General features: G+C 40.9%; 5 protein-coding genes across 5 annotated transcripts in view; 1 reads left to right on the plus strand and 4 right to left on the minus strand.

Moving 5' to 3' along the window:
* Window positions 1–2,475, minus strand: part of LOC140371782 (transmembrane protein 272) — a 2,688-nt gene extending 213 nt beyond the window's left edge. Inside the window, exons 1-4 of the mRNA XM_072458987.1 lie at window positions 2,403–2,475; window positions 2,275–2,325; window positions 1,479–1,685; window positions 1–502 (exon numbers count right to left, since the gene is read on the minus strand). The exon at window positions 1–502 is cut by the window's left edge and continues 213 nt beyond it. Coding sequence (XP_072315088.1) covers window positions 300–502; window positions 1,479–1,685; window positions 2,275–2,325; window positions 2,403–2,460 — 519 coding nt within the window. The 5' untranslated portion in view covers window positions 2,461–2,475 and the 3' untranslated portion in view covers window positions 1–299. The remainder of the gene's footprint in view (window positions 503–1,478; window positions 1,686–2,274; window positions 2,326–2,402) is intronic.
* Window positions 2,476–3,947: 1,472 nt separating this feature from the next.
* On the minus strand, window positions 3,948–17,575 carry LOC140371986 (calpain-5). Its single transcript, XM_072459224.1, has 13 exons — window positions 17,473–17,575; window positions 15,575–15,752; window positions 11,672–11,803; window positions 10,749–10,960; window positions 10,238–10,430; window positions 9,519–9,709; window positions 9,127–9,204; window positions 8,183–8,582; window positions 7,150–7,272; window positions 6,175–6,371; window positions 5,221–5,339; window positions 4,987–5,123; window positions 3,948–4,287 (listed from the first exon to the last, which is right to left on the minus strand). Exons 2-13 carry the CDS (start codon window positions 15,737–15,739, stop codon window positions 4,123–4,125), a joined length of 2,112 nt encoding a protein of 703 aa, XP_072315325.1. The 5' UTR covers window positions 15,740–15,752; window positions 17,473–17,575; the 3' UTR covers window positions 3,948–4,122.
* A 1,612-nt stretch (window positions 17,576–19,187) lies between these two features.
* On the minus strand, window positions 19,188–22,376 carry cnpy4 (canopy FGF signaling regulator 4). The gene is made up of 6 exons (XM_072458883.1): window positions 22,239–22,376; window positions 20,943–21,069; window positions 20,777–20,873; window positions 20,081–20,203; window positions 19,883–20,000; window positions 19,188–19,290 (listed from the first exon to the last, which is right to left on the minus strand). The coding sequence occupies exons 1-6, from the start codon at window positions 22,321–22,323 to the stop codon at window positions 19,190–19,192; spliced, it is 651 nt and encodes a 216-aa protein (XP_072314984.1). The 5' UTR covers window positions 22,324–22,376; the 3' UTR covers window positions 19,188–19,189.
* A 6,343-nt stretch (window positions 22,377–28,719) lies between these two features.
* ntn5 (netrin 5) lies at window positions 28,720–45,056 on the plus strand. Its single transcript, XM_072458979.1, has 7 exons — window positions 28,720–28,863; window positions 35,581–36,992; window positions 37,773–37,961; window positions 41,353–41,502; window positions 43,211–43,261; window positions 43,649–43,729; window positions 43,842–45,056. Exons 2-7 carry the CDS (start codon window positions 35,591–35,593, stop codon window positions 44,336–44,338), a joined length of 2,370 nt encoding a protein of 789 aa, XP_072315080.1. The 5' UTR covers window positions 28,720–28,863; window positions 35,581–35,590; the 3' UTR covers window positions 44,339–45,056.
* A 3,142-nt stretch (window positions 45,057–48,198) lies between these two features.
* LOC140371960 (breakpoint cluster region protein) lies at window positions 48,199–60,430 on the minus strand. Its single transcript, XM_072459200.1, has 22 exons — window positions 60,359–60,430; window positions 60,065–60,171; window positions 59,879–59,983; window positions 58,655–58,915; window positions 57,579–57,686; window positions 57,423–57,480; window positions 57,307–57,359; window positions 57,068–57,205; window positions 56,056–56,177; window positions 55,829–55,982; window positions 55,643–55,747; window positions 55,501–55,573; window positions 53,660–53,815; window positions 53,368–53,439; window positions 53,193–53,287; window positions 52,365–52,466; window positions 51,395–51,561; window positions 51,122–51,261; window positions 50,223–50,357; window positions 49,572–49,677; window positions 49,347–49,488; window positions 48,199–48,382 (listed from the first exon to the last, which is right to left on the minus strand). Exons 1-22 carry the CDS (start codon window positions 60,408–60,410, stop codon window positions 48,281–48,283), a joined length of 2,553 nt encoding a protein of 850 aa, XP_072315301.1. The 5' UTR covers window positions 60,411–60,430; the 3' UTR covers window positions 48,199–48,280.
* Window positions 60,431–61,318: the final 888 nt, after the last annotated feature.

The following is a 61,318-nucleotide window of genomic DNA, read 5'->3' on the forward strand; positions in this document are numbered from 1 at the left end:
TGACTAAAACAAATATTTCATCACAGAATATTTCAATAATACGTATATAAAATGTAAAATAGTGGTCTTATATTGCCAGGTAATAAATAGCATGACAACCTATCTTAAGTTATATGTGTCCAGTGTCCAGTGTCCATTTAGTGAAGAATGTTGCCTCGTTTGTCGACCTCTGACCTGGCTGTTAACTGGTTAAGGTACATTCTCAAAGTGACACAATCGTGATCATCCAAAAATATGTAAACAGACAAGTCTCATTCTTGTGCAAAAGAAGGTGTAGAACGAGGGCTCAGTCGTTGGGCTCAGTCGTCGGGGTCAGCGCGGCCGCACAGGAAAAAGCAGAAGAGCACGCAGCATCCTCCGACCAGAAAAGCCCCCAGCAGGATGTAGACCAGGGTGGTGGTCCAGAAGGCAAACAGGTACAGCGTCTTGTGGCAATATGTGTCAATCATGGTTTCATTCTTCACATAGTTAGGCTCATAAATCTTGTAGATCCACACGTTACCTGAAGAGGGCCAAACAGAACGTATGTGTTACGATACTTCAGGTTAAAAAGTAGTATCATCTTGGCATTATTATTATTATTATTATTATTATTATTTTTTTTTTACATTTAATGATAAAACATTTTATGGACCTTCAAATGTTTAAAGACTAAATAAACTGAAAAATAAAGTGCTGAAGTGTTGTGTTCGAATCCCGACTCCCCCCCTCTCTCTCATCCCCCATTTCACACTGTAAATCAGGGGCGGGCAATTCTTTTCCTCCGAGGGCCATATTCGAATCCAGGCAAGTAGCGGAGGGCCGGCCCGCGATCATTGGTGTGAAATAATATATATATATATATATATATATATATATATATATATATATATATATATATATATATATATATATATATATATATATATAATTTTCACACCAATGATTGCGGGTGAATGATAAAATAAATATCAAATAAAATATCACTTTTCTGTCAAATATAGGCTATAGAATCTATTATTTAATTCATTTCATGTCATCTTTATTAAGGATACAAGCCCAGACAGATGTTACAGACAGTTAAAAAATAGAAACTAAAATCTTTCTAGGGTCCAGATAAAAACAAGATGCCCCTGGGGCCACAAATGCCCAGGTCTGGCCTAAGGGTAAAAAAACAAAACAAAAACATATATATTTTTTTAAAATATTACTTGGCATGTTTGGCGGGCCGGATTATATAATAAGACAAACGGACCGTATGTGGCCCGCGGGCCGTAGTTTGCCCAGGTCTGCTGTAAATAATAAAGCTTACGGGCAAAAAATCTTTTTCTCTTTTCTTGAACTTGTGTTTCCCATTGAGAGTTTTGTACAATGTTTATGTAATAATAAAACATCTCTGCATTAGTGTTCCAAAGCCCTAACCTTAACCCCAATTGTGAGAGAATAAACATTTCCTTTGATATTTCAGTAGCAGTGCAGGTTCCAAAAGGTAAACTCACCAGCGATGAACCAGCAGCCCATGAAGCAGGACACCAGGGTGTTCCAGGTGATGCACATGCGCTGAAGGGGGTTAGTGGTTCCGTCTGCGGGCTTCTGAGCGCAGGGCAGACAGGACAGGACGGCCAGCATCAGGCCGAACACCCCCATCACCACCAGGTAGATGGGGATGTAGTGCTCGCGGGGGCACTCCTCCAAGTACACTGCGCCTGAAGAACAGTGAACATGGGGCACATTATTTTAGAAGAAGTACAAGTGCTCATCCAAATTCTGTTGAAAATCATATCACGGTATTTTATCAGCGTATCACAGTGTGCACACAGGGAAATACTAGTGTGGCCATCATTATTATGCTTTAGCCTTAAATATTGGACTTAAAGCACTGCACGCTTGATTTCAAAACTCCAGCCATGGACACAATGAATGGATACATTTGGTATACATCTGCTTTTTTTGTGTCTTTTCCTGTTCTTTTTCTGGTCGTGTTCTGTTGCTTGTGTTTTTTCTGTTCTGAGTTATGTACTTCAAAACTGAAAAGAAAAAGAGATTGTAATTTGGTAGAACTTAATTTGTATTCATTTATTTGTGTATTTAATAATGGGATGACTAAAAAACAATGTACTCTATTCTGACCTCAGTGTTTAATTAAAGGGTGAAAATAATTCTTGACATTTTCAAAAACAACCAGTGCATTTTTTTCACAGAGTTCAGTACAACATTTGAGTTTAGGCTATAATTACTATTCACCTCCCTTTGCAAATAGCAAATTAAAAAAAATAATGTGGATTATCTACTTACCAATGGCAATTTGTGCCGCAGGCAGAATGCAGACAGCCAATTTGGAGCATACTAGAAAAAGTACATATCTACAGTGAGTAAAGACTGCATGAAATGACCAAATAACTCAGATGTCAGTCATATCTTACACAGTACATGAAGTGGGGGTTTGGGGACATTCCTAGCCCGATCAATTAAGGAACTCATGGTCAGCAACAAGGACTCACCTGCTGGAAGCAAAAGCAAACTTTATTACCTGTAAAATGGCATTTGGTATAAAAGTATAAACAAAAAGTAATTATCAAGTAGTAATAAATAAGCTGTAAAATGACAGAATTTAACAGTGACTTAAGAGGTTCAAGAACCTTACATTTACATATAATTAGCCTGATGCAAAAAGTTGCTGTGGCATTTATGTGTAAGTGGCTGATCCAGTATTAAGAGAACATGTTTGTGAATGCACAAAGAGGCAGTGACTTGTTTCTCCACCAAGCCAGTCCGACCAATCCAACAGCTTTCAGAAGCACTTTCCCACACACAATCCAAGTCAACGCCAATTCCACTAATGCAGAGATTTGTAGTCATGACTCGACCAACTATGATCAGATTACAAAAAAGCAACAGAACAAAAGTAAATAAACCAAATCATAGGAGCCGCGCATGTTTGAGCACCGCGCCCTTCCAACCTACACAACTGCTCCAAACTGAGCTTTTACAACAAAAACATGACATGCATAGAAATAAACTGATACATGTATACCTTCCTCTTTAGTTGTGGATTCTGTTTTATCGTGAGTGTTGTTTACCTGTACGTGTAAAGCCCACCGCGCCAGACCTGTCCCGCTGCGCCTCTGTCCCCGGACGCGCCTCTGTCCCGGGACGCGCCTCGCCCACAAGAAGCGTGCGTCTGAGGGGCCCACGTGACCAGACGGTGCAGGTAATTGGTCGAGTGTTCACTGACGTCACACATCATTAGACTGTGGCTGTAAACTTCCTCATGTAGGCTTTGACAGGTTGTAAGAATGTGGAATGTCCGAGGTGCAGTTGAACCTTTCATTTCAAAAACCCTCACTAAATGACCTGGTTTTATCTAAGGCCTCCACTTTAGGTAAATATGAGGTACTTATAATATTGTTCAAGTATGTAGTGCATTGAATTGAATGCAGGAGCTTGATAAACTTGATCAAAATGCTGATAGGTATGTTTGTACAGTTAGTTCACATTCACTCAAAGTTCGTCCAGTGGTTAAGCTTAATTTACTTTCATTTGTCTGACTAACTGTAATGTTAAAGAGGCATTATGTCACTTTTCCGGAGCATGGTCAGTCGCCTGCTTGTCTCCACGGCGATGTTATTGCGTTGTCTGTCCAAAAAATGGCATTGAACTTAGCAATCTACGTGTAAGCAAGCAAATGTCAGTTCTAGGACAAGTTACAGGTCAGATCTGTGTAAGAAAACATGTTTTTAAAGTATTTTTGAGCAAGAAAACACCTGTAATGGAACAAATGCACGGTAGTTCAGTTTTAATGTCATGTTGTGGAACATTTCAGACAGATATTGGTCTCAAATGTTGCAGATCCCGCTCCAGAAAAGTTACATAGTGCATCTTTAAGACACGGCCAGTTTGTTCAATACGGCAAAACAATGTGAGTAACATTTGTAGATTTTATTTGACATGTACAGACAAAACAATGGTAAAAATTACAAATTGACACACGATTCACACCGTATCACACGTCCTTAAGGTAATAATCAACCACACAATGATTGATTTTGGCTGCACTTCCCATCCCTGACAGTGGTAGGCGGTTGTCCACACGTTGATCTGACCAGCAGACCAACACTTCACGGTGACACCGCAGTGACACGATCACAGGTCGGTGAGGCAGAGACTGGACGATGTCTCGAGGTAAACAGAGGCTCTGGATAAACCGCTGCCCAGGTCCAGGACATGGCTCCTGCCGCGCTCTGACTCTGCGGTCTGGAGACGGACCTCGCCCAGCATGGAGTCCCACAACACGCCCCGACTCCAAAACTGCAAAAACACATTCAAACAGCCGTTATTTCTGGTTTAACGTGTTTTTGTGAATGGTGAATATATACTCTCTAAACAGCATTAAAGGTGCAGTATGCAGCTTTCTAACCCTAACCCATGCTTGTCTCATGAAAATCTGTTTTGCCTGGAAGCGGTTACACAGTAATGTATGGTGCAAACTTATCCCTCTTAAGTAAATTACAGCTGTTTAAATTGACAAAAATATTCCAATATTTCTGGAAAAACAACTACGTCTCCTTTTTCCATCTAAAAAGTCACATATTTAAGTTGACTAAAAGTGCCCCTTTAAATGGAAGCTCATAGAAGGTCTTTTTTTCTTGCGAACCATAAGTTTGATCCTTTCACAATAGTTCATTTATTTGAGTTTGGACTGATCGGTTCGGATCAACACTGTCTGTAAATGCTATTGTAATGTTTTGTTACTCATTTTAACATCATAATATATAAATATACTGTTATGTATATTTGTATTGCATTTTAAAATAATGTAATTGCCAATTGTCAATTATTTTGAAAGGTATGGTTCATATTCATTCAAAAACATTCTTGTCGAGCATAGTATTTTTTTGATGTTCTGCACCAGATTATGAATAATAGTTAGTGTCCTCAGTTACTATCATCCCTTTAATCATGTATTATTCACTTTTGACAAGGCAATATGACTAGTATGTGACAGACCTCAATAGAAATGTGGACATGGGGGTATCTCCTGTAGAAAATGCTTCTGAGGTTGAGCTCTGGGTTTCCTTCAGCTTTAAACACAAGAGTCCTGACGGTGTCGTTCTCACATCGCACCACAGCGTAAAGATCTGGAGCTGGAAGAGGAAAAGGAACAGAATTCAAGGCTTTTTTTTTCCCCAACTGTTCATTATCATCAAATGATGAGGACTGTAAAGCGATGTTTGACCGTACCTTCCTGTTTGGGGACACAGAGGCCGGCCACTCTGCGCAGATGCACTGTGGTCACTGCTGTGGGCTGCGGTAGCACACAGTGGAAGACAGAGGGCGCTGGCAAGTCCTCCAGAAGTTCACTGAAATATAACAAGTAAACAAGTACATTGAATTACACGTGTGAAGATAAACCAACAGATTGTGATTAAGCAGATGAAGATGCTTAAAACTAAAACCAACTTTCAATAATCCACAGAAAGTTCAGGTGTACTCAAACTATTTGACCTGTTTCAACTTTTTTAGTAATAAAAAAAACCCTGAAATTACATCTCTGCAGAAACTGGAAGAAAAAGTTACATTGTGAACCGTTAAGGTGTTCAAAGATGTATTGAAACATTGGAAAGTCCTTTTTCAAAATAAAATGATCGGTATTCAGAATATGAATCTGTTTTTTGTAGTTTTGACCAGAAAAGAGTAATTTACTGATAGTCCATTTATTACATCATTATTTTGTGACATTTCAGTGCCAAAATAAAACAACTACTACAACTACTCTTTCTACTGCTACTACTACTCTTTCTACTACTACTACTACTACTACTACTCTTTCTACTACTACTACTCTTTCTACTACTGCTACTGCTACTACTACTACTACTACTACTACTACTACTACTACTACTACTACTACTACTACTACTACTACTACTACTACTACTACTACTACTACTACTACTACTACTCTTTCTATTACTACTACTACAACTACAACTACTCGATGTCGTTCTAACTTTTGATTTATTTACAACTTCACAGGATGTTAAGTAAACTCCAAACACATCTGATTCACGTTGCTTTATAAAGGTCTTTGTGAGTACAGAGACATATCGTCCTTCTCACCTCTGACTCGTTCTCATGTTCAGTTGCAGTGGTCATGTCCACTTCACGTAGACCTTTAGTACGCGACAGCCTCACCTGAGCTGCATGTGTGAATGGGAGAAGAGTCGTAACAGGAAGCGCCCCGCGGCTCCCGGGAGGAAGGTGGTTGGCAGGACGACGTAGCGACCGGGGCTGAAGGAGGCGGAGACGGTGACGCTGCGAGAGTCCATGTACACGGAGCTCGCCGCCTGCTCCACCACGCACTGCACGCGACTGCGGCGGTTCACCTCCACCTGCACGACCAAACGTCCCAGGAGAAGGAAAGTCATCTACAAACTACACCACAATATGTCACTCACAGAACTTAAGACTTTGAGTGCAGGTGTTTGGTTTAAAGGTGCATTATGCCACTTTTTGTCTAGGTAAAAAGCATCAAACTCATCAATGTTGCATTTGTTATTCATGTTATTCAGTTAATGTTGTTGTTTTTGGTGGAAAGTAATGAAATACAAAAGTAAAAGTACAGAATTTTTAGGTATTCACTGTATATTCTCATTATACACTGAATACTTTTACTTTTACTTCAATACAGTATGTCTAAGAGCAGGTATCTGTATTTTCTAATTCCCTACATTTTTTAGCAATACTAAAAAAAAAGTAATTTTATGTACGTAATTATATACTTTTTTTTTACCACGTTCATAGTTTATTGACGTCACAACTTCGAGCAAAAACAAGTTTATTTATAAAAACATCAAGAAAAATTTGAAAATCGATTCAAAAAACAACTTTTGACACGTTAGGCAGTTCTCAAAGTCTGTCTGAAATACTCTTAAAGTACATACAAGTACATACACGCAGATTCTTATTATGTCGCACTTTTACTTTTACTTAGTTGTTTTGCTCCTGTATCTGTACTTTTACTTCAGTGACAAAATGGAGCTCTTCTTCTTGCTTAGAAAATACTTGCATTCTTATTGTGAGCAGATCTCCACATATTGACAATGCTCGTCTCCACGGGGATAAATCAGTTTAATGGCATACTGTGGAACATTGTGTTTCTGTTCTCACCTTGAGCACTTCAAATCCAATAGGCAAGTTTTCCCCGTCGCCATTTTTCCTCCGCATTCTCCTGTCTTCCTGCTGCAGACAGATCAACACCTCCTCCTCTTTGCCCCGCACTTCAAACATAAACTGAGAACAAGAGCGTTAATAAAAGTGCATTTTTCATATACGTCATATCATGTCCAGTTATCAAAATGAGCTCCAAATCTAAATGCAAAAGAAAGTTGTATTTCGCTTTTTAGACTGAGACAAACTTGGGTAAAGTAGTTCACACATAACAAGTAAAATAAGTGGTAATAAGATTAAAAATCATTAAAGTAGCAAAAATAGTTAATAATGTAGAAGAATCAAATTAAATATATCCAAATATATCTATAATGTGGGATGAGACGGTGCAATGCAAGGATAAAAGCCTCTAAAAAATGTAATAATTTTGGTTATTGCTACAGTCGGTGTAACAATGTACTTTTGTGTATATCTGTCTGTGTATATCTGTCTGTGTACACATATTATATCAACTGAAGATGTGGAGAAATGTACAGTACAGAACAAACTCCTTATATTCACTGATGTATTATGGAGCTCAATTGAACTTTGACACAGGCCGTGATTCCGACAGTAAAATCATTTTGCCCATAGACTTTTGGACAAATCCAAATATCCAGAGTTTAAAAGCCAAGCCGAGTCTAACCAGTATTAAATATTCATATATGACGCCGTTGTTTTCAAGCTCTGTATTTAAAACTGAAAATTCTGCTAAACGTGTCAATAACTCAGCAGTTACAACGTTTCATAAAAAGAATTTAGATACATGTAAAGGTCATTTAATCCAAAATAACTCATTAACAAACATTCAAACTTCATCTGTTTAGTGATTTTAATAACATTTGTCCTGTTATCTGAATTGCCTTGTGTGTGAATTGTGCTCTACTAATAAACGTGCCCAATGGGACTGGACAATAATCAGACAGCTCTTGAACGTTTCCATAGTAACGCTACATGTCAAACGTAGTAAAAGTGTTCTTTGTGTGTACAGTACCTGCGGGTTGTGCAGGAACGTGTCTCTGTGGTTGATGCATCCTCCACATCGACTCCTTTTATCCGTCTGCTCGTGCCAAGCTCCGCTCAGCCGCGCGCTCGCCTTCTCCTCCGACTTCACCGGGACCGCCGCGCCTCCCATCGGCCCCCGGCTCGGCCCCTGGCTCTCCCCCAGCCGCGCCTCCTTGCAATTTCCTCTCTGCTGTTTGGCCTTCAGTGAGGTCGGCCTGTGCGGGACGGTGCGGAGGGGCAGGGGCGCGGCGGGGCTGGCGGGAGCTGGGGTCCACTGTCCGAAGCAGCTGACCTCTCGCCAGTGCGATCGGGGCCACAGCGAGGCCTTCTCCCCCAGACGACACACGACCACGTCAGTGAAGTAACGGCAGAAGTCCTCAAACTCCATCCTAACGCAGGAAGTGAAGTGATACATTGATCACAACAGACACTATGGCACTATTTATGTTCTTATTCAAAACTGAGAAATGTGGCTTTTAATGATGATTTCATGAGCATAAAAAGAGCATAAAAATATATGAATTTAAAGTCTAAACTCTGCTCCAGACCATTAGCAATTATTGACAACGTATTGGCAATAGACAGTCTGAAAATATTGGATCTCGATTTGAATAAAACGTGATTAATTGTCCAGCTCTAATTGAAGCATTTTGTTTGGAAATAAAAATAACACAAATTGGAAAAGTTTCAGTCATTGCAGAATATGATTTATATTTTCTACGTCATCTTTGTCATTATTATTAAGAGATTACAGTCTTCATAGAAACTAATGCCGTTGCCATTCTTGTTACACAGCGCCATCTGCTGGTCAATGACACAAATGTGAAAAGCAAAAAGAACGTTGTCACTTTGTGTTCATCATTTTGTTTGTCTGTATTTTGACAGATGACATTTTGTGACATTTTAATTTAATATAAAGATGAAAAAACTTACCAAAACTCTCCAATATCTCGAACAGGAAGGCCCATCTTTTCTCTGTCTGTGCGACTAATCTGCTGCCACTGCTGTGACCTACAGGGGGCGTCCAACCACAGTAAAATGTTTGGGTCACCACACTGGAAATACCTTTAAAATACAATCACTTCTGGAAGTCGTTACTATTCCCTATTGACTCTTTGAAAAGCCCATAATGTAAATGGCAGGTGTCTTATGACTAAGAGCTTATAAAATGTCTCTCCGTGCTGTCATAAAATGTTATTAGTAATGGGAGAAAATGTCCAAAACAGTTACAACGATGCAGTAAAGTTCTCAGACGTGCTATTCCCCAGTTTCCCATAGATAATATGGAGGAGTGCGACATGTGGCAGTGTTGGAAGAGGTCTCACCCCTTACTCCAGGCTCCTGTCCAGTCTGTGGTGCCCCAGGGGTTCCTCATGCGCACCAGAAGGAGGCGAGACATCCTGCCCGTGGACAGCTTGTCGGACAAATGCACCTTTTTTAGCGCGGTGATCCCATAGGCGTGGCCCCTCACCAGGCCGCACTCCATCACCGACTCCACCAGCTCACCCTCGGCTGGCTGGAGCAAAAGAGTTCAGGCGCAAGATGAGTAAATAAATGAAGTCATTTGGGGGCAAACTGTCTTCATCACCGACATTGAAACTATGTATCTAGGACATAAAACACCAACAATGGAAATGATTGATGGATACATGTGGAAAGTACATCAAAAAATATGTACAAAAGAAATTGATGATATTATATGTTTGTTTTTTGCTCTTTGGTCTTGTTTTCTTCTGTTTTTTTACTTTAATACATATAAAAAAGTAGCACTGGGTGGCTTACAATGTAATATTTGTATGGCAATGTTTTCAAAAGGCAAATATATTTCACTGCAATCAAAATATTATTCCATCCCTCTTTGATAAAATACACTCAACCTTGTTTCATTGATCATTTCTGTAGAACTTTTACTTTTTGACAATTTTTATAATGGAAATATCTGTTTTGGCAATTATTAAATGCTTGTCTGTGTGGTTGATAATATAAAAATAATTCATCAATTGGATTCAGCTCTAACTAGAATAAAATACACCAGTGCAATTACCCGAATGAAGCAAGTAATCAAGGCTTTCCTCTCGTGCGCTTGGGCCAGTGTCTGGAACAGCGCCCTCCTCTGGTCGCCCTGCAGACTGAGGGCTTCTCTGTGCAGACTGAGGGGCTCTGAAACGCCACCAGTGAAATCGATCAGGGCCTCGGCCGTGTTCCCCCCCTCCAGAGCCTCGTAGCAGCCGTTCAGTCTAAGCACACCCGGGATAAAGCGTGATTTATGGATTCAATATCAGCAAATATATTACATTTGGTACAGTGCGTCATAGTTCATTTTTGATGGAACGGGTCAACAATGGCAGTGCGTAACTCAATCTACCACAAACTGAAAGGTTTTGTGGACTATCTCCAACTGTGGGTCCTTAAAACCGCTGAAAACTTAACTCAAGGATTCAAAAAGTGTTCCTGATATGTTTGTCTCATTAGGGAATTCAATGTTTTTTGCTTTTCATATTCATTTGACATTATGTGTGATGGGATGAAGGCGTGTGAGGACAACTCCGGCTCACTTGGCGTAGGCCTTCTCCAGAAGCGCGCTCCAGAACTCTCGAGGCGTGGCCGAGCGGCAGAACAGCAGAGCTCCGTCCGCGCTCACGGGCAAACGGTCGTCCACCACAACGTCCAGCCAGCGCCCGAAACGCCAGAAACGGAAGTGGAAAATCCCCGCGTACAGATCCGGGCGCTTTGGGTTCCACTCCTGCTCCGTGTGGTCGGGAATCACCTGGAGAGACATGTGAGGAAAGCACAGCACGTTTAGCAGGAGCGTTATGTTACTGTAAACATGGCTGTCTTTGTGATTTGCTGAATGCGATTAGGTCATTGTGATTGTAAATTGCAACTTAAATTAGGCTTGTGAATTACATTAGTTAAGATGAGATATTCCTTTATTGTCCACACATGGGGAAATTTCATTGTTGCAACGCAGATTGATACAGAGGAAAAGGACAAATAACTCATAGGAAGTTTAAAAATCACTCTTAATAGAAGAACTCTAATAAACAAAACTCTTATAAACAAAAACTCCTATAGACAAAACCTCTAATTTCCTAATAAGGAATGGAGGGGGAAAATAAAGATAAAATAAAATAAAAACAGCTAGCGTAAGACAAGATAATACTAATAATAATGGTAAAATAAACTCTATTTTCATCAGTTATATGCACATGAATGTGGCATTATTGCATGTGAGTACGACAGTAAAGTTATCTGTTTTTACGATTATACTTCTGTTCCTAATCTGTCTCATCTGTGTTGCAATACTGGAATTTCCCCATTGTGGGACAAATAAAGGTAATTTTATCTCATGTATTCCTGCTCTGTGAAGTGTTACAGCTTCACCTTCCTCTCCTTAAACTCCCTTTAAAGTTCAAATACAGATTGTAGTTTACTCAAATGATCTACTTTCCTTCTGCCCCGACCCTGAACTAAACACCTTTTTCCACAGAGATGGCTCGGATGCGAGACACGAAATGGCGGCGACCATCCAGCAGTTTCCCAGACTGCCTTGGTGCAGGTCCCTGGTGCTGATGCCGTCCACAAACAGACGAGGGTCTTTGCATATCTCCTGAAGGGGACAGGAGGGTCATGAAGTCAGCGTGAACGGTGACGTTTGACGGAGTGTGAGAGTCTCGAAGCTGCTGCTGCTTTAGGAAACTGTAGAAGTGCTCTCACTATTACACACACAGACACACACACACACACACACATGCAAACACACACACACACGCACACACACACACACACAAACACACACACACAGACACACACATGCAAACACACACGCACACACAGACACACACAGACACAAACACAAACACACACACACACGCGCATGCACACATTCATAGAGGGCATACAGAGGGTCATGACCATCTCATCTTAACTAAACTGAAAATTGAAATGAATCCAGTGCTGATCATATCAGGTTTTTGACATATGCAGAAAGGGAGAAGGAGGTTTAAATGTGATAACTAAAAGTACATTCATTAATGCTTTATATTTATAGATAAGAACGTAAAAACACATTCAAAGACTTGTCAGAAAAACTTGAAAAGATTGTGTATATATAGGATTATAATTAGGCCCGAGCCCCAGCAGGGCGGAGGGCCTATTGCTCCCGCAACGCTGCCGAAGGTAGCGTTGCAACTGTCTGACCAAACATGCGGGCTGCAGCCCGCATGTTTGGTACCCCGTCGCCCCTGGCAAGTACAGTGAACTAGCCCATGCCGAAGGCATGGATCATGCATACTTACTCCTGCTATGACAGAAATAGTCAACAATGATGACAAGAGCAGCGCAAAGCGCTGCATTCCTCCAAAAACCCTCCTGGCACCGTCCTGTACGCGAGAGTCCATGCCGCAGGCATGGGCCATGCTTGTATCTGCTCAAATCAATGGAAGTCTATGGGGAGTGGGCGGGGCATCCCGACGGAATAGGGATGCCTAAAAAAATGGCGCGACAGCGCCACCGACAAAAGTCAAAATACATTGCGCCTATGGGAGACGCCCCGAGGTCAACTTTGTCGTAAAGCTACGAAATTCGGAACACGCATTCCTCTTGTGAGGACAAAAAACAAATATTATTGTGGCCACGCCCCCAGACTTACCCTATGGCCGCCATCTTCCTTTGAAAATGAAAACACGCTGTGTTAGCCATTTTGTTCACGTCAAACTTTGACGAACTCCTCCTAGGGCGTTTTGCCCACCAACTTCAAAATCGGCGTACGTCCTCTGGACAAGTGGGGCATCTAAAGTTATCCAAATTTTTTTTTGTGTGCGGCGCAGCCGCAAAGTTGGACAACTTATTTTGGAAAATTGCAGATCTAAAAATTGCTCCCATTTGATCAAAATGAGTCAGATTAGGACCAAATTTGGTGCATCTAAAGTTATCCAAATTTTAAGGATAACTTTTAAGGTCTCTGTGCGACGGAGCCGCAAACGTTTCCCAGAATTCTGACTATTTGGCCTTCAGAGTAGCCTATAAACAATAGAGTTTTTCCAAATGACATGACATTTTGCACTAAATTCTAATTTGCCATCCTGATCATACAAGTATGAAAGCCAAAGTCATATTTTGTACGGCGTAACCGTAGCGATGACAGAAACATCCCATGTTATCCTTATGGGAAAATCGCAAAATCGCTCAAATCACCACATTTTTACGCTTCACACTTTGACAAACTCCTCCTAGGGCGATTGTCCGATCAAACTCATATTTGGGGAAAATCATCTACACAAACGGGGCATCAAAAGTTATCCATATTTTGATTTTAAGTGGTACGGTCTCTGTGCCGTGGAGCTGCAAATATACTGTCACAAATGGGAAAAACGCCAAATCCTTGAAATGTTCACATTTACGCTTCACACTTTAACAAACTCCTCCTAGTGCGTTTGGCCCACCAATCTCAAAATCGGTGTACGTCCTCTAGACAAGTGGGGCATCTAAAGTTATTCAAATTTTATGGATAACATTTACGGTCTCTGTGCAGCTGAGCCGCAAACTTTTCGCAGAATTTGGACTATTTGGCCTTCAGAGTGGCCTATAAACAAGAGTTTTTCCAAATGACATGATATTTTGCACACAATTCTCATTTGCCATCCCCAAATTAAAAGTATGGGAGCCAAAGTCATATTTGGTAAAGCGTAGCCGTAGCGATGACAGAAACATCCCATGTTATCCCTATGGGGAAACCGCAAAATCTCTAAAATGACCACATTTTTACGCTTCACACTTTAACAAACTCCTCCTAGGGCGAATACCCGATCAAGTTCATATTTGGGGAGAATCATCTACACAAGCGGGGCATCAAAAGTTATCCATATTTTGATTTTAAGTACTAGGGTCTCTGTGTGGTAGAGCCGCAAATATATGTCACAAATGGGAAAAACGCCAAATCCTTGAAATGTTCACATTTATGCTTCACACTTTAATGAACTCCTCCGTGGGCAATAGCTCGATCAAGCTCATATTTTGGGAAAATCATCTACACAAGCGGAGCATCAAAAGTTATCCATATTTTTATTCCAAGTGTCACGGTCTCTGTGCGCTGGAGCCGCACATTCGACCCACATTTGTGTTCATTTGCACTGGTTAAGCACAGCATTGAACATGTACAATGTGTCGCTGTCTTAGTTCTTAGACAATTACGTTAGCGCCATCTCTGTAAAATGCAGAGAGCAGAGTCGGAAGGCCGGCGGCCCGCGAGGGCCATTGGATGCCGCTTGCGGCTTTAATTTTGTTTGTCCCTGTGATTGAATTGCTGAGCAGGTTCTGCAGGCCACACACAAGAGATCAATTCCCTGCTCTTGCTGAATGCCCCTCGGCACTCTTCACCCCATTTTATCCAGCTTACAATCCTGTCATGTAATCATGCCTATAACACAAAAATCTGAGTATTACATCTCTCCAAATAGACCTTTTCTGAAAACGTGTCAAAATCTTACTTTACATTTTTCATCCTGCTTAAAGTGCCTATGACAGGTTTGAACCACTCATTGAACTAAAATGCAGTTTTAGTTCATATGTTTTGAATTTTGCTAAAAAATTATAAAAATGTTGTCCCAGAATAGCTCATTTGTTTATGTTTGTAATGCCACTTCCTGTTTGTATTGATGACACCACATTAGGAAATTACCCTTCAAACACTGGGAAAAAACTCCACTATGTCACCATTTTTTATTTGACAAATAAACATAAATTAGAGCACCTTTATTTTGTTGAATTAATGTTTAGAAGGTCAAAAAGTTGTTTCTTTGTGTAAATTAAGCACAAACTTTGACTGGAATGAGTAGTGATGTCACTTCCTGTCATTTTCTACTGATTTTTCAAAATTTTCTCAAGAAATACAAGCTTGATTTGTGTAAAACTATAATCTATACATACAACAGATATAAATACACCAAACAAAGTCAAAATTAGACAATTGTAAAAACCTGTCATACGCCCTTTAACTCACTAAGACCTGTCACTGATATAAATAAAGCCTTGATGTCTCCTTTAACATGAACATGTCCCAACACCAGGCAGAGCATCTCGTCTGGCAGCTGTTATAATCAGCTACACATTTACTCTCCAATCACAACGCCGCGCTAAAAACACTGGGCTATTTCAAATAATGATCTCTGTATGTATATATAAACACCACAGCGGTCGTTGGGCAGCTTCCCACAGCAATTCCACAAACAAACTCAACCTCAGCGACACAAATTCAAATCAATACGACGCGACTAAAGCACAGTAAGTAACGCTGTATAAACTGAAACAGGGAGCGGACGCCATAGTCGATTTGAAACATGTTTTTACTATTCTTTATGAGATATTGAAGAGAAATCCTCACCCTGGGCCTCCTCCAGGACAGCCCGGGCGGCGGCTCCCTCTTAAAGAACAGAGACTGGGCCGAGGCGGGGAACAGAGGGTCCTGGAACACGGCGCCGCGCCTCTGACAGGAGCGCCTCAGTCCGTGGAAGCTCTGGCCCTGGAAATTGGCCACGCGCTCTGGCATTTTCGACGGCCACCTGAGGAAACAGAGTCAGTGTAAAACAGAGGAATCCACATGTACAACAGACAAACAAAGCATATTTCTTCAGATTTTCCTTGATTTCCGATTCAAGTTCGGATCATTTTTGTGTTTTAAAATGGCCCCTTTCGCTAGATTTTAATATCATGACCAAAAGACACACATAATCTATAACATTTGCACATTTAGTTGAATTTAATAGACGATTTAATACATATTAATTAATTCAACCTGACCAAAGTTCCAAACAAGTACACATTTATTTAATTTATGTCTTTCCTATGCATGTGGAACAACAGATCAGACTTATTTCTCCTTCTCCTCTGGCTAATACACATTTATATAAGTTGCTTTTTAATATCACAAAGATCTGGACCCTTAAATGACCCCTGTGTGACGGTCACAGGTCAGTGCGGAGGCCCCGGTACTGTTTTAGTCATCAGTGATTTGACCTGGACCCTGACGCAGCAGCTCATGTGCGGGTCATGAGTATCGATGTTGAGGTACATCAGGTGCGCCCCGCGCCCCCCCCCCCCCCCCCCCGGTTCAGCGTCGGACAGTTTGGGGTCATCTGAGGACTCACAGCACGAGAAGATACCGAGGAAACTTTACAGACGTGAAGATAACCCGACGAGAAGGGTTATCAGTCAGGTCTGGTGCTCTTGGATCACATTTAGAGTCACGCCAATGTGGTTTTAATTTAAATAATGTATATCTAATCCAAGGCTGTGTGAGTACTTTGGTGTAATCGTTTGTTGTAACTGCCACTGTTGATATTTGCACCACTACAATGCTATATTTTCTACTAAACTTCCTTTTACCTTTTACTTCTCTGTGTTTTGCTTACTTCTATTTCATTGTGTTCTATTTCAAGGGTTGAATGTATTTATAATTCAGTGCATAACCTTTAACCTTCTTCAACCCACCAAATTTGTTACATGGTTATTATGACATAGAACTGTCATTGTCTATAATAATATATGTGTTATTATCTCTAAACATCTATGCAAGTGCTTTACCTTTTGGATCGCGGTGGAAGTCTCCTCTTGGTTTCTGAAAGGGTCGTCCTTTGGTCATTTAGGAAAACCTATTTTTAGAAACAAACAAACAAACAAACAAACAAACAATTCTCAGTCCCAGTTATTACGTAAATGTCATTATTTGAATCACTGGCACTTATAAAGGGCTGAACGATATCTCATGAGTATATTTTCATCCTGATATGTGTTTGTAACATGTGTGTTTCCTGAGGGCGTCGCTGGTATAGACTTTCTGTGAAACCTTATCCCATCTCGACAATAGACACAGTCGACACTCAGTGACATAAGAAGTGGAGACGGGCAAAGTGCCATGTCAACACCAACAATTACTTTACAAAGACACCGAAAAATAGGGTTGAACAAGAGAACGCTTGTTGAATGTTGTTGTGCACTTTGATTTAAACTCGTCAATAACAAGTGATGTCTAAATGGATTTAAGAAGGCCAATTTTACTCAATTAAATGACATAACTGACATAAATAGAAGATTGCATTCATGTTTTATCTCTTCTTTGTATTGTAGATACATGTGTAACTATATTTAGCATGTTAGATATGCAATATGGAAATGAAAACACAAAATAAGGTAAAATAAACAAAATCTACCATTTAAAAAATGAATTAGAAGAATGGCAGGTGTGTGTTTTTTGTGTGTTTTTGTGAAGTGCACACTACTCACCGCTGCTCCTCTCCCCGGTGACTCTGCACATTTCCCCGGCTGCTCCTCCTGCTCTCCTCCCGTTACTCTCCGGTGCCGCTCCTCTCCTCCTCATGCTACAACACAAGCAGCGTCTCATCGGAGCACGGCCCGAGCTCTCGCGTCCTCTTTCGTCCCCCTCGTCCAGCACACGGATGGACTGTCCAGGCGCGCTGTGGTGTCTCTGCCCGTGCAGACACCGGACTATCTGTTACTGTCGCGTGGGTTCGACTCGACCCTGACACCTGAGATACCGGCAGACGGTCAACCATTTTAACCTCTTCACTGCCAAGAAATCAGCTGTTTTTTTGACAATTTAAAGGAGACATATAAGGCTTGTTTTAAAGTACTTAGCATTGAACTATAACATATGCAGATTGTCGTTTTAGATTTTCTTCAACATAAACCGCAAAATGTATCTAAACGGCTTCATAATAGAAACAGGTTCATTGACTTCCTGTTCCGAACAAGCCCCGCCTCTTCAAAGTGACATCATTTCACCGCAAAAAGAAGCAGATTGTCATTGTCACATTTTTTTTATCTTTGAAAGGCAGCGATGTGACATTTTAGAATCCTACATGTGCCAGTAGGAGTAGGGCTTTCGTACAAAGATGTGGGCGGAGATAGGGGGTAGGTGAAAACAGGAATTTTCCGAGCAGTCAAGCCTCAGTTGCAGGACAATATCGGATTAGTCAAACATTCAGGAATCAATCAAAATGCCACCAAAAAAATAAATAAATTGTAAACTAATGATCAACAAGGTTAAGTTAATGTAGCATATGTCTCCTTAAATTATTTAGAATATTATCATCATGTATGTTTTGCACTTTGTTATTAATGTGAGAACAACTGTGTACAAGGAATTTCCCGTGTGGATCAATATGTCTAAGTAAATCAAGTGTGTCTAAGTAAAATGCAGCCAAGATGGAAAGAACACACTGTGCAACATTCGGTCCACCATTATGAAGGCCAGAGACAAAGGAGCAGTTAAAGTGCAAAAAGAAAAAATCACAAACTAGGAATGTGCTGTGGCAGTTTGGAGTAACATGAGGAGCAATGATAATTAACTATAGGCTACTAAAAATAGAATACACCTAACCCCACAAATTAAAATAACCTGGGGTAAGTCACGTCACAAGATCTGCAAATAGAATATAGACAAAACTGAGCAGTGTAAATATAAGAGACGATTCATTTCAAACTGTTTTAAAATACGGCATTTCCTCTCTGCTCTGTGATACATATTCAAGAAGAAGAAATGGTTTTAAAAAAGGGGGAAAAAGGATTTGAATAAAATGTAACATGTTTCTTTATTTAGTACAAATATTAAAATATTGCTTTGTTCAAAATGTAGAACACATGTTGCAAGTAGCTAAAAATACCATGTGCATCAAGCGCCGTAAGATACAACAGGAAAACCCGTGTAAAGCTAGCAGTACCTACAGTTTCAAAATTGCATCCATTGTACCCTTGGTGTCAGTAACAGCTTTCATTATGTAAACACATTTAAACATGTATAAACTTGTAAACAACATGGGTTATTGCAGAAATACTGTGTACATTTGGACTGCATAAAACAACCGCATCATCTTTTATAAACATGAGCCCGATATAAAAATAGAATGCGTACCAAAAGATATATAATCATCATTAGCTCAGTTTGAGGTTGTAGTGTCGCCTCAGGTTCCAGTCTTCTCCTTCAAAGCTCAGATGCATCGTGGGTATTGTGTTTGTCATCCTCCGCTGTGTCGCTCCCTTTTTTGGCCCCCGTGTCTCCTTTCCACACCTCCCTGAGACATTCTACAGAAGAAACAGAACAAACGTCACCTACGACAAGCGCTCTTCATTTGTAGTATATTAAGCTCATTGATTTTTATGTTTTTTAATGTATTTAATTTATTTATGTATTTAATTTATTTTTTAATTTATCATATTTATTTTATTAAGTGGAAAAGATGATAATTAGTGGAAAAGATGATAATTATTTATTTATTGTATTTTATTGTATTTTATTGTATTTATTTTATTAAGTAGAAAAGATTATAATAAGTGGAAAAGATGATAATGATTTATTGATTGTATTTAATTGTATTTTATTTTATTTATTAAGTGGAAAAGATCATAATTAGTGGAAAAGATGATAATTATTTATTTTATTCATCTTATTTATTTATTTTGTAAGTGGAAAATATGATATTTAGTGGAAAAGATTTTATTTATTTTATTTATTTTATTTATTTTATTTATTTTATTTATTTTATTTATTTTATTTATTTTTTAAGAGGAAAAGATGGTAACTAGTGGAAAAGATGATAATTATGATAATTATTTATTGTATTTATTTTGTATTTATTTTATGAAGTGGAAAAGAGTATGCTTATGCCTCCCTCACCTCGGTCTGTCGTCTGGAGCACGTGGTTCCGACAGAGGAAGTTCTCCAGCCTCTCGTCCTGATGATGAAAGTACCAGTCCTCCACGACCTCTTCAAACTCCTCCAGCATCTTCTCACACTTAAAGTACAAACACAAACGTACGCTTAAAACTCTCTTCCAAACGTGCTGTTAAAGTTAAAATAAACACGGCGGCGCACCTGCTTCTTCATGTCGGAAACCTCCACAGAAGGCTCGTCCCACAGTTCAAGCGGCATGCCCAGGTCGACCTTTACACCTTTGTGAACCAGGTTTTTCAGGGTGGTCATCGTTTGACTAGCACCCTGCAGGAAAAAGGACATTCAAAAAAAGTGTATATATGGTAAGATGTCAAGATTAATCAGTAGCGCCGATGTTCGTGGATATACAGGTCATAAAGTTATCTTAGAAACAAAAAAATAACAAACGTGAGCATTTTAAAAGCAGAAAATAAAAACAATCATTTCACCCTATAGTCAGAAAAAGTATTCTTAAATATAAAGTACTTTTTATCAGTCACATTAACTTTACATTACAGAAAGTTTGATTTCATAAAGTGCTATTACATGAATATAAGACCGTTATTTCCCATGTCAGTAAACAAAAATTCACAAACTAGGAACTTGCTTTGGTGTTAAGGGGCAACATCAAACAACAAATAATACTAATAATAATAACACTAATAATAATAATAATAATAGTAATAAAATGAAAACTATGATAAATTAAGGGCTTCAGTAAACGTGAATACAGCTCTAACCCAGGGCAAACTCTAAAAAGAGCCTTTACTGTGAGCGAAAAGGTTGTAGAAATGGTTATTAACTATTAAAGACTCTGTAATGCAAGAGGGCCCATACAACGTGCTCATATTGATTTACCTTTGCATACCGAAGGCTCCCCGGCCGCTCAGCGTGAACGTTATACTCCAGGATACGCTCGCATATGTCGTCCACCGCCTCCGTCAACCGAGTCTCACTGAGATAGCAAAGAAGATTATGAAACCGCTTGTCATTGTTGTAATCTGCTCCAGTTTAAAGTACATACGACGTGTTGTATTTAATTTTCCTCCTCCGTTTCCCCGTGTCCAGCACTTCTCCGAACTCCAGGACCTCTTTGGAACGCCCGGTCTTCTCGAGGGCTTCCTGGAGCTCTACAGTGAGGAACTTACACACTGAAACATAAAGACTGACATTTGTATCTACAGAAAGCATGTGACACTGTCCATAACTAAACAAGCTTCTTAAAATACATGAATCTGAACTGAATGTTCATCAAGTTCTTTAAGAAATCTTGAATTCATCAGATTTGATTCAACATTTTACCCCCAGTTTTTGTAAAGTATCATTGTGCTTCCTGGTTGGATATAAGCAGCAAGTATGACACAGGCAGAGGTATTTCCCCAACTGTTACCTAGCAACCATACCGTCAACAAGAGCCAGCTGTGATTTGACAAACAATAATACCGTAAAACAGCTTTATTTTGATGAACGATGTTTAATCTGTCAGAAAAGTGTGTCAGTACAGTGTTTTCAATGGCATGTCGCATATTGATGACATCACAGAGGGATATTGTTTTAGAACTCAGCGCTACTTCCTGTAATTTATTTTCAAGAATCTCTCCACGAACCGCAACTTAACGGAAGTAAAAGGATGATAAATATTTACAGGTGCTATCGTACCAAACTAATTCATAATTAGAAAAACAGGAGAACCTTCATATGGACTTTAAACCGGTACTTCTGGTTCTACTCAGACTCATGTGACATCATTACATTAAAGAATAGAATGCCTAGTTTGAAAACCGATTGCAGATTATTTGACCAAGTTTATGGTTAATATCGCTGTAAACGCTGGAACAAAGTTAAACGTCTTAAATAAACAAAGTGACATATGTTTTTATAATAACTTCTGGACGTGGTGACTGTTGAAAGGACATTAAGACTTTACATAAATACTGATACAGTTTGTGGATTTCTATGGATATTTCATTCAAGAGCACAGTACATTTCCCATAGAGTTAAATGCAGGCCCTTCAACATTATTATGAACTCATATTATATTATTATGAACTAATATTATCAGTGCTATACCACAATAATAGTGAGTCCATTCCAAAAAGTGCACTTCTGTAAAAGGTGTTTAGTAAATGTGTGACTCATAATGAACTGAAATGCATGCCCTATTTGATTGTATATGTGTAGTTTTATTATTGTTCATCGTTGTATGTTGCACCGAATCACCAAGGCAAGCTCCTCTGTTTGTGAATGTTGTTCATTGACAATAATAAACTTGTTCTGATTGTGAGTCTGAAAGAGTTTACATTTGTTTTGAATGTTTTACCTTCACATGTATTCGGCAGTCTCTCGTCTTCAGTCGACGCAGCAACGACCATGAGCCACAACAGAACAAAACCCCCGACTTTCATAGCTCACTATATTTAAACTAGACCAGCAGCAGCAGCAGCAGCACTTTAGTTTATTCAGCCACATCTGCAGACAGCAGCAGAGCAGCGTGCTGCGCATGCGCAGTCTCCAGGCATGACTAGCTGATGCCAGAGTGGGATTAAGGGCAGACAATAGATCACAAATCACAGACAAATGATAAATATATTAACTCACTTTATAATACATTCAACTGGAGATACGACAATATAGAAAAACACATTTTCTTGTTATCTTAATGTCAAAGTTTTTGTCAAACTGCCTGCAACATAGGCCTACAAATAATATGTTGTTTGTGTTTTATTATTAAAAATATGTTCCATTAGCCTTAATACACAACTACAGAGTTTGTGACATTTTCTTCTGTCTGGTTCTTTCTTCCTTGCACAATTCACCAAAAGGCAAACTTTATTGATTGAGAATTCCACTGGGAGCACAGTAACATGGAATAAAATCAAGAAAAAAAGTATACAGTGATTTGCATATTTAATTGTGAATCCACCAATAATCCACCACCTTTACTCTCATCTCTATTTAAAGGGGAGATGAGAGTAACGTTTACAAAGCATCCTGAACCTCATCCGTGTGTTCCGCAGACAGCCGCATGAGGGCGCAATGATGCCAACTACAGGACACATAGTGAACACGTTTAATGCAATGTAGGCTTTACTGTTAGACATGTTAAATGTCCACCTTCTGTAGCAAATAGAAGCAATTTTTGTTGAAGGCCTCTTTGACTTAGAATTTTTAAATAAATATTCTTTTTCGCTCACATCTGCCAGTATTACTTCTTGACATACATGTTAGTTTTGCCCACTACTACAGAGGTGCATGTTTTACCAATTTGGGGAGCTGAGTTTTGGATAAAAGACAATGTGGAAAGGCCCAGAGTGAGTGGGAGAAGCAGAAGGTTTGGCCCACGTTTAACCAGGAAAACGGTACGGCTTTCAGGTCAGAAGGACACACTTAACCTGATACATCTGGAAACCATCTCTGCTGAATGTTTGCTATAGAAAAAGCAAATGGTATGGAATAAGACAAAACATTGTTCTCATTTCATCTTCGGAGAGGCAGCAGGTCGAATCTGTTTTGAGGCTTTCGCGATCCAGCACCTGTCAACACTCAGTCATGCCAAAGAACGAGAAATAAGTAGAAAAGCAATAGCACTGGACTCGGGTTTATGGCAACAAAAGTCATTTTCCATCTGACTTGTCATTTTGCCAAGCTGTGAAACATCTTTTTACGGCAAGAACTTAAGCTTTGTGTAGGCTTTACTAAAACAAAACAACATATTTCAGCATTATGGGGTCTTTATTGCTGAGTCATGTAGTTTAGACCTCAACAAACGTGTTCTGGAGTGCGTGGGATTCTTGTTTTAGCACTTTACTTTTCAGGCAAATGTTTCTGATCATTATTTTGCACTGTAGATTTAATCACAAACATCATCACAATGTGTAGATTTATAGAAAAGCAGAGTGGATTACAGTAGGATGGCCATTTAGTCAAATAATCAGTCAATAATGTTTTAGTTAAATAATCAGAAAATGCCTGGAGTTTCTGGAGTGAAATGAGAGTTGATTCTACCTTTTTACATAATGAAGACAGTGCTTTGGTGAGTGCATAGTTATTATTGTGTCTTGTAAGTGGGGCTGAAACCAGTTAAACCGATTAATCGTCACCCGTTAAGTAATCGATTAATCATTATCTGGACAATGCAGAGTCCAAAACATGGCATGAGCTGAGAGAGGAGACTTTATGACTCAGACAGAGCAGGAATTACATCAAAATGACACAGGAAACATGCACATTTCATGCTTTTGATGAAAAACCGTTTTGCATGAACCATCAGGATGTCATTAAGCGGCATTACTACAGCTTTATCTGGCTCAAATTTAGTCAACGGAGTATTTAGTCGATTAATTGACGCACAGGGCATGTATTTAACGGGCAGATCACTTCTATATTAGTGTAGTGTAGTGTAGAAAAGAGTGTTTGTCGTGTTTATCTTCCAGGTCGCCCTCTGAAGCCTGCAGCCGTGCCCCGTGTCAGGTCATGTCCAGAACGTGTCCGTCACTTCCTCCCTGGTCCTACAGTAGTAGACACAGCACACGGGAGAAGGTCAGGAGGGGGGTAAAGCGATCCCCTTGAAGCTCTGCTGTGGGTGAGGGGGGGCAGTCCCTGGTATAAGGGGGACATCTGAGAAACATCTCCCAGTTAATAGTGGATCTGGTTTCACGGAGGGAAATGCATGACAAATCAGGTACAAAAGCTGCAAGAAACACAAATTTGTTTGTGTTTGCGATGATCAATAGTGAAAACATGGTATGAGTACAAGGGTTGCACGGTTATTGTAATTTTAGTATTATTTAAAGTATTGCAATTAGATTCTTGTCAGGATAATTGACAAAAAGAGTGAAATGGGCTTATGCACTGACAAACTAATACAAAATCACTACAGGATAAGCAGTTTTTATGTAGAAAAAACAGGATATATTTTTGGTTTGTGGAGGAATTTATGGCACTTCAAAAAGCCAACTGCAGCCTGTGCTAATTGCGTCCTTTAAAATTTAAATTTGACTGTGACAAATGGATGATATTCTGAAAAATTCTGACTGAATTTTGACTTTGCAAACATAACTTGTCAAAACATGAATCATGACTCCGTTAAAAATATTTGCATTATTATTTATTTAACCCTCAGAAATGTGATTGACGTCTAAAAAACCACTAACATTGCAAAAAGCGCACCTGTGACCAGCACCGCTCTCAACAATACAAACTCTTATTGTCCTCCAAACCAAACCGTGTTGCCATGGCGCCCTTGTTAAAGCACCGCAAAACCATCGCGGCGTGTGTTGCGAAACCGCCTGCTGTCAGGGTGTCTCAAACTTTTTCATAATTGTGTATTTTGTTTGTAATGATTGCAGTTCCACAGCGCCGCGATGGCCTCGGGGTGAACAATTTGGCACCACGTTGCACCTGTCAAAAGCACCTTCCATTTGAACATCTAGGGCATGTTATTAATTGTTCACAAACCTCAGAAATCACTTAGAGTTTTGGGTTTAGCCGCACCACTTCCACCTTTACCCACAAGTATGCCACATCTATGTATATATATATCTTCTCTTGTTGTCACCAGTCCAACGATAGCATTTCTAAGCAGCACTGTAACTATTTAACACACACACACACACACACACACATTTGAAGCACACCTGGGGAAACATTCCTCGGGGGAAGTCATCAATCAGTTTTATGGCTTTCTCTGGGAAACTTTCCTCCACTCCAATCAAGCCACTACGCTCTTCCCTCTCTCCTTCTCTCTCTCCCCTATACATTTCCATCTGTATCAGTTTTGCTTCACATCTGAGAACGATCCACCTCCAGCCAATTAGCTTCAGCTTCTTTTCTTTTTTTTTGTTTTCTGCCCCAATTTTGCACAGGGATAATTGGAGAAAGTTCGGGGTGAGATCTTCGCCTGGACGATACCAGATAAGACTACTCCAAGTGCTCTCAATTTGCCCGTCAGAGGTAATAAAGCCGACGTGGAGGATCGTGCGATGAAGGTTCTTAAATGTGCATGAAACGATGAGGACCAAAAACATGCCTGTAATCAGATCAGGAAAAAGGTTTTCTCAATTATGCTAAAATCTACATAGTCCGGTCTTTTCTCAATTATGCTAATATTGACCTTGTTTGGCTCCTTTTTTCAAGACAAAGCCAAATACTTTGTAGGATGGGAACAATGTGGGGAACGAGGTGAGCTAAAGTGCATGTGACAGATTGGACTGTAATTTCACTATAGTTAGCATAATTGCAGTTAACGTTTCACTATAAATCTTGGCTGTTTTTCCCCAGTTTGACCATTTTGGTGAAGGATATAATTTTACTTCCTGGTTGGACACTAGCAGTAGATAATTTCATTACTGTTACCTAGCAACCTTACTGTAAACAAAGGCCAAACGTGTCTAATTTACACAATAGTTATGATTTGACAAATGATAAAACCTTTTTTTTGTCAAATTAATGAAAAAAAAGTTCCTTGCGTGTAAAATTCTGCATTTTGTCTTACCCTTCACCCTTGACTGATGCAAAACTATGATTCATATTTACCACATATACTATCCCACCAAACAAAGTGATTATTTGAAAACCTGTCCACTTTGTAGTTGTATTATCTATTTTTCCCTACTTGTATGTCCAAACCCATTAATTTTGAAAAGTTTTCAATCTACAGTAAATAAATTGTTCATAGTGAATACCCAGATAGACATATTGACCACCTGACCATTGATTGTGGTGGGACATGGAGGGATGCACACCCAAAATATACGTTTATATAGATAATAACTGCAATAACACCGTATTTACAACAAACACTGTTCGCCCTGAACACATGTATACTATCATACCCCTGTGCAATACTGACTTAATCATGTGCTATACTGACTTAATCATGTGCAATACAGACTTAATCATGTGCTATACTGACTTAATCATGTGCAATACTGACTTAATCATGTTCTATACTGACTTGATCATGTGCAATACTGACTTAATCATGTGCTATACTGACTTGATCATGTGCAATACTGACTTAATCATGTGCTATACTGACTTGATCATGTGCTATACTGACTTAATCATGTGCTATACTGACTTAATCATGTGCAATACTGACTTAATCATGTGCTATACTGACTTAATCATGTGCTATACTGACTTAATCATGTGCAATACTGACTTAATTATGTGCTATACTGACTTAATCATGTGCAATACTGACTTAATCATGTGCTATACTGACTTAATCATGTGCAATACTGACTTAATCATGTGCAATACTGACTTAATCATGTGCTATACTGACTTAATCATGTGCAATACTGACTTAATCATGTGCAATACTGACTTAATCATGTGCAATACTGACTTAATCATGTGCAATACTGACTTAATCATGTGCAATACTGACTTAATCATGTGCAATACTGTCATATTCATACAAAATAATGTCATATTCATGTGCAACACTCAGACATAATGTCAATCGTATTGGTGCAATATTCTCTGTCCATATAACTGCTGTATTAATTAATTTATTTTTCTTTCTATTCCTTATGAAGAATATAAGAGGGTTATTTCTATAAGAGTTTTGTTTATAAGAGCTTATCTATTAAGAGTGTTTTCTATAAGTTATCTGTTCTTTTACTTCTGTACAACACCAGAATTTCTCTATTGTGTGGACAAATAAAGGCTTATCTTTTCTTATCTTATCTTATCTTATATGGTTTCTGTTTGTGAGGCAAAACGAGGTCTGAATAGCAAAGGTGCCAACATATTATAACCCTGAAAGCCAATACACCCCAAAAATACAATCATGTTTTCTATGTAAATCTCCCTTTTTTATGCAATTCAAATGACATCAATTAAAAAGTGGGACATTTTCTAAATAATTGACCACCAAAAGAGCACATGCGATCACTGTATATCTGTGGGTTGTTTAAGGGTAAACAAGTATAAATAATAAAATATTTTTTGAAGCACATGTTTCAGAAGAAATTGCAGGATACTTCCACTTCCAAGAATATAAGAGGTTTTTTATAAGAGCTTTCCTATTAGGAATGTTTTATGTTTTTTTTTAAGTTTTCTATAAGTTATCTGTTCTTTGTTTTTTACTTCTGTACTGTACCTACTTTGTGTTGCAACACTGGAATTTCCCCATTGTGGAACATATAAAGGCTTATCTTATTTTGAATCCCCACTGTGTGATATTAAAAAAAAATAAAAAAAAACATTCAAGTTTTTATTCCACAGCAAATGTACAAACCTGTGCCCTTATAAGATGGCTCACCTCTCCACAAACCTGACATGACCTGGAGGAGCATCGTTCTGCTTGTTTAAATGTTGTTCCTTAGAGTCCACAGTAATTATGGTGCAGGTGACTTAAAATATCCAGAAAGCTGCACAATGTCATTTAAAATAATCTGGTTAAGGACAAAATGCAAGAGGAAGTAGATCCTATCATTGTACATATGTTCTCCCTTGTTGCTCCCCTTTGCTTCATCACTTGTCCTAATGCACATTTGTAATAAACTGCATTCAAATAAACTCCCACTGAACCAGAAACCAGCAAACGACGCATTTATAACGTAGCTGGAATAAAGGTGTCACAATATAATTTAACTGCACCGTCGCGCGCACCGTCGCCGTTTGAAACCGTAAACTCGCACTGGGCATGTCGTCTATTTATCAAGCTCTCGTTTAAATGTTAACATGAATCAACTTGGCAGAGGTGCGCGGTGAGGTGGGAGCATTTGGGTTGAGTTGCTATAAGAAGACGCGCCTCCCATCACTCACGAGCCTCGCGCTGTCCTCCAGGCTCCTCTCGCCCCGCAGCCGCGCGCGCCTGTGCCCCTCTCGGCCGCCCCTCGCTGTCCCGGGACACTTGCTGCGCTCCTCCAGTCCAAGGCGGACCACAGGGGGCTGAAGACGGACCAAGGGAAGTCACTGGGATGCACATGGTGAGCGAGTTTACTTGAAGGGAGGTCGTAAAGGACTTTATTGTGGTCGCTTCGGTTTTATCTCCGCGAGCGCTTGGTAATTACGCACAGTTTACGCACGTTGTGGATGAGAATAATGAGGTTTGGCCACACACAACATCGGGAGGTAGTTATAGTTTTATCTCTGACAAATAAGGGTTTTATCTTGGTTTTTTACGAGGACAATCGCTGGCAAAGTGTGAAAGACGCACAGGAAATCAACCTTTTATAATCAGTGACGTTTGAGGATTTATTATGAACGTTGCTGTGTTTGATGGAATAACAATGTTTTACCATTTTTTTAATTTACAGCTTTTTAATAATCAGCAAACGCGTAGATTCTGTCTTTTTTGGAGTTGCAGAGTGTGCTTTCAGTTTGCAGACATCTGTTTTACTTTGTAAGAATTAACTCTCCGAATGAAACGGAACTTTAAATAGCAAAAGCAAAATGATAAACATGTTTCTAAATTTCTGATAAAATCAACAATTGCATTGGCTGCGTTTTACAGACAAAACATCTGCACGTGCAAGTAAATTGATATTAATATTTGAAGATGCAGATCAGACTGAGACACGTCTGTAAATATTATTGTTTCCCTGCGCCACATGAAGGTAATCGAGTGCAGCCAATTTGTGCAAGTGCAATTATCTTAGCGGAATTAAGCCAATTAGAAGTCACTATAAGTGCTTGCCAAAGTAATCGGACAAAGTATGACAAGCATTTAGCTCAAATGAACTGTGTCAACTGGATGATTATTCCCAATGCACCGTGCGTGAGACCGCGAGCTGTTGCACCGCAGAGCTGCAGCAACTCAGTCTCTTTCCTCTGATTGTAACGGTTTAAGTTTTAATACAGCATCGAAAATAAACCGTTTTCAGCTGTTTTATTTATTTAGTGAAATTGAATGAAATTATTCTGGAATTTATTACATTGTAGATTATTTTTGTTGAGCAAGAAAAGGCGCATACAGAGGCTTTGGGTCTGTAAAAAACAAAATAATGAACTTAAAATTGCCCTCATATATATTTGTATGCAGGCTTTTTTCATATTATCTTTAAGTTGACAGAATGCAATTAAAAGTAATCAGTTAATCAGTGACTAACCACGTGGCCAAGGCAAAATGAAAAATGAAAAAAAAACCTTTAAAAAATGATGCATTTATTAGAATAGAAAAATAATCAATAATAACTAACCATGATGACTTTTTAAGCTGTAGTGAATTTATTGTAGATCTTGATCCAACGTGATTTGATTCAATAAAGTAAAAAAAAAAAAATCTATACATCATTTCCGTGAAAATATATCTATTTTCACAGTAAATTATCCCTGTTTGAGTTTGTATTTTGCTTTCATCCTTTCACCTGTTCCTCATTACTAACCTGCTGGAGCCTATGAACCTGTGAGGAGATTTAATTGACGTGCAATTACAAGCAGAGGTTTTAAATTGATCTCCATCATGCCAGAGGTTGTCTTTGGCGTGCCTGAAACACCGACTCATCATGATTTCATTTCCATCTGTTTTTCAATATCAGCATGTGAGACCGGAGCCTCTTTGCGAAGGCCCCTGCCAACTTGTATAAGAGGCGACGAAGGGGGAAAATTGACAGGAAATTTTAAATGTAGCGGGGGTAACGTGTGCTTTTCAAATCAGTTATTAGGAAAGTTGTAGGTCAGAGCGCGGGGACAGGATGTGGATTGGCAGTTTGTTGGAGGTGCAAACTTGAAGGACAGGAGCCTTCAGTTACAAGCAGCAGTAATCCATTTTGTGCAGTCGGTCGCCTCACTAAAATTAGATTATTACACCTAAAACAGAACTCCAGGAATCTGTTCCGTGTGGAATAACACATGGGTCGGTGCCAGGAGGAATCCGCTTTGGGAATATAGAGCCTCGTAGCGGCGCTCTTCTCGCTCAGGGTGTTGTATTGCTGACTGGCCCGGGACAATTGCAAATTAACAAAGGTGTCAGTGTGGTAACATGTAATAACAGGTGTTCAGCTCCAAATGCCCAGACAAGCTTATATAATTGATCATATTTATTTAAAGGCTCTATTGTGTGAGACGTAATCTTCCTGGCAACTCTTGCAATAATAAGGCATCTTCTGACAGTTTCATTTGGACTTTTTTTCTTTCTTTTTTGTTTATTAGAGCAAAACTGCCACATTCTGTCTGTTTATTGTTTCTTTACTCATAGGCATTGGGAAGCTTGCAAACCTGACTAACTCCACAAGTACTCAGATAAGCCAATTTAAATGAAAAGTAAACAATATTGAGAAATAGATATTATATATTTATAATTTTACGTGATTAAGTGATTGCTTTACATTTTGAGAAAATCAAGCCGTTTAAATGATTTCTTTAATCCACTGTTATGTTAAACTTTGTAGCTCCACCAAAGTTATGCTTGTGGTGATGTGCAGCTAAATTACAATAAAACACAACTCCAAATGTCACTACATTGTTGCCCAAAGACACAGTGGAAGAAACAGAAACACAGAGGCTGTAGTACCAGAACAGAACGGCCCTTGAGAACTTAAATTTAAACCATCTTCGATCTCGAACATGTCGGTGGAGTCTTGGCCCGAGCGGCTGCCCATGACGAAGAATGTTAAACGTGAGAGACAGGCCAGACCCCGCTCATCTGCTCTCCAGAAGTGCCCCGGCTCTAGTCTAAAGTGTGAACACGCCAGTCCCAGTTAACAGGTAGTGAGGGCCCAGCGCGCCCAGCAGAAGGGCTCCTGAGGTACACACCGCCATGATCCGGCTGTGCTTCTCATTCTCTGAGACATAGTTTGTACAATAAAGAGTTGATGATGTAGGATTCTGTGGCGAAATTAAAAAAAACACATGGAGGTAAACCAAAAACAAGCTCATAAAAGTACTGGCTGAAGTTCACATCTACAGCATTTATAATCCCATAAACTCATAAGTCCCCCAAACAACTTCCCATTAAGATGCTCATGCTTTTATTGTTACGCACTGAACCACAAAATACAGATTTTCCCCTCCTCATAACATTAGAGCGCTCCCGGCTTTGAGAAATGGCAACGTAAAAACATTATAGAGGTCGAATAAAACAGAATCTGCCAAAATATCGCAGCAATATTTTAGTTTTTTTTATTATTATTTATAATATATAATATTTTTGATTTGAATAATGTGGCATGGATAGAATAATCGAGCAATTATGTGTATACACAATTTTAGCGATATATATATATATATATATATATATATATATATATAATATTTTTGATTTGAATAATGTGGCATGAATAAAATAATCGAGCAATTATGTGTATACACAATTTTAGTGACTTTGACGCTGGTGCACAAGAATCGTTATCCAATTCAATCAGTTTTAACATCTACAGATTCATTTATTTGCATTTGTACTTGGGCACTGTAGCATTTTGAGCTAAAAGTTGTGTATTTGCAGCAGAGGTCGACTCCTGTTACTTCTAATTTTTAGTTTTTATTTCTCTTGTAGTTAATACACACATTTTGAAAGCTCCGACATCGTTCTATGGAGCGTCTTTAGCGCGTCAGCTCTTCCAGGATTGTGCGCGCTCCTCAGCTGCCTTCTGCCTCAATCCCACCTCGCTGTAAACATGGCCCCAGGTTGTCAGAGCATTTCCCAGCCCGGTGCCAGCCACACATAGCTGCTCGAACAGATCACCCGCTGGAGATACGCTTGATCTCATCATGCCACGATTCAGCTGCTAAGCCTTTTGAAAGACAGATATTAACAACTTAGCGTTATCGAATGAAAGTCTAATGTGAAAGACGTACGATTTAAACTGGCAGGGATTTATTAGAGCGACGGCAGATGAAAGAGGAGTATCATTTATCAACGTTTAAAGACTGGAGGGCAAAGAAAAGTAATGTTGAGGCGTGTGAGCTACAGCCCTATGAAGAAATCATCAGAACATTTCTTTGCAGTGAAAAGCATTGAACAACGCAAATGCATAATGTACACATGACTATGCAGTTAATGGAATTCTGTAAAAAAGTATAATACATTTTATTTATTACTTTTATACTATTCAGTGACATTAGTGTACTTTGTGTGATTGTTCTAATATAAATTGTGCAATTGTTTGTTTTTGAACTACTTTAATAATGCATCAGTGTTACTCTGTGTTGTTTTAGAGGACAACGCTCAGTCCCTTGGTTGTGGGGCAGTTTAGGACCCTCAGGGCCGGTCTTAGATAAGATCCCTTTATGAGAGCGGTTGTAATAGGCCACTGTTTAATTAGTCCTGTAATGTGACAAAGACTGGAGTGAGAGCATGTCGTGAGAATGTTAAACAAGCAGCAGTGATCCCGAGGCCTCAGCCCCGCCCGCCCACCACATCTGATCCTATCTGATCCACAGCAAATTCTCCTGTATCCTCTCGGCTGCCGTCCACTCCACAAATCTGACCCTGAGCACAGAACCCTTTTCGACTGCCCTTCCTCAGCCCCATTCGTTCCACGGTGAGACACGGACACCTTATGAAAACCAGAGACCTAATTCATCATGCCATTGACTTATAGGGTTTGGATTCCCATGAGGCGCGTCGCAACATGTCAGGAATGACCAACCAACACTTTCCGGACGCTGGGAATGTGCAGTGGCTCTTGGGTCACTGTCAGAACAATGTCGTCTTGTTGCGTGCAGGTTTTTTAGCTCCGCTCTTTGTCCCGTTCTAGCATTGTTTGGTCTACACTTTGAGCCCAGAAACAGGCCGAGTCCAGGCAGGCAGCGTCCCAGAGCTGTGTGGTCCCACTGTTATAGCATCTAATATACATACTCTGTGGACATTCCTGTTTAATATATATTGTCTAATAATGCTTTAGTTAAAGATTGTTTTAAGATTTTTTTTTATCTGTGGACTTTTGGACAGGACAGTGCAGCGTGAAATAAGGATGAGACCAATGGACAAAACTCTTGACAAAAGGCCTCTTGACCTTGAAGCTTTGCCTTCTCAAGTGCTTCTTTAAGTGAAATGTTATGATTCAAGTCTATAGATTTTGAATCCAAAATGATTTCATGTTCTAAGCTTAAAACGCTGAACATGTTTGTCATTTGAGCATGAATGTTTTTTCTCAGGGCCTCCTCAGAGCTGTGTGGTCCCACTTTGAGCGCCGCACATTTGGGTCACTGTTATAGCATCTAATATACATACTTTGTCAACATTCCTGTTTAATATATTTTCTAATCTTTGTGTACTTTAGTTAAGAAAGCATTTACTTTTTTCAAATTTTTTAAGGATTTTTTTACCCTTTAGGCTTTTGGACAGGACACTGCAGCGTGAAATAAGATAAAATAAGATAAGATAAGATATTTGTCCCACAATGGGGAAATTCCAGCGTTACAACACAGAGTAGGTATAGAAGTATAATAATAAAAAACAGATAACTTTTAAAAAACACTCTTGTAGAAAAACAACAACAAAGGAATAGACCGGGTAAAGCTTTTTAATAATGGATAAAACTCTTGTAATATTAACTTTGATTTTGATTCTAGGCCTCTTGACCTTGAAGCTTTGCCCTCTCAAGCGCTTCTTTAAGTGAAATGTCATGATTTAAGTCTATACATTTTAAATCCAATATGATTGTATGTTCCACGTTTGTCATTGGAGTGCATGAATGTTTTTCCTCCGCCTCCTCAGAGCTGTGTGGTCCCAGTGCGCCGCAGCCTCAGATTTCGGCCGTGGGCTAATTGAGCGAGATGACGAGGGCTCTAAGGATCCTGGCCCTGTCCTCTCCTATGGGTTCGGTTATTGCTCGCCTGCTGACTTTGCTGTCAGTGTCAAACGCTTGTTAGGGCATCATCAATCTCTGCACAGTTAAGAATATTCCCAGGACAGAATGAAGGGGGCAGGTGATGGATAGGCAGACAGATAGAGGAGCAGCGAAAGTTGTGTTTCAAATACATGACCCTCCGCCCGGTCGTTTACAGAAAAACACTGTCTGCTTGAAAAGAAAACAAACACGACTGGATCAAGTTAAGGGTGCAGCCGGGAACTGCGAGTTATTTAAGAGAAAGGAGGAAAAACACAGATGACAGAATAGCTTGTTGGGAATGTGCTTCTGGGCTTGGCGAGCGCAGCACACATGATAAATCACTTGTGAGACAGAGAAAGAAAGATGCATTGTTCCGTTTGTCCACATGCCAGAATTAACACTCGGCTATCAAATCCTGAGAGAAGAATAAATTAGTGTCGTCAGCAGTCGTGTGAGACAGGAAAGGATTTGTTCGAGCTGTCGATGTACATGTCCGTGTTCGTCTGCGCCGCGGAAGTATTTAAGCTACAGGCGCGGGAGGAGCGCACATTTCACGTCTATAAATCAGGCACTATATCCTCAGAACTAATCTTCAAATTTGTCTCTTTCTCCATATTTTCTCATAGCCAAACCCCAGTATTTTGGTTGCGGTCCGTCTGTAGAAGCAGTTTATGGAGGAAAACCATAAACTTGATGAATGTGGTCACGGCGCAAGGCTCAGCTGTCGGCCATGTTTTTTGTCCGTTCAGAAAAGCCTCTAAGTTTGCTCTCTTCGTCACACGCTTGAGGCTTTAGAAAGACCACAAGTCCCAGATACCGGGGTTACTGTTGAAATGCTGCGCACTCCAGTGAGTTTTCAATAAAAGAACAGGTGCTTTGACTGAATTAGAATGATATAAATCAATTCTAATTTCTCTATTTTTGTCGCAGGCTCGATGACATGATGTTCCCGCCCTCCTCCCTGCCCCCCTGCACCTCTCTGCTCCCCGTTCTCCTACATCTCCTCTTCCTCCAGCTTTCCTCGCTCGTTTCCTCCGCCCTTCCTCACGTCCCGTTGAGCTGGACCTCTCCTCATAACCCCTGCTACCACACCGATGGCCACGCTCGCCACTGCCTGTCCGAGTTCATCAACGCGGCGTATGGGGTTTCGGTGGACGCGGCGCGCTCGGGACAGGAGTTCGACAATAACATCACCTCCTTGACAGACCTTCATAACCCTCATAACCTGACCTGCTGGCTGGCACCGGAGGGCTCAGACTCCAGAGAGTGGGTCCTGACGCTTCCTCTGGGGCGGCGCTTTGAGATCACATACATCAGTTTACAGTTCTGCCAACAAGGAGAGCCGTCCGATCCCATCTCCATCTCCATTCTCAAATCGATGGACTTTGGGCGCACATGGAGGCCCATGCAGCACTACTCCAGTGACTGCCTCAGGGACTTCAGCCTGCCCTCTCGGGCTGTAGCTCTGACTAGGCACCAGGAGACAGAGCCCCTGTGCTCGGACCCTCGGCCTTTACAGCGACAACGGGGCGGGATAGTGCTGGCCTTCTCCACTTTGGACGGGCGGCCCTCCTCCCCTGATTTCGATTACAGCCCCACTCTTCAAGACTGGGTCACAGCCACAGACATAAGGATAGTCTTTCACAAAGTAACCAGAGAGGAAAAGGCGAGCACTTTCGAAAAAAGCAAAGGCCCGCCCCCTCCGCGGTGGCACGATGCCGATGACAACAGGAGGACCGGAGTGTTGAGGTGGAGACCTGGGTTCAGTCAGATGAACACAGAAAACACTCTGGTGTTTTTTGACACAGACACAAAGAGCTCAGAGATTCAGCCCAAAAACAAAGTAGACAAACATGGAAGGAAGGGCCAGGACAAAGAGGGGCACAACGTGACCAGTAAAGAAAACAGAGACACTTTTGATCTGCCTTCGCACACATCACCCAAGAGAGGAGGAAAAGGTAAAGGACGAGGCCGCAAGAAGGACAGCGGTCTTTGCCCCAGCAAGGACTGTGATTGGACAGTGGAGGGGCGGGGTAGGGGCAACAAGGGACGTGAGCTGAGAAAGAGACGCAACAATAACATCACCAGGCCCAGCGTCAGACACCTTCAGATGGTTCCACTCTCCCCTGAGGCCGTCTGGACCCTGGCCCTGTCCGACCTGCAGGTGGGAGGCAGGTGTAAGTGCAACGGCCACGCCTCCAGGTGTCGCCGCGACGACAGCGGGCGGGCCGTGTGCGTGTGCGAGCACCACACAGCGGGACCCGACTGTGATGTGTGCGAGGACTTCTACTACGACAGACCATGGCACCGCGCCACGCCCACCAACCCCAACGCCTGTGCGGGTGAGTCCTGCCATGTACTGTCAAGTTCTAGATAGATAAACATACAATCATTTCTTTATGTTTATTATATGCAAGATTCAATCCACACCTTATTTTTACAATCATTGTTCTTCATTTATATATAGACACATGTAAGTGAAACTTTATAGCCTCAATATTTGTGTAATAATATCACTAATACTGCTTCAAATACTACGTTAACTATTGTTTTTTTCTGTTTTAATAACATAATCCTGACTTATTCTGCCCCTTCTCTACAAATACTGTTCTAATATGTTGAACTAGCTAGTTACACTAAAGGCACTAAACCTGATTTTTTTGTCTTAAATCCTGAAAAAAAAAAAACTTGTTCATTTTAAACAGTTCTCAGCTATCCAAACATATTCTTTACATATTACTAGCGTCCTAATTAACAACAGCATGCTAACAGTGTTACTTTGTCTCATTTTGACTTGAAGAGCTGCTTTTACAATACAGCTGTACTAGACAAATGCAAATTTTACTTTGTTATGAAAGGATAAAACAGATACAGCTGCTTTAAATGGCCTGTAGGTCTAGTTGAAGAACATATTTCAGAGAGAACTGTGAGTCCCACCCTCATAGTCCCTTTTGAACCTGGACAGATAGTAGTTCCCACATGGTTCTCATCTCTACAAACTTCTGATTGGATTAAATTGTCTCGTCTGATTTGCCTCTCCAACAAAATGCCTCTTAAAACGTACTCTAAATCAACTCGTACACGACACATAAAAGTCTTCGTGACCCTTGTTCCACTTCCAGCGTGCGAGTGCAACGGTCACTCCAACAAGTGCCGCTTCAGCATGGAGGTGTTCCAGCAGTCGGGGCGAAAGAGCGGAGGTGTCTGTCAGAAGTGTCGACACCACACGGCCGGGCGCCACTGCCAGTACTGCCAGAACGGATACACCCGGGACCACAGCAAAGCCCCCAACCACCGCAGGGTCTGTCAGCGTAAGTCTAATGCTTGAGCCGGTCTGTAGTTGGTCTTTTATCAAACATCAAGGTCCTCAAAGTCTATTTCTATATGATAAATGAAAGAGAGTCTGTTGTTTGAAGCGTTACATGTGTTTTCAATTCAACTTAGCCCATTTTAACTTGTAACTGCTACTGATTGGCACTTCTGTTGTTTTGGTATTTCCAGTTAAGCGGGAATTCATGTCATTTAAATGGATGATTAGAGAAAAGTCTTGCCTCAGTGGATGGCTTTAAAATGGCCTTGTAATCTCTATTGTTTGCTTTTAGAGATCAATAGCAGTGTGCAACATCATACAATCAGAAAAAGGGGCACAATTGATAGTGGAGTGAGGTGAATGACATAATAATGATCATTTAAACAAGATTTGTGTTGTAATTTCAAAGACGATTCTGATACTCATGGAAAGGCTTGGTACTCATGATCATTTAAACACTTTTTTGTTGTTGCCATTTTTAACACAAAATAATAAGATCTTCTCTAACATTACCATGTGATCTTACATTCGTTCTGATTTTGAGACCATTTAAAAACTATTCAGGAAAGGTCCAATTCTGTCGTGTGTAGTTATGTGGATTTTTTCTGTATTTCTAGTTTTTAATAGTATAGAATTCATTAATTAGGATTTTTTTGACAACCTTAAAAGATAAAGTGTCTTACATAGCATTATTCATCACTCCTCAGCTCACACTTGATAATAAATAAGTGATAAGCGATAAGTGACCTCTCCAGTCACAGCTCAAAGAAACATGGCGGGAAATAAATGGCAAGTTTATTTGTAGAGCACAATTCGTAACAGGAAGAAAAAAAAATATTTCAGTCATGTGCACAGCTAAATAAAACTGTTTTTAGCCTAAATTGAACATTGCTTGAGTAGAATCTGTCTCACATCTTCAGGACTGTTCCAGGTTTTAGCTGCATAAAACTGAAACACAGATTCCCCATGTTTAGTCCTGACTCTGGCACCAGCAGGAGGCCGGTCCCTGAGGTCCTCAGAGTCCGAGATGGTTCATATGGCACTAACATGTCCGAGATGTACTTTGGTGCTACGCCATGGAGAGAGCAGCAGAGCTGCTTTAAAGTCTCTTCTCTGAGCCACAGGAGCCAGTGCAGAGACCTGAGAACAGGACTAATGTGATCATACTTCCTGGTTCTAGTCAGGACCCGAGCAACAGCGTTCTGGATGTACTGCAGTTGTTTTACAGCTCGTTTGGAGAGACCAGTGAGCAGGCCGTTACAGTAGTCTAATCTACTGGAGACAAACGCATTGAAAAGAAGTCTCTCCAAGTCTGGTTTAGACACTATATTTTAGATTTTAGATGTTATTTAGATGGTAAAAAGCTGCTGATGTTATAGATTTGAGGTGGCTGTTAAAGTTCAAGTCTGAGTCCCCCAGATTTCTAGCTTGGTTTGTAGGTTTTAGAGCGAGACTCTGGAGGTGACCGCTAACACTTTCTCTTTGTTTCTGTGGCCAAAAACAATTATTTCAGTCTTGTCTGAGTTCAGCTGGAGAAAGTTGTTTTGCATCCACAAACTGATCTGTTGGATGCAGTGACAGAGTGAATCCACTGGTCCATAGTCACCTGCCGACAGTGAAACATAGATCTGAGTGTCGTCTGCATAACTGTGATAGGACACATTATCGCTGAGAATTAACTGACCTAACGGCAGCATGTAGAGGTTGAACAGAAGGGGTCCCAGGATTGACCCTTGGGGCACACCACAGGTCAGGGGCATGTGATCTGAGACACAGCTACCAATTTCATCAACATGTCTTCCAGATAGAACTTTAACCAATTTAGGGTGGAGTCAGAGATGCCCACCCAGCAGTGACATCCAAATGGACTCAAGCAGCAGGCGGACCCTCCGTGAGAAGAGTTACATAGTGCACCTTTAAATATTGCCCAGTGTAAAGGACGTATCTTGACTCCAGAGGTACAATTGTGAGAAGTGGCTGAATGTCACTGTACCCTGAAACTGTCAGGATGTTTAGAGCCGCTGTCACTTGGAGCAGACAGCTATTTATGCGTGGAATACAGTATGTACACAGAGAGTACACATCCCCCGCTGGGCCGACACCTGTAGCCCGTCATTACCACAGTTTGGCATCTGCCATGACCCTTGACCTTTGTCCTAAGTGACTGTGACACTGAGGCATGCTGGGAGTCTGGGAGCTACACCGAGGGCCCAATATATCCTGACTTAATGGGCCTCCTCTGACACATGTGCATGGACCACTAAGTAAAGCGGAACACCACCAATACAAGTTTGATATATTTTATACTTTATAGTTGAATCCAAACCATATTGCCCCAGGCTTTTATTCAGAGTTATGGTCTGCAGAGCGGTCCTTTAAGAGCCAGTAGATCTTGTGAGCTGTCGGCTTGTTTGGACTGGAGCTGAAGATTTGTTTAAAGTTTGCTGGAGTGTGAACAGAGCTGCTGAAGAGGGCCTTCCTCTCAATCTGTCTTGTTCCATTGGGCCTGGCACCATGAAAGTTGTGATAAACCAAAAGTTTCTCAGTACAAACACTGGAGACAGGGATAAAAAGTATGTATAGTATATAATATCAACTCATTATCAAAAGGGACAATAGTTTATCATAGAAACAGAAACTATAGTTCCTTTTAACGTTGTTGTTCAATTGCAGATGGAAATGAGCTTTCATAGCTATAATCTGGAAAAAGCAACTTTGCCCTCGGGCATTATGTAACTGTATATTGTCCTGTTCAATAAATAAATGATTATGGTCTTTTTTTAAAAACTAATTTACCTATAAGATATTATCTATTATGTTGCAAGTAAGTATCATCAAGTTATTCTAAAGAGCAGTCTGCATACTCTCTGGGCTCCGGCCTGGTTGGCCAGAACAGAGACAGAAGTACAATGTGCAGGCCGGTCTTTCCTCTTGTGTGGTGGGGCATTGCCTTTTAGAACTTTTTTGTTTGGAGAATTTTCAAAAATAACTCACCTAAGGTCGTGTTTACCCTCTTAATGAAGGCTAAATGCCTTCTGTATCCTGTGTCATTCAAGGTCTGCTCAAGGACATTTTCCCTGCACAAACTGGCTGTTGTGAGGCACAGCACCTGTGCCCGGCTCATATTCTGGAAACTAATAGTTTGATTGTTTTTAATCCAATTTGTTCAGTTCAGTTGAGGTAATACAAAAACTTACACCTTTGAAGGAAAACATTTTAATCTTAACCACATTTGCACAGGCCGACACAGCTGTAACAAATAAACTTCCACAGCCATAAAACAGTTTTACACTGAATACTCCAAACACAGGGCTGAATGAAACTGGTTTGCTTTGTTTTTAGTTCTCTGCATGGGAAAAGAAGGAAAAGGTGACCTGTCTTGTCTCCCTCAGCGTGTCAGTGTCATCCTGTGGGCGCCGTGGGCCGCTGGTGCAACCAGACTTCAGGACAGTGTCTTTGTCGAGAGGGCGTGGCCGGGCTGAGGTGTAACCGATGTGCTCCGGGATACAAACAGGGCAAGTCCCCCCTACGGCCCTGCATCAGTGAGTAAACACACACGTTTTGCTCATTACTCATCAAGATAATGGTTGGGTTGTAAAGATTTTTTTGAATTCAAAGTTTAGATTATAGTCCAGACCCAGTAATATTTAAATTTAATTTTTTTTTATGTTGCGTTGTAGGAGGAGGGCAGAATATAGTTTTGAGGGCGGCAGTAGTTTAGTGGCAGAGGTCGGTGGTTCGAATCCCTCTGGCAGAGAGGTCAGATCCACTGACCGTCAGGCTGGTGGTGCTGCCTCAGGTGAAAACTGCTGTTGTGTCATTGGGCAAGACACTTAACCCATCTCGCCTCCAGTGTCTGCGCACACAGTGTCTGCTGTGTGAATGAGCGAGTGATTCCTTGATTTAAAGCGCTTTAAGGGTCTTGAAGTTAGAAAAGCCCTATATTCGAGTGACCATTTGTTTAAATTTGTATAGGATTCTCATATTGTCATTGACCCAACTTGTTCTGTCATCTGTTGCTTGCTTGTATTTTAGTTTAGAATGATTATCGTAGTCATTGTGTTAATAGGTCCAGAAATGACCTGCCAGTCACATCAAAGAATAGTCTTGTTTATTTTATTCTTGTTCTAATTGAGCATCAGTCCACCCCAGAGTTGTGCCAATGTGACCTCTGGATTCTTCGTCAGTGTTTAAAAGGACTCATTACAAATCTTGTGCATTAGCCTTCATCAAATAGCAATTTCGTATTCAATTGGCTGTGGCCGCCCCAATCACGTGACCCCAGGAGCCAGTGCACACCTGTTGTCCAGCTCAAACACCCTCCACTGGCCCAGGACTAGACCCATAACTCTTCCAGTGAAAGGAGCGAGTGAAAGAAAACCTTGTTTGTTTTTACTGCCAGACCATCTCAGGCTATGTATAGCACCTCTGCCCCAACACAGACCCTGGACATCGCACCTCTAATCAAACCCACCAAAAGGCATCAAGCAGATCAGCTAATCTAGTCAGCAGAGCGTACAAGTGACCTAAATTAATAATATATAAATAAGAATTGGTCATTTCATCCTTGCATACGGGACATATGCGTGTTTATTGATTTCCTTTAAAGTCAAATGGACACAATTCAACCCCTGAAGTAAAAGTCTTATTACCTGAGGAACAAGCCCAGTAATGCTTTGGTGGAGATGGTTTGTTTTTAGTCCTTGAAGTAAAATTATGTTTTACATGTATAATATGTTACTTTAAAGGGAAGCCGTGGTTCTTCCCAAATAAATTGTGGATGTTCAATAAAACCCTCTCCTGTGCAGCTTCCTGTGCTTTGAAGCGGGTGCAGTCAGCTGGGTGCGAGTGTAGGGTGTCAGTGCCCAGTTTGTCAGTGTGGACAGGACCAGGGACAGCCCTGAGCTGGTTATATATGACACACTGTCACACACACTTTTACAAGACGCCTGGATAATGTACGTTTAAACGGCCTTGTTAATTTTCCACTCTCAAAATGAAACTTTACTAGCTTCTGTGTAATGTTGTATATAAAACCATCCAAGATGTAATGCCTGGCCTTATTAAAGAAAAGTAAAGTTTGTGGCTGTGGGAGTTTCAGGGCCATAAAAGGGCCACACACAGGTTGAAGTTTTGACGATGTTCAACAGAGACATGCCTCTCACTCTATAAAGCTCTGAGGCATAGCACGAATAACAGGAAGAACAACCTGCTGCTGTCACCTGTCCCACTGTCTGTTTGTGTCTGCAGGGATCCTAGAGGTCGTCCCGACACCCATGTACCAGTCCCAGTACAGCATAGGTGAGATACTTCATCACATTCATCTTGAGCCTCAAACTGACATATCATTTCACACAAAGAAAATACTTTACGTATCATTTTAAAATCTCATTCTGATGCGACTTGAGCCTGTTATCTTATCTTGTCTGCGTTACAACTCTGACATCATAACAAACATGATTTCTTGCATGAGCAGAACTGTAGCAGTGGCTAACCACTCCCTCCTAGTGGCAGTGTTAGGAATGTCACACCTGCTGCACTCGGGGTCATCTGTTAGTCACAGGATACAGTGATGACAAATACAAGCGGCCATATTGTAATTAGGGGCAAAGACATGTGCTGATATGCCCACTATGAAACCACTGGCTCTCATTTACTGCATTCTCTCTCTCTAATCGTGTGTTGCAGCTGAGGAGTGTGTGTCCTACTGCCAGCCCTCACAGCACAAAGTCAGGATGAATTTGGAGACCTATTGTCTCAAGGACTATGGTGGGTGTCAGATATTTATAAACCTCTTTTTAAAGCCTTTGCTTGTCCTTGTCCTGATGTATGTACCCCAGAGGACTAGTTTTTATGTTTAAAGCTGCCTTTGTTGTTGCAGTGCTGAAGGTGCACGTGAAGGGGATGGAGCGTTCAGGGCCCTGGTGGCAGTTCTCCATCTCCGTACAGACAGTTTTCCGTGCGGGGTCGATCTCCCGAGTGCGCAGGGGCTCCCAGTCCCTGTGGGTCCCAGACCGTGACCTGAGCTGCGGCTGCCCTGCGCTCCATGTGGGCCGGACGTTCCTCTTGATCGGGGCAGAGGAGGGCGAGAGGGGCTGGGGGCCCGAGGAGAGCCGGCTGGTGGCAGACCGCTCCACACTGGCGCTTCAATGGAGAGAGCACTGGAACCCCAAACTCAGGGGCTTCAGGGGCCAGGACAAGAGGGGGCGTTGTCCACCTAAATCGCCCAGCGGCCAGCACCACACGGGGCACTCGAAGGCAGAGTACATCCCCCCTCACCTGCTCACAGACTCACAGACTGAGAGAGTGACCCTGCAGAGCTCCACAGAGATGCCCCCCTCCTACACTCTGGTCTGCTCCACACAAGCGCCTTCATAGCACTCAAGATCCTGGCTCTTCAGCTCCAACAGACTCACTGGAGCAGCACAATCAAGCAGCTCACACGACCTGAATGTGATGAAACACGCCTTCATTTCAAAGGTGCAATTACACGTTTTGCAGCCGTGCAAAATCAACCCAATGAGATTTGTTGTAATATTATGTCCTCAGAAAAACATATAATTTAAATAGCAGAAATATATGACTTTACAATAAATTATTTTCAGTCAGTTGTAATTGTTGAGGAGTCCAAAAAATATTTTCCCATTTTGATCTTCCACCTAATGACACCTAATGGACACTATCTCCACAGACAGTAATAGAGCCTGGTTATCTAAGCGTGTGGGAATCCTCCGATACTGATCTAAAAAGCTCCGGTCCAGGCTCTGCACGACTATTTCCATTTGGCCGTAGTGGCGTCACTGCCCAGGGGAAATAGGGCAGCGTTAAAACAGATGGACACGCTCCTATTTGTGCAGCCGCCATGTTGTTTGGGTAGCTGCGCCGTCGCTGATTGGCTCGGAGGAAACCTGAGAGTGAAAATAAAGAGAGGGAAATAGAGCTGCTGACTGATGGGGCTCTCTGTGGGACTGGACATCGTTTGCTCAGGATCTGGGTTTCTGTCTACACAAGGGCCAGACGACATTTACAGAGACTTTATATTTGTTTATAATGGATTTGTGATCTATTTATTTTTTAATAAAACATGGCATTTAAATATTTTTGTTACACAGGTGAAGTATGTATAAACTCATTTCAAAAGTTATATTACTGCATCATAAAGAAATGATTTAGTTGGTTTAAAGTGCCTATGACATGATTGTTTTTATCATTTGAAATTAATTATAGTTGATTGAATTTGGTAATTGTACTTCCTGGTTGGACATGAGTAGCCAGAGATAATTTTACTTCTGTTACCTAGCAACCATACTGAAAACAAGTGCCAAAATCCATATGAAGTACACAATGGTTATGATTTGACAGATAATGATAACTGACACCTTTATTTTGTTAAATTATTCCTTTTTTTTAACTCAGCTCTACTTTTATTCTTTAACTTTTCTACACAAACTGCCACTTGACTGATGTAAAACTGTGATAAACATTTACCACAGGTTCTGTCCAAGCACACAAAGTAATAATTAGGAAAACATGAGAGCCTATCATATGCACTTTTAAATTATTACAGGCTTTTGTTTGAATATAATATCAGAGAATAACATGTAGTTTAATTTATTTTAATTATTTGGTGTTGACATCACCATTATATAGTAACCCTATAATATTATAACAAATATATTATAATAACAATAGTATTTCCACATGTTTGTTGCACTTGTATACTATAATATATATCATTAGATCATCAACCCCTTTACATCTGCTCCAACCGACCCTGAGCACTGCAGTGTGAGAGAGGAGGGGCAGAGGATCAGGGGGCAGACAGGGGCAGAGGAGCAGGGGGAAGACAGGGGCAGAGGAGCAGGGGGCAGAGGAGCAGAGGAGGAAGGGGAAGGGCAGCGGGACAGAGGGGCAGAGAGGGGGGCGAAGGAGCAGTTCGTATGTGAGGCGCAGGCTCCGTCATGGCCCAGGCACCTGCCGTCACAGGAAGCACCTGTCAGCAACCGTCTCCTCTGCACCGCTTCTGTCGACATGCAGGTCTGATCCTCAAACACACTCACAGACAGCTTAAGTCCGCCCCAGTCTGGGAGGGGCTTTGTCAGCAGATGTAGTGCCGTTAACCCCCCCCAAAAAACACTCTTGAGTCACACACTGTGGTTTCATGAACACGGAGGGACTGAACTGTAGCGTTTGAAAGTGTTTGGCATTATGTTTACAACCTGCTTTTACGAGAGGGGAGTTCACAGTCAGAGTTCAACAAGAATTTAGTGCAAGCCTAATATTTTAAGCAAAAAGTTGAATTTGAACCTTCAAAATGTACATCTTATACAACTATTTTTATATTATACTATTATACTATACTATATACTATTTAAGGCGAGACAGGTGATTGTAGGTGCAGGTGAATAAGAAAACATCTTGAGAGATTTCTTTAGATATATCAATTTGAAACTCCTTCTGAAGTTTAGTGATAAGAATAAATGTATTTCAAGACTTTTTCATTTATTAACAAGATATTTTATGTATAAAAAATGTCAAAATTACACATACTGTATTTGGGACATTTCATCAAAAAATAGAGACAAAGTTTACATTTCTTGCTTCATTTTGTGGACATATGAGATACAGTACAGCAAATAATTGAGATCTTGTTTAGTATTTCAATAAACTAGATCTTACTGAAAATTGTTGTTCAAAAAAAAAAAAAATTGCTTTATTTTTTGGAGTTAAAACTTCAAATTAGGATCAGATATTAACAAACTGTCTGAATCATGCTAACTAGAAGATTGTAAAGTTTGGCATGTGTAGGTAATCTTTATGTCGCGTTGAGCAAATTGCCAGAAATAATAGTGTGTGTCCCATATAAATAAGAATACAACATCTTTTATCTCTTTTATGTTGAGAGAGGAAACTGACCAAAACACATCAAATAAAGAAACACATAGTTTTGCCTTGTCTAACTTGAGTATTCAAGTCCAAGTTCATCCTCTGTGTTTCGCTGCACACTTGGAGAGCTTCTGTTAACCTGAGAGCTCCAGGGTCAATCCCTGTGATCCGGGGCCCGCATGCCTTCCATACAGACACGCCGCCGACACCGCAACCCGACTCCCGCACAGATTATGGCTAATCAAGCGTGGCCCCGCTCCGAGCGGCAACACCACCACACACGACACACGGACAGAGGCCAAAGTCACTTTTACTTTTTAGATTGGACCGGGCGATGCTGAAAACACGAGTTGTGCTGGGGGTTTGGGGGGGTTTAGAACACACAACACACACAGAAAAGAAAACTCTATAAATGTGTTTAATTCTGCTACTTTAAACCAGTAAAACCTACAGTCGTTAGTGTTATGTAAATCCATTTTTGGAAGTGTGAACTATTTGGGGGTGTCGGGTCATCGGATCAATAAGGGGTCAACACTGCAGACTTCTATTTACATAACAGACAGTATTTCTGATTATTGCTATTCTGCAAAGCTAATTTTGATAAGTTGGCATGCAGCTAGACTAACTTATGGAGTACTAATCTTCTTTTTGCACACACTGTTCATACATTAACTGTAAATTTAGAGAACAATAACCCCACGAAGGCTATTTCCCCCTTAGCAACAGGTGCCACCAGTCTTCTCGTCCAGTTCATTCCCAGGCCATGCGTGTCTGCAATGGAAATACCTTTTTTTTCTTCTTTGTAGTGACTAAGCGGGACCTGGTTTTGACAGGCGCACATTTGAACCTGTGTGATTTACGGCGAGGGGGACCTAACCCTTTTTAACACTTGTCCCGGGCGTTATGGCATCCACGCTGCACATTTTCTGTCGGAGTTATATTAGTGCCAGCCCTCGACTTTGGATTAGCGATCAAAAACGTGGAGGGGGAGTTCCGGGGGTGAAAGGTCAGAGGTAACCCTAACCCGATGTGCCCAGGTGGTGCGCTTGGTAAACGTCCCATGTGCGGCGTGACTGGACCCGGCTCGAACAGCTTGTGTGTGTTTTGGTTTCCAACATGACTTTACGGCTCGAACATTTTGTGTTGAACTCTGGCTAGTTGGACCTGAACCAGAACTGATTGGATTTCAAGCTTTGGGAGTCGACCTTTGACCTTCATACAACATCTGCAGCTCTGACATCTTCCATCATTTGATCAAATTACCGTATATTCCTGTAAACTTTCTTTGGTTTCTTTGTAATTGCACGGCCTTTTTAAACCATTTGAACTGCATTAACAACAGAACATAGAAGTGTGTGAATCAATCTGTATTTTTGTAGTTTAGATATCTTACATATGCCCAGACATTTCTCATCCATGACACTGTTGGTGGTCTCACAGGTGGGTGGTCTCATCTTCAGTGTCTGTGTCGTGTGGAAGAGAAATGCAGGGCTGGGGCAGAGCGCTGCACTGCAGGTAGCAGAAGACCACCTGGACCTGAACACACAGAGCACAGAGGTTCTGTTCTCACGTCATTTACGTTCGAAAAATGTCCCTCGACGTTCTGACTGAGAAGAATCAGCAGCACAAATGACACGTGAATGTGGTTCTTTGCTTTTTTTGTTCTGATCAAATCCACTTTATGTAGTGATCCTAAAGTCTGTTTCAGTGATAAATGTGAGCATAACTGCAGCGTTTCTATTGTTTATCTGGTTTTCTGTTCATTTGATTAGATTTTTTTATGTCTGTCTTTCTAGACTTTCTTAGACATGTTTTGAGCTCTCACAGGAGAACGTGTAATTACTCACAATTCTGACACTCACTGCTTCAATTCCAAATGCTGTGATGTCTCTGCATGACCTGAGGCCAGTGCATCTGGGTCAGGTTTTCATGCTCGTGTCATTACACTGATGTACACTCATTTCCTGGAAACTCCACCTGACCTTAACCTTAACCTAAACCTTATCCTTTTTTCTTTTTCTTTTTTGAGTATTTAATATAAAACTGTAAGATGCGTAAAACAATTACATTTTGTATTTGAATTAATCTAAAACAGCTTCATAACAGAAGCAGATCTATGGACTTCCTGTTCAAAACTGGAGAACTGATGAGCCTCTTCATCGTGGCATTTCATTTTAACAAGCATCATTTTTTAACCTACAGGTATCACAAATATCTTTTTTTTTTAATAATTGCTTATAATGATAATAATAATAATCAAGCCTCGAATGCAGGACAATGCAGGATTACTCAAACATGAAGGAATCAATGAAAGTACAACTTTAAGTAAGCTAACGACGAGGGAACGCCTCATAAAAGTAGATTGTATGTGTTATGCCCCCTTAAACCATATGTGATCTAATAATAATTCATTTTGTCCCCATAATGTGATTGTATATTTTAGTTTGCCATCCCTTCAATAGCAAACACTAGATGTTCAGTCAAATACACTCTGACTGACCTGTACGACCACCTCCTGTGAGATGTCCACTCCAGGACCGTCACTGCCTCCGCCTGCCACTGGAGGGCGTAAGAGGCTCGGACCAAACACTGTTGCCAAGTTCAACAGAGACATTTTGTTGACATCTTGTCTTTCAGAAACTCTGAGGAAAGAGAAAGAAAAAGCACATTAATGAACGTGGTCAGGTTTATTACGTAAGTCCAGTGAGAGAAGTGTGTCTCGGACCGTCGGAGGTGATGCAGGAGGAAGAGGAGGCTGTTGCGGTTGGTGTCAGGGCAGGACTGCAGCACAGACAGCAGTGACGTGGAGCGCACAAGAGTGTCGTTTAAGTCTGTGAAGAGAAGAAATGTACAAAAGAGCTTGAGGAAGGGTTCAATGCTCAAAGAAATGTCATCAAACGACAATGATGCGGATGAAAAACGCACAATGCAATAATGTTCCACAAGTAATCAAAGACATCATAAATCTAATCTAATCTCTATAATATGTAGCCCTGCCTGTAATAATAGAAAATGTGAATGTCAAAAAGAGCTGATAAAAAAATTAAAATGCAGTTTAAGTTTAAGTTATATTTTGTCCAGTCACTTTTTGTGCAATGTTTAAACCTCAAAAAACTCATGTGCAATTTTTAATCCCTCTGTCCTTTTCCTCTGCATCTACCTGCGTTGCAACAATGAAATTTACCCATGTGTGGACAATAAAGGATTATCTTATCTAAAACGGCCATCAAGACATTCAGGCGTGTTGCAACAAATTTTGTATATATTATGTCAACATCGGAATCATTAAAAAAAACTGATATCTATTTGTTGTCAATACCCTCCATCCCTAAACACGCCCACACAATGGAGTCTCTGTTTCAGCCTGAATCTTTACCAAGCGCTCGGGCCAAACTCTGGAACAGCTCGGCCGGGATGAGAGGCTCGGGTAACTCTTTGAAGTACAGCTTGAGTACTCCAGATACTGCGTTCACCTCTGCACTCCTCAGACGGGTGACAGCTTCACACAGATCTGAGAACGAACCGCAAACGCACAACTGTGGACAAAACTGAAATAAAGGTGCAACGATGCGCTTTTAAAGACTGTATAGACCTTTGTACATGCTACATTTTGAACTGGAGGCAGAAATGAAGTAGAACATGATGCAAATATAACTGAGAAACTGAATAGCATGAAATTTAAAACAAATCAAGGAGTATACTACGTGATTTAATTGGATATTATGACACTTTGAATTATTATGACCTCATTATAGTTCATCTACAGCAGGCATGTCCAAACTACGGCCCGGGGGCCAAATGCGGCCCTCAGACCAATTATTGTTGGCCCTCAGGCTTCCTGCTAAGTTGGCCCAAACAACAAAAAGTAGTGCTTTTTACAGTAAAATGGGGAAAATTCAAGCATTTTGATGTTATAACAACCTAATATGAATGTTCCAAGTCTTATAATAGGAGTGGAGGTGCATCGAAACAATGTCAAATGCAAAATTTCGAATGATACACACACAAATTTGACATTGTCGGCTTGTTTGTGGCCCTCTGCTCCGTTTAAGCTTCAAAATGCGGCCCTCAGTGAAAAAAGTTTGGACAACCCTGATCTACAGTATATATTACATACCACAAATGATACTTTTTGAACAAATACTGTACAATTCTGAGACAAGAATCATGTGTGTGAAATAAAGCAAACTTCCTGACATTTCTAACTTGTAAATTCAAATATGTTTTTGTTAGAGTGTAAGATTTCCTTTTTCCTCCAGCGTCTATGTAACTTACTACTATCAAACGCCGTCTTGAGCACATTGATGTCTCTGGCGATTCCAGAAATCCTATAGATCCCAACTTCATCCATTCCTCGTCTTTCTATTTCCTCAACACAGCATCGCACGACATGAGGAACCAGCACGCCCTCCCGTCTGCCACAGAACGCAAATGAAAAGACACCAAAGTGAAGTGAAACTACATCACTATTGTTTTGAACGTCAGCAGTTATTATTACAACTGTTCTGAGAGGAAGTGGATCATAACAAAGGGTTGTAAACGACTTACTGGGCGACGGTTTGGACGCAAACACCAAACACAGGCTGTTGCTGCTGTGGGGAGGGGCCGGGGGGGTCCAGCGGGTGACAGGAGTATTTCAGGGACAGGTTCACGTCGATTTGGCCCAGATTTAGACACTGTTTTCTCCATCGATTGCTGAGACTTTTACCGTCCAACTGGTGAAAGAAATGCATTACTCTCTACAATGATCAGCCACAGAGTTATGATCACTGCTGGGTGCAAAAATATATATATTATTAGTCCTAGACATGGAAAAGAAATTGACTTGATCTACCAAATTTTCCGGACTATAAGTCGCATCTTTTTTTCATAGTTTTGGCCGGGGTGCGATTTATACGTATATACTTGTACTCCGGAGCGACTTATATGTGATATTATTTGTTATTTTTCACACTTACAACCGCATTTCATACTCCAGTGCGACTTGTATATGTTTTTTTCTTCTCTATTATGCATTTCTTGGCTGGTGCGACTTATAGTTCGGAAAATATGATGCATCAGAGCCAGTAAAAGAAAAATACTCAAAAATGACTTTCTACTCGTCTAAATAAATCTTATCCAAAATAATATTGACTATTGTATATTTATTATGACAATGCGGCGGAGCCAAAAGGGAAAACTTTGCTCTTGCTCCCATCTGTGAGAACTAAATCTAAAACAACGGGTCTTCAACTGCAAATTCATCTGTTAAAACATTTGAATTTGTCAGTTTAATCACTTTATAGGACATTTAATTGTTTCGATAGAACAAGTAGTAATGCTGTAGTGCTATTTGAGACCAGCTGGGTTTTTAAAATGTTTTATTTTACTTGGTTCAGTCTTAGTTCAGCCCTGGTTTAGATCTAGTGGTGCTCGGAAGGCTAAATATTGTGCTTAGTATGAAAAGTACCACACTATTTTCTGCAATGATCAACCCTTCTCTTCCTTAAATTAACTGAACAACGTTGTGTCTTTGTACCGTGATGGAGGTCCTCCCCAGCACCGTCGTGTCCCGCCGGTCCGACTGTGCCACACACATCACCCTCATGTGTCTCGCCCTGTCCACCTGGAAGTACAGCTCCTGCACAAAAGAAGACGGGGACACAGCGGTGACGTCCATGTGCTGTTTCCATTGTCGGATTTAGGGCCAGATCGTATCGCTGCCGGTCGAATTTAAAGGATTTACACTTTGGTAAACTGAGATCAGCTCAGATGCTGTCTAGACAAATGAGAGACATGCGCCGGAGTCTACAGACCACACATACTGGAGTTGTCAAATCAGTATTGTGACGAGTTCATTGATGAATCGGAACGTATCGATCATTGAAATAATTGTCAACTCATTTAGAAATCGAATAACTTGACATGGGTTCCAAAACATTCCATGGGCTGAGAAAGGACGTTTAATGACTCAAATTGAGGTGCAACAGCAAGAAAAAGGCGCTGGAAAAGTCTAAACTTTGCTCATTTGTACTTTTTAGTCATTAAATGTGCTCCACCAGGATCCTCACGGCTTTCAGCTTCATGTGGGTCAAAATCTGCAGCTTTCTAAACAGCGGATGCATTAATCGAAAGAATGATCAATTATGAAACTGATTGTCAGTTGCAGCCAAAATTATTGTATATTTTTACTCATTTTAACTAAATGTAAAGGCAATTTTTCACCAAACATGCACTGCAGTTGAATATTTAGCCTGGGTTATTAGAACATGGGACATGACTCGGGGAATTCACACTGCAGTTGTTGATAATCGCTGGTCCTAAGCTGGTACGGTCTGTTCATTTGATGTGTTCATCCTTTACATACCTGTTCCCACTGTGGGCTCAGAGCGTGGATCGAATGTGTCTGCGCTAGTTTTTCATAAAAGTCCAATCCATCCACTTCCACACAAACGGACACACCTAAAATGCAAAGCAAAAATGCCTGTTTCAGCTTTGTTCAAATCAAACGAGCCATTTTGTGAAGTAAAAAAAAAACGTACAAGCTGGTTGTTGCAGCCCACTGGCAGAATGGACCGCCACAGCCAAAGTCCCACACAAGCCCTCCGTCTTCTCTGCAGACATTTAAGGGACAGGGATTTGCAAGACATAAAACAGATTTCCATGAGCTCAGTGTAAGTTGAGTGATGACAGGATAAAAAGATCAGAAGGTGAGATTAGAGACGGGATCTGATGGTGTCTGAGGAGGACAGAGAGACAGAGAGAGACAGACAGACAGACAGACAGACAGAGAGACAGAGAGAGAGAGATGGAGAGGCAGACAGACAGAGGTACCACTGCTGCTGCTGCTGCTGCTGCTGCTGCTGGTGGTGCTGCTGCTGGTCGTGCTGGTGGTGCTGGTGGTGCTGTGGAGGGGCGGGTGCTGGGTCATTCTCAGTTTGACACAGGCACTGGTGAGTGTGAGCAGGTCAGGAGGGACTGTCTCTATGTCTGCAAACACACAGGAAATGTATTATTATTGAATTGTATATATTGGTTGAATCACAATCCTTAGGGGTCTGGGGATCATATATTTCCCTGTTTTCTGGTGCATTTTAGATGTAATCAAAATGAATTCCATGTCCGCCACAGTCCCTAAATGTCCCTGCTCCGCCCCTGCTCCAGCGCCGCCCGAAGCCCTTCTCCTGCTCTTCTGCAGATCAGATCGAGGCTCTAGAAAACACTACAGGCTGCAAACTATTGGTGCTTTCTGTTGCATTTATTAAAACATGATTTAGACACTTATAAGAAGCTGAACCATTTTGGCTTTGCACGCTCCGCAATGTCAGCTCCACTGAGCCGCACCAGCAGGACGCATCGCACGTCTTGTTTCATTCTCTCTTTTTACTGTTTCTAGTAAAAAGATTCAATTGTATCATCTGGACTCTGTTTATCAAGTTTTGACTCTCATCCAACAGTCATTTTCAATCTGTGAATCGAGTCTGGGAACTCAGATATTTATCCTACTCTGAGTCGGCCCTGCCCACCGGGCGGGACCTCCTGATAAAGGGAGCTTACGGTTTCACTCGAGACTGCTCTTCTGTTTCTAGTTGAATATGAGACCGTTTTGCTCCTTGTGGATCAAAGACACGTATGTGGAGTCTAGAGCGCTCCCAGCTGTGATCTGTCTGAGTCTGTTTAAACTGTGGCTCGTACAGTGGAGCGGCTCGTCACTAGAGTCCGAGAGTTTAAATGATAAACCACTAAAGACAAAGTAGGCCTACTATATATGCTCAGCGTTAAATGTAAAAGGAACAGTGCAGCTGCAGCACAATTAGCCTATTCTGTCATTCAGCCCACACTGGTGGTGCCCCTCGGACCACCTGGGGCCCTACGCACTAGGTGTTGTGTGCAGAATGGAGCGGCGGCACTGTAACTGTAAGGCCCTGATCATCTGAGGAGTGACTTTATTATGAGGCCATGAGAAACAATGGAGCATTTGAACCGATATAAGTACTACCTATGTGTAAAGGGCTTATATTCAGCATTATACCGGCCTAATATATCAAATCCTCGAGGATGTTTCTTTCAATGTTGTAATTTGTCAAATTCTTTATTATTTTCTTTATTATTGTGTTTTGAAAGGATTTAAAGCCAAAATATGATTATGACAGGTTTGATGAGCCAAGTGCACTCGTCCTACTCTGAGAATGTCTGGTCTCTGAAGCAGGGGGGGGGCCTGGTTAGTCCTGGGGTCCGTTGGTCCAGTGGCTGTGGTGCAAACTGTCTTTATGTCAGTGGGCAAGACACTTCACCCACCTTCACTTCCAGCGCATTGGTGCATGACTGAGACCGTGTTTGTGAGATGGAAATAAGGCCAATGCTACAATTCATCGTATATATAACGTATATTCATCAATAATAATCTCTGTCATTTACAGGGTTTCGGTTACACAGCGAAACACAGGTCCACAATTTCTGTCAGAGATTTTAAATTCTAGAGCGTAAACCAAACAATAACAGCAGGAAATAAAGCACTTAATACAGAAGTAGAATATTGTACCACATTTTTGGAAGAACTATTTTACATCTAAGAAAAAAAAAACTATGCAAGCAAATGATATCCAACATCTTCAACACAATATATCATAGGATTTTAATACATTTACTTTGATGACGTCTGTATCGTGACTTACTTTCTTTGGTGAGTTTACAAATGGCCTCCCTCCATTCTTCGAGCTCGTACAGTGAAGACAACAGCGTGTGGCTCTGCAGCGGACAGACACCGGCGTTAGTTTAATTATTATTAATTACACTGTTCTGCGACATTATCCTCACCTTTCCATTGGGGCTCTGCAGCTCCAGCCTGGACACGGGTGCGAGCGTGAGCAACAGCAACTCCATTTGCTCTAGTTTCTTCCAGCTGCGCGCCTTAGATCCCTTCTGAAGTCACACAATTACACAAAAACAACGCAAACGGGGCGAATAAATAGATTTTTAGGCATTCAGATGGAACACAAATACCATGTGACGCTGCAGCTGCTTGTGGAGACGGTGCATTTTGGTCCGGACGGTGTGCAAACGAAGCTGCGCCTCCGGAGTTCGCTCGTGCGAGAAGCAGCGCGACTTGAGCCCGGCGAGGGGAAGATACCAACCAAATCTGTATTGGTCCTGCTTTCTGAAGAGAGAGCGGGTGAGTGCGGACCGCAAAAGCTACGACACCGTCCCCCCGCGCTCGTTGTTACGGTTACCCCCGGCTCGCAGGTTTGACTCGGGCGCACAGCAGGAGGTCGGTGTAGAGGAACAGGTGACGCAGGCAGCGCTCGCCGTCGCTCTCGTCCACCACGAAGCCATCGCGGATCAGCTGCCGTCGCTGCAGTTACACACAAAAGGGAAGATGCTGAAGAGAAACCAACAGAGGGAAGAAGCAGTGATAGAAGAGAATACTTTTAAGGCTGATTTTTTTACTCTGTGGCGCTTTACTGTGGACATGACACACAACACAACTCTACATATGCTTCTAAGTTGCAATGGTGGGTAGAGTTATTCAAAGAGTCAGCAGTTAACTATGGTATGGTGTGAGAAACACTGGAGAGTTTTATAATGATATATACTGTCCTAAACTGTTTTTATTAAAGCATTATCAGGTGACGATACTTAAATTTCATAGTGCAGGAAGGAGGTAATTAAAAGTGAGGAAATGTTTGGCATCGGAATGACAGAAAGAGTAGTTCAAGGTGCAATTAAATAGTTATTACAGTAGTTATTACACTCTGCATTATAAACAGGCACGGTCGTTTGCTCAACCTGCTGTCAGAATGACGTTTACGTGAATACGTGTGTATTTGTGGCATTTCTTCACAGTTTAAGGTGGCTTGAAAGTACTTTTGGACACCTTTACCTCGGTTTATCACATTGTACAACTTATCTGTAAATCTGGAGTATTGCCTGAAAACATAAGCAGGTGTGTTGAAGAGGGAGACCTGCACTTATGTTTAGTACGTTTATCTTTAGTTTACACAAGTTGGCTCAGTGTTACTTCTTTGTTCAAACCGAAACTCTACTTATGCTTTTTTTTTGTTCAAATAAAAAAACATGAAATAAAATGGACTTCTAAGTTGCAATGGTGGGTAGAGTTATTCAAAGACTGTACTCAAGTAACAGTTACTTCAGAATAATATTTCTCAAGTAAAAGTACAATTCCTGGTTAAAGGTGGGGTCGAGCGGTTGTGGGTGCAAGGGAATAAGGGCGTTCTGCCGTACCTTGTCGTGAGTGAGTGTAACGCCTCGTCTGCCCCGTGGACTCTCGTTGACCCCCGACAGGAAGCTGCGGGACAGTCTCAGGGCTTCTCGGAGGGGGGCGGAGTCCTGGTGGTCCTCAGGTGTGGTTCGTATAAGGTCCTACGCACACAAAGATTAAAAGGCGTGTTTACGACAAGTCGAGCAGCAATAAATTCATCCGTTATCTCGTTTTTGATCAAAAGTGACGTAAATTGTCTCACACGCAACACCAGAGTGGTCCTGGTGACTCTGTCCAAAGGTTTGTACAATAGAGCTGCAAAGGAACACACTCCATCAGATGTGGACAGAAACGTAGATAAGGAAAAAGTAAATGTACCTTCAAACGTGTATTTTGTGCGAGATTTGGGAGAACCGTTGTTATTAAACATCATACTCTATAAAGGGACAAAGGATCAGGATTAAGAGTGTGTAAATGAATGAATGAATGAATAGACGAGCCCAGAGTAAACAGTAAACTACAGTAAACAAGTACCTCGGCCAGTGTTCGGAAGCGGGCGTCGGCCTGTGTGCACTTTCGGACCACATTAACAGCATCGACATAGTTTTCGATGTAACCTCCATAAACACCAATCTGATTCACCTGAAAAAAAGTTATTTAATGGAGGAAAAAGGCTTAAAAATGCAGTGTAAAGTGGTAAAATAGTCAGCAGTTAACTATGGTATTGTATGAGAAACACTGGAGAGTCTTATAATGATACATACTGTCCTAAACTGTTTACTTTTTATACTTTTATCAAAGCATTATCAGGTGACATGGAAACTCATTTACAGCGATACTTAAATGTTATAGTGCAGGAAGGAGGTAATTAAAAGTGAGGAAATGTTTGGCGTCGGAATGACTGAAAGAGTAGTTCAAGGTGCAATAAAACAGTTATTACAGTAGTTATTACACTGTGCATTATAAACAGGCACGGTCGTTTGCTCAACCTGCTGCCAGAATGATGTTTACATGAATATGTGTGTATTTGTGGCATTTCTTCACAGTTTAAGGTGGCTTGAAAGTACTTTTGGACACCTTTACCTCGGTTTATCACATTGTACAACTTAAAATAATATAGAGGAAAACAAATAAAGGCCACAAACTCGTTATTGCATTCAGACAACAGTGAAAGAGTCCAGAGGCTTGTGCACAGCAGAGTGTGACATCTGAAATGATCAGAGTGAGTAAGGTAAAGGTGAATGGTCTTTAAAAACGCCGAGGGGCAAATCTGGAGTATGTGTTGAAGAGGGAGACCTGCACTTATGTTTAGTACGTTTATCTTTAGTTTACACAAGTTGGCTCGGTGTTACTTCTTTGTTCAAACCGATAATAAGAGAAAACATTGCTTTCTGTGACTTAAAGATTGTTCTGATTAACTTTATGATTAGATTTGTCTGTTTTTAAAAGTAGAATTCGTTTCAAAGTTTATATTTGAAACACGTCCAAGAACATTACATCTTTGTTTGTTCAGCCTTTGTGATTTAAACTCAACTGTGATAGAATGTGCAGCATGTTGTTGTGGAGGGGATTTTATGACTCTTTTTTGTTCAAATTCACAAAGATCTTACGAGTTTGAGAAAGAGTTGGCCCACAGTCAGCTCGAAGCCCTTGTGTTTGGCCTCTCCTGGGTCAGGGCTGTCGTTTCTGCTCGGAGCCGGGTCCTGGTCCCCCGCGTGGCCAGAGTGAGCCGCCAGCCGCGCCTTGAGGCCGGAGTAGAAGCTCCGGTGCAGGTCCAGGAGCTCGGGGACCTGGTAGAACACGGTCTGGACCTGCTGCGTGGACAGGACCGGCTGGGACGTCCCGGCGGAGGCGCGGAGGGCCTTCATGGGCTGCGAACGCGAGAGGAAACGGAAGGCAAACGATGAGCGTGGCAGATAAAACAGAGAGATGATGATGTGGAGATGGTAGATTAAGGCGAGACACGGCAAGGGAATAAAAAAAATGTATAAATGTGGTTCATCATCGAAATATTAACCAGAAAAGCACATATTTGAGACATATGAATCTGAAAATGGCAAACTTTAAATACATTGCTTAATTTTACCCACATATATAAGACTTTGAGTGTTTTATTTAGTATTTGAATAAACCAGATCTTACTGAAAATTCAACTTTTGCATTCATTTTTGGAGTTAAAATATAATAAATCAGGCTTAGAATAAGATATCAACAAATCCTTCAGTGTGATCCATCAGAAAAAGCACAGGTTTGTACATTTCTGTGTGTGTGGCTGCTACTTTAAGGACTGATAAGGATGAAAGATGCATTTTGAGAAAACTGCCTTCAAACTCACAATGTCCCATATACAGTAAATCTATGGATGAAAGTGGTTTAGATTAAGTAATAAAACATCTTTAAATACAGATTGGACAATGTCGTTATGTCCACATGAAAGCTCGTGTTTTGACAGAGGAAACTGAGAAAAAAGAAGACAAAACCTATTGAAATTTCAAACATAAATCTCAATATTTCGACACACCTCTGATTCATTTTCAGATAAAGCTTAATGTGAACAAAAGAGGAACTCAGACTGATATTTCCTTTCGATATTAATGCTACAAACGTTACCACATGACAATTTTAAGTTGCATTTTTGAACGTTGTCTGTCTTCTGTCGACTGCATGCACTTTCACAGAGGACAAAGGCCATTTTAACAACGCCAATCATGACTTTTAACAGTTTGTGGTTTAAAAAGGAAGCAGAACAGGGGCCAAATCTGTCAAACCAAGCGTGGACACTGTCACAAAAGCAGAAACGAGGCTCTGGGGGTTTTATTTACTGTAAAACGCACCATTAGCAGGGTCTCCAGTTCATTCAGATAGACCTCCTCACACTCCAGGACGCCTTTCAGCACCACCAGCCTCCTCTCCAACAGTTCCTCTTCACTGCACAAAATCTGAAATTGGAAATCAGAAATGCATGGCTTTTGCTCTGCTTATGAAAATGCCATGTTTTTTAAGTGTTTTCTGTTTCTCACTGGAATGTCTGGAAGGTCCAAGTTAGTGAGAAGAGGAGAGCGCACGGCAGCAGCTTCTTCAGGGAAAACATCCTCCTCCAACACATCCGCCTCTGCCTCCACCACATCTTTAGTTTGAGAGCAATTCATCATTTATTACACAGGTTAAAAGATGATAAATACCATAGATATACACTGCATGCTCATAGTCTCCAAAACCTACTGTCACCACTATGAATAAAACCTAAACAATGTTATAAAAAGCTGTCAAATACATACATATATATATATATATATATATATAATAGCTCTTACAAGACACGCGTCGAGCCTCCAGATAATCCACGGCCTCCTGAAAGACCTCCATTAGTCAGACAAATGTTGAACTCACTTTAAAACTTCCCTTTTGTGTCTCAACTGAAAGAGGACAATTTGAGCTGCAGCTTCCTGTCAGCTAAATGTGGGCATGTTGAAGAGGCACTGCAGACATTACACTGCTTATAGAGAATGGGTTAAAGACATGATGTTGATGCAATATTCTTGTAAGCAATTGATGTATTACACATAGGCCTGATTAATGGGTTGAATTTGTCTAATTACTGTTTATTTTACAGTAGAGTGAACGACTTTAGTGACATCTAGCTATGTTGTGTCTGCAGATGCTTTACAGTTTTACATTCAACTCAGAAGGTTTTTTGTTGTTGTTTTGTAAAATCTCTTTATTATCTTTATTTGCGTATTTATTTACATTGTATTTAATTATTTGTACATGTTTAGGAATAACCTTTGGGCAAACTCTACAGTAAACAGACTTATGATGAGACCGAAGTGGACTCAGTTTGTTTGAAGATGCTCTAGTGACATCTAGTGTATCTTTAGAGAACTGCATCAAAACTCACCTGATAATTGATGATATTATTACAGTTTTTTTACAATTGAATTAAAACGATTTTGATTGTTTTGTTTTATTTAGCAAAACCCTACACCACAAACCCAATGAGCAAAACACCTTCGCTCCTTTGCAAAATGAAACACTCTTGTAAAAACTATACACTAATTTATTTTTTTACCATATGAAACACACACGTTGCATATGACTTAACTATGTTTGCACCAGTTACACACCAGTTACACACCAGTTACACACCAGTTACACACTAGTTACACGGTGCTGTGGAAAACCTTAAACACTTTCGGCTAATTCTGCTTCTAAGTGCATAAAGTCGTATGGGTGAAGTACACAGTGGATGCCCTATGACCAGACGCGCTGCCTTG

Source organism: Eucyclogobius newberryi, unplaced genomic scaffold (genome assembly GCF_026437365.1).
Source record: "Eucyclogobius newberryi isolate DKJ021-1_F unplaced genomic scaffold, fEucNew1.0.hap1 SCAF_22, whole genome shotgun sequence".
NCBI lineage: Eukaryota > Metazoa > Chordata > Actinopteri > Gobiiformes > Gobiidae > Eucyclogobius > Eucyclogobius newberryi.

Coding starts and splice junctions, on each gene's coding strand:
- LOC140371986 (XM_072459224.1), bottom strand. CDS start 15,739: ATGCCAGAGCGCGTGGCCAATTTCCAGGGCCAGAGCTTCCACGGACTG. Junction 10,961..11,671: donor AGCCATCTCTGTGGAAAAAG/GTGTTTAGTTCA, acceptor ATGTCTCTCCAG/GTGATTCCCGACCACACGGA. Junction 5,124..5,220: donor CTGTGTCCCCAAACAGGAAG/GTACGGTCAAAC, acceptor TTCCTCTTCCAG/CTCCAGATCTTTACGCTGTG.
- cnpy4 (XM_072458883.1), bottom strand. CDS start 22,323: ATGAAAGTCGGGGGTTTTGTTCTGTTGTGGCTCATGGTCGTTGCTGCG. Junction 21,070..22,238: donor ACTGCCGAATACATGTGAAG/GTAAAACATTCA, acceptor TTTATGTTTCAG/TGTGTAAGTTCCTCACTGTA. Junction 19,291..19,882: donor GCTCCAGACGACAGACCGAG/GTGAGGGAGGCA, acceptor TTTCTTCTGTAG/AATGTCTCAGGGAGGTGTGG.
- ntn5 (XM_072458979.1), top strand. CDS start 35,591: ATGATGTTCCCGCCCTCCTCCCTGCCCCCCTGCACCTCTCTGCTCCCC. Junction 36,993..37,772: donor CAACCCCAACGCCTGTGCGG/GTGAGTCCTGCC, acceptor TTCCACTTCCAG/CGTGCGAGTGCAACGGTCAC. Junction 41,503..43,210: donor CCCCCTACGGCCCTGCATCA/GTGAGTAAACAC, acceptor TTGTGTCTGCAG/GGATCCTAGAGGTCGTCCCG.
- LOC140371960 (XM_072459200.1), bottom strand. CDS start 60,410: ATGGAGGTCTTTCAGGAGGCCGTGGATTATCTGGAGGCTCGACGCGTG. Junction 55,574..55,642: donor TGCAGAGCCCCAATGGAAAG/GTGAGGATAATG, acceptor TGTCCGCTGCAG/AGCCACACGCTGTTGTCTTC. Junction 51,262..51,394: donor TGCGTCCAAACCGTCGCCCA/GTAAGTCGTTTA, acceptor GTTCTGTGGCAG/ACGGGAGGGCGTGCTGGTTC.